We start from the raw sequence: 72,089 nt of genomic DNA on the forward strand, positions 1-72,089 counted from the left end.
TCAGTCGCGTACAAATTGGAATCAAACCGACATAGGTCGGTTCAACTAAATTAGAACCAGAGCCGAACCAAAATATCATTAGGAACAAACCAACCTAAACTGAACTAAGGTTAGTTTGGTCCTACGGGTTGTCAATATTCTATAAATTATAAATTAGAAGAAACATATTTTTAATGGAAAAACAAACATATGATAAACATAAGATTTCATGCAATAAATCATTAATCTATACATAAAAAGTCATTAGTTTGTCTATAATAAAGTCTTTGATCTATTTCCTAGCTCCTTAAATAACTCATGATACATTAATATACATATTTATTTATTTATTACTTAAAGGGTTTGGTTCTATACAAACTTGACTCAAGAACCAAATCAAATTGATCAGTTCTCCATTTCCTTAACCCGGAACTGAATCACAACTTGCTCTAAGCGGAACCAAATCACCCCCAAAGCTATCGGTTTGAATTGGACCAAGTTACACCCCAAAAAGATAATAATTGGATCATTAAAGTACCACCCCAAAATTAGGGGTTATTTAGTAAGAAAGGCCTAGATCAGGATGTTAGTTAAGTAATTTCCCTCTCTTCTATAATTTGTCCGTCAAACATCTTTGGAGTTCAGGATGTTATTGAATAATTTCCCTCTCTTCTATAATTCCTCCGTCAACGTCTTTGGAGTTTGGTCTTTCGCACCCTCGTTTTATTTTTCCTTGGTCAAAATTCTAAATTTGCAATAGTGGGGCGCGAGAGAGAGAGAGAGAGAGCTCCTCATCCTTTCAAATTTATCCGCCATGATTTCCCCAAATTCTTCGAAGAATCTGACACTTCCTGTCTCTGATCCTGCGAGAGGCGACTCCAGTCTCTTCAAGGGCTCCGCCATGACCAAAAGAGGAGCCCAAGCTGCAATCTCTTACATGCTTTGCGCAGGTCCCTTCAATTATCCTCTTTAGTTCGAAGAAAATTCTCCTTTGTTTCGATGTTAATTTATTAAGGATTTTGTTTATCTTCAATTTGATTCAAATTTTTTATTTTATCGACCATGAAGAATGATAGGAAATTTTTTTAATGGAAAAAAAAAATAAAAAAATCTGGTTTTGTTGGTTCATGTAATTTAACGCAGATTCAAAAAATAACAAAACGATTCAAACTCCATAGACTCCATCCTCTGTCTAGAAATGAGACAAGGGTCGGTTTGATTGCATGGGAATGGAATTCCAGGGATTTGAAATTCTTTGGGAAAATGGGCACCATGGAAAATTGAAATCCAACATTTGATTGCACTTGGGAAATTACCAGGGAAAAAAAAAACTACCCTTTGCTAGGTTTTAGATGAGGGTGGATTTCCATTTTCCGTGGGAAAAAAACCCAATCAAACAATGGAAAATGGAAATCCAGCCCATTTTCAAGGGTAATCAAACACGCCCTAAGGACTGATGTACAGAATAGGGAAAGCACCAACTGATTTTAGAAAGAGATGCGATGAGGTTGTACCGTATCAATTATCCATCTCAAATTAGAGACTTGCTATGGTGATTCCTAATACGTTGAAAGTGTAGTTATAGTACTGGTGATGGAATTTGCTAGTTTGGTTTCAACTTTATTTTTTGTTATTTAAGATGATTGACCAAGATTAGGAATTGAAATATTCAAGTTGAAGGTTTTAAAAGAGAGAAAGCAAGATCCAAAAGAAGGTGTATGGGGATAATAAAAGCAGATGAGTAAATGACTTATGAGCACACTTTTAATAACATAAGACCTGGCTTTGGTCAATGGAATGAAGAAACAAGATTCATTTAACTAACCCCAAATCTTTGGGATGAGGCTATGACGATGTTGATGATGGCCAAGAATAGGATTTCGCCCATAAGTTAGATTTTAGATTTATATTTTCTTGTATGTAATTTCTATAAAATAATAATGTGTTAGATTATTTCATTTAATTAATTAAAAATTTCCCTTTATTGATAGTTTTTTTTTTTCTGGGTGCATTTGTGGAAATCCCTGTAATTTTTTTTTCAAAAATATTATTTTAAAGGGTTTCCTCTTGGAAAATCTTTGCCATTATTTTTGTATTTTGTCTAAGAGCTGTTTGTTGCAAGTTTCTCTTTATAAGAAATACTCTCCACCTTTACAAAATTGGCTAAACTGAGGTGAGCGGGATTTGAACCCACACAAAAAAGAACACTCCAAATAGATTGACTAAGCTTATCTTGTCGCCTCTTCATTTGGTATTGGATCATTTTGTTCATTGGGTTAAAGAACTGGTTTTATGATGAAATTTTACTGATTTGCAATGACTACTTAACATCTTCGAGGCCTTTAGCATAGTGCTACAAGGTACTAGGAATATGAGGTAACACTAGGTGTGTAGTTATCTCATTTATGCTTGGAACCTCAAAAATGACTACACATTTCTGATGAGTATTTGGAGGATGAAGATCTTATAGTTCCTAGGGGATATATATATCCTAGTTCCTAAGGAGATATGTTTATTTGGTTTTCAAATTTATTTTTGTGGCGGATAATTGGTAGATGAGTTATTGAAAATGGTGGTTGGTGGAGAAGCTACTATTATCAAAGAATCAAAATAATTTTTTTTGAATTGCAATAGAATTAGATTAGAAATAAGTACATTTGAGGTAATCTAAACAACTCCAATAGGAAGTAAAATGATTGATAGATGTTTGTGATGGTTTGAGTAAATGCGAAGAAGACCAATGAGGAGCACTTTGGTGCAAGTTGATAGATCTAAATGGATAAGGGGAAGACCGTAAATGACATGGATGAAAGTACTATGAAAAGATTTGAAGGAAATCGTCTTAACGAAAGATTTCGTGAATGGATCTTGGTCCTGGGATTTTGGATTTTGGAGGGATTTTAATGATTGGGAAGTTCAAGAGGTTGGAAGTCTTTTTAGTCGAACTTGCTCGGTTCATATTTAGGTAGAAAAAGAAGATGAGAGATTCTGGCAAGTAACTAAGGACGACATATTTTCGGTAAGGTCATTCTATAAATCGTTGATTGTAACTGATCCATCCTCATTCCCGGATGTGATGGTGTAAGGACCAAGAGTACCTTCTAAGGTGGGTTTTTTTTATCTGGACGGATGTCTTGGATAGGATTCAAATGTTAGACTTCCTGATGAAGAGGGGCCTTTGTACTGCTAACTGCTGTGTGATGTGTTACAAGGATGCGGAGTCGACAAACCATCTATTAATTCATTGTAAGCTAGTGCAAGAGGTTTTGTCCCATTTTTTGGTGTTATTCGGGGTTTCAATTTGCTCTCTAGCTACTACGCGAGATCCTTTTGCTTCTTGGTTATATGTTGGGCACTCATTCGAAGGTATGAAGAGGGTGCCTTGGAGCATTACCCACTTCACCATTTGGTGGTGTTTGTGGAAGGAACACAATGGCAGGTTCTTTGAGGAGAAGACCTCGAGCAGTCCGGATATTATCCTTGATGTTTTAGGTGTCATTTTCTTTTGGTCAAAAGTGTATGATGAGTTTAAAGGGGTGTTTTTGCAGATTTTATAAGGAGGTGGGAATGGGTTTTTAGCGTTACGAGAGAGTAGCGTCTGTATTGATTTCGTTTGATTGGCCACCTCAGATGGCCTTGCTCTTCTCTTTTTAATGAAATTGTTTACTTATAAAAAAATTGAGTTAAATAGTGAAATATGATGCATGTGGTCTTTACAAATTTTTTTCCCCTTTTTGAACGAACAATGGGAGATTCGCTACTATAGTGGATTTTTAAACTACTGAAATAATAGTGTAAGAGTGGGCGCTAACCATTTTAGAAGTCGTTTCTAATGGAGTTTGTGGAAAAAAAAAGGATACGGACGAAGGAGAACAAAAGCAAAGCAACAATGCATATTTCGGTTGCAACTCCAGACTCAAGTTGCACACAAAACAAAAGTTTTGATCCATTTATTTCATCTTTCCCAGAACACATTTTCCTCATTATATAATCCAAAAATATCTAGTTTACATGGTTGTTGGCATTCTCCATATCAATTTACCAATATGCCCCCTTTATTTTAGTGTTGGTGCACTCATTTGTTATGAGTATACAAACCATGATTTGCTAGCCTTCACAAGAGCTCCTAGGAATTGAAAAAATAACTGAAGGACAAACTATTCTACGTCTTAGGCCCCATTTTACTAATAACCTCGAAGACACCATTTACAAGACCAATCAGACAATATTCCTCCAGTGTTTACCCTATTTTATTCTTTGGAATGCATTTGAAGAATGGCATGTTATTCCTCCAATCAGTGAGAGACTCCCATTAAGACTCACCAACCACTTCCATATCATTTTTTCCCACGATATGCTTACACCTTTGAAGGTCAGGTCTCCTCCTTGCGTTAGAAACACTTTGGAAGTAGTTTTTTTCGCAGCCCCTTTTACCCTTGGTTTGTGTTCCTTGCTGATTTCATCTAGTCTCACCAACTTCTGAGGTTCCACCTTAATCCTTCCCTAAGATGACCCCATCTTTTTCTCTCCTATTTATAAAGGCTATTTCCTCAAGAAGAGCTTCCATTTTCGCACCCACCTTCCCAAAGGTGTCCCTGTTCGGTTCTAATTTCTCCTTCATGGCCTTTAGCTTGCAACGAAACATGTATATCACCTTCCTATTGAAAGAACCACCATCAATCATCGATTTTATCCATAAGGTTTGGGTCTTGGAACACATCTATTCGAATCAGAAAAGAACAAAAATCTAGTAACACAAACGTGTAATCTTAGATCTGCTTGGGGATTGCTTCTTGTGCAGCCTTAGTAAAGTGCACCTTTCAACTGCTAATGACTAGGAATTTGTTCAACATGTTGTTCCCCCTCTCGATGGACCACAAGATTTTTTCCTTCTTTTCTTGATTGGGAAAACATTTTGAAGAGTTTTTGTTTGATCTCGTCCCCACTACAAGGAGAAAGAATTGAGGATCCAATCTCGCAAGTGGTAAGGTGATCGGATCCATTATGGATTTTGTTTCTTTAAATTCCTAGATTCGAAATGAAGTTAAGAATTAGACCTTAATATTCTTAATTGAATCTAAAAAGAGTTTTAAATTCAATTAAGAAGATTTCTAACGATGAAATATTGGAATTAATGGTTGACAACAAAGATTAATGTTGGAGAACCAGAATTAATTGTAAAAAATCGAAGATTTGCGATGAAAGATTATAATTAATGGTGAAAAACAAGAATCAAAGATGAAAGATCAGAATTAATGAATTTTTCATTCGCTCAAAATGATGAACACACAAATCTAATCTTACCTTTTTGATTTAGTTGAATTCTAACAAACTTGAGCAAATTCTTATTTTATTTCCTTCCACGATTAATCTGATCGATATCTTACAAAATTCTCCATTGATTATTGGGGAGAAATCTCTCAGGATATGAGAATTTCTCAAGACTTGGTTCTGATTGCTATATGTCGATCAGAGGTCATTTTTGACTCTCAACCTTCAAATTCCTTCAATTTGCCTCCTACTTTTATTCTTCAAATCTTCCAACCTTCAAATATTCAATTCTTGGGCTCTGCTCATAAGACTTTGATCATCCAAACAATGTCTAATTCCGAAACAAAAAGCCTGTACTGTACCCTTAGCTGTGGGCCCAACTTGATGTATAACTCATGCACTTAATTGGGTTCTCATGGTTATTTGACCATGTGAATTTAATCCCCCATAAAGGATTTTTACAACTCGTTCTTATTGATAAAATATGCAAAATCCCTTGTGCTTTAGTTATTATCCTTTTTCATCTCTTCTCATTCACATCAGATGATATCATAGTCACCACCAGTACACCATCTCAAGTTCCACAAATCCCACATCATGTGAGAAGCCCCTAATAAATGATTGTCCACCTAGACCACCTCTTTGTTCCAAACCACTTGAATGCCCCTTGACGACCCAATGGCTAGCTAAAATAGCCAACAAAAATCCTTATGAACGCAAACCTCCTCCACGACCTTGCCCTTCACCATCTCCAATTCGTTTCCTATAAATCACAACATGCCTTGCATTTAGTCACCAATCATTTTACTGCCCAAGGTTTAATGTGTTGTTCTGTTTCCTTGTCTTGTTTTTTTGTAAAAACCAGAAGGCGTGCCATGTACCAACATTTTGAAACATTGTCTTTTAAATGAAAGCAACTAGTTTCTATATTTATTTATAGAAACTATTTTTAAGTGAGAAATGAAAGTTCTAAATTAAAAATCACATTTTTCACATGATACACATTAAAAATATTCGAAACATTCCGAAATAAACATAGGTAACTCAAAACATTCCATTTTATATGCATAAATAATTTGGAATTAAAAATTTTAAGTGATAATATAAATTTAGAAATGAGACATCGAAGGTACCACCTTCGTGAGGTGGTAAAGTCTCTGTGATAAGCGACAAACCTAGGATCAGAACCAGGCCTTTACACTTTAAACATGTAAAAAATATACGTCACACTTTTTCATAACGATACACACTAAAAGTCTTTTCGGTAATTTTCACTCTCTCCCTTTATCTTTATCTCTCTCTAACTCTAGTTGTCTATTTCTATTTGGGTCGAACTAGAATCGAACAGGGAGGAATGTCCTTCCTTTATTAAATTGATAATGGAGAATCTGTGTTTTTCTTTCCCTTGACCTGTGATATTTGAAATTAAAACTGGACACATGGTTTGTTTTTTTTTTTTTTTGAAAAGTAGGTAAAGAAGTAAAAGAATTATTTCAGTATGTATACATATGTTACGGTACTTTTTGCGAAACATCTTGAAACATTATAATACTTTCAATTTTTGTCAAAATTTCTTCTTTTTTATTTTTATGTGTTGATATGTTTTAGTATGGTTTGCAAAACATTCAAAGATTTTGAAATATATATATATATCACTGTTCCGTTTTGGTATGTCAGAAATCTAATATATCAACGTTGTTCTTTGCATGCCTCTCACATTCCATGGCATGATTTTAAGCTTTATGGTTAACGATCTCTTCCATTGTTCCTCTTTCCGCCTTTTTTTGGTATAATCCTCAAAGTTAGTTGAGCTGATATCCACAAAATTTTGCGACTATGATGGTGATGATGACTATATTTCTATAGAGTTGAGGTTTAAGCGTAATTGCACTTCACGCCTCAAGGCTAAAGCCTAAACTGCACAAGGTATAAGCCTCTTATAAACTATGTGAGGCTTTGGCCTTGAGGCCAAGACATTGAGCTTCACGATGAATTAAGTCTCATGTGCCTCAAGGGGTGTTTTTAAGACATTGGAATCAATATTTTACATTATCTACAAGTCTTATCTACAATGAAGTTATAACATTTGCAACATTTCTACGATTTTAAAATATTTTTTATTTTCTTTATTTATTTTCTTTTTGTGTTACTCTTTATGTCTCTTGGAACTTTACCTATTTTCTCCAAGGGTCTGTTTGATTGCATGGAAATTACTTTTCCATGGAAAAATGAGTAGGTGGAAAAATTAAGTTTTCGTTTTTTATTGCATTTGGAAAAAATACTAGAAATAAAATTAGAAGAGAGGAAAAAGGAGAAGAAGAACAAGATATGAGAGAGAGAGAGAGAGAGAGAGAGAGAGAGAGAGAGAGAGAGAGAGAGAGGCTTACTGGTGGTTATGGAGGTGATAGCAGCAACGATTGTGGTGGTAGGGAAGAAAAAGAGGGAGAAGTTTAGGGTTTAGATATTTTGCTTGAGGGTGGATTTCATTTTCCTATGGGTATATGTGGGAAAGTGAAATCAAGCCTTTGCTAAATTTTTAGATGTGGGTAGCTGTCTATTTTCCATGGAAAAAACTATATCAAACAATGAAAATTATGATTTTCCGTGGAAAATGGAAACCAAGCCATTTCCATGGTTAATCAAACACATCCTAAATATGTTTATTGGACATGAAAAACAAGACGGGTGGTTTTAGAGAAGATGGGCTCTCTCTCTTAAGGTGGTAAGGTGACCCTGTTAAGAATAATCTATCCAGCTTGCCTATGCACCACTTGTCTTTGTTTCTGATCTCTAATAGTGTGTTTGTGTTATATGTTAACGGCTGACGGGGAATTTTTAGTGGCACGATTTTGGTGAAAAAAATCATATCATCTTGTGGAGAGGAAATCGGTGTGCTATGTAAAGAAATGGGGAGTTTGGGGTTGGGGGTTAAATATGAACAAATCTCTCCTTGGGAAGTGGTTCTGGAGGCATGGCGAAGTTGTCAATTTATGGAGAGAAGAGGTTAGAGAGAAAATACCAATATTCTTCTGGTTGATGGGAGGGTAGTGCATTCCAAATTTCTTGTGATCTTAGTTTCTGACGAGGAATTTCTAATGTTAAGATTGACTTTAGAAGAGGTATTAGGTTTGAGATTGTAAAATGGAGATATTATGGGAAGACTTGTGATGTAAGATTTATTCTCTAAAAGTACCCTTTCCTAATCTATTTTTTTTTTAATCAACAAGAAAGATTATACAGTCAAAGATTTATTTTCTTCTGGGAGGGAGAACATTTTGGGATCTGTGTCACTGTTGGAATTTGGGTGATTGGGAGTTGGCTTTGATTGCAACCCTCCTGTCTTATCCTGGCTTCATACCTCCTTGTGTAGGATAAGAGGCTTTGGAGGTTCGATCTTTATTTTGTCTTTTTTGTTATGAATCCTCTCGATGTTCTCGTGCTTTCTGTCTGTTTTATTTTAAATGATCTCTTCTTTGTGTTGCATAACTTGTGTTTTAATTGTTGTGGCCATCTTTCATTCTTCTGTAGAACGGCATTGTTTTTATTGTTTGTTTGTTTCATCTTTTATAGCAAACTTAATTGGAACCATGTCTATTAGGCTCTTGTGATTTGGATAAGTCCTTCTGTCATAAAGATCATACGCAAGTGTTTTGTTTATTGTTGTTCCTTTCTGAGGTGGTTACAGTTTTTGTTTTTGCTATAACTTGTTATTTTAGTATTCAAGAATGAATACATATTAGTATTATTGATCCTAAGTTGAGATTTTGGTACCCCTAACCATGTTCATCTTCTCATCCAATATGACTGCACCCTTGTTTCCCTTTCAACCTTTTATAACTGATTTAGTTTGGCATATTATTTTTTGCAGTACTCTTGGTAATGTTTAACAAAGCTGCTCTTTCTTCATATAGTTTCCCATGCGCAAATGTCATCACTCTCTTTCAGGTAGCAGCTTAGTTTATTTCTTGCATAGATAGCCTAAACACCCTACAACTTAGGTGTGGCACTGTTTATTTGCTTATTCTCAATCTTTGAACTATGTTTGTCCAATTATATGTTGTTTTGTAGTTTTGTTGGTGTCAGGCTATGTTTTGGTCCCCACAAGGATACGTCCCTTGAAACTTTGGAAACTTATGCATTGAAATGCTTCAGTTGAGACTCAGTTTCTTTAAAGTTTCATATTGTTTCGGAATGTTCTGTCTGTGAAATTCCAGTGTTGGCCGAGACGGAATGAAACATTGACCCTGAAAAGCATTGTATATTTTGGATTGTTTTGGAATGTTTTGGTTGAGAATGTCTCAGTTTTTCTCTTGACTGAATCATTGTTCAAGACAAGACTTTAGACCTTGCTAGGAAGGATTAGAAACTCACAAATATGTTCTTTTTTGACCGGTAGAAAGAGAGTTCAGAAAAGAAGAAGAGGGATAAAAATGGAAACAAGTTGAAGCATTTTTTTCTTACCAACGCCTAGTATCATTGAGCTGTTGGTTGCAAATTAGCAATAATAGGCCTTAGAACTTGAATTTTTATTTTATTATATATTTATATTTTAAGTTAATCATGGCTGTGGTCCAAACAACCACTATTCCATTAGGTTTTTCTTTTTTTCATGGGTAAGCTGGACTTGAATCTCCGACTGCAACATTTAAGCCCATTAATGTATTAGACTTATTTCAACTTTTATTTTTTGAATAGATGAAATTCTATTTAAAATAGGGAATCACAATAGGCACATATCAGCTCATTTCATAAGCTCTGCAACTAATTGCAGATAGTTTATCCACACGAGTGCTGTTTTCCAGGATTAATATGAGGATAGTTGACTTCAACAAAGTGTCAAATAACTTCACTCAAAAAACCATTCATTTAGATTCTAGGGGCGTCTAATGAATATTTAACTGAAATGCAACCCTCTTAGGAATGGCTCTGGGAGTTAGAGATAAGGTTAGAAATTAGAATAGCGATTCTATTCTAATTGGGTATTTTTTTTTTCCAGCTTATAACTGAGATAATGTTGAGTATTATAAATAAATATGTCAACTTAATTTATTTAAAACTGAAAATTTAATTGCTAAAGTGCCGAATATGAAGCCAGATTAATATTTTAAGTTCCACTCTTACCCATTGTCCATAAAATTTTAATTGCTTTCATTTCTTCCAGCTTGCACTTGGGGTTTTTGCATCACAGTTTTGCACTCAAATGTTTACCTTACTAATATGTACATATATTTGGTTCCACCGAGTGCCTACTGAAGACTGTAAAGTAATATGAGTCCTCTGGATCTTTCATTAATTTATTGAAGCATTTTATCTCATGCTTGTTGCAGATGATCTGCTCGTGTTCATTTCTCTATGCATTGAGACGTTGGAAGATTATTTCTTTCACAGTTAGTGAATCTTGGTCCATCTCTGACAACTCAACAGATCTTGTACCATTCAAGACGTTGGTTCATACCCTACCTCTTGCAATATCTTATTTACTTTACATGGTATGCTTTTCACTTTTCATTGTGGTTCAATCCTTTTGGTGGAGAATATAATGTTACCTTTCTCGTTAACTACAGTAACATTGAGTGGAGAATATAATGTTACCTTTCTAGTTAACTACAATAACATTGAGCCTATCTTTATTTTATGTTGAAAGCTGGCTACAATGGAGTCTGTCCGTGGAGTTAATGTTCCAATGTATACCACCCTTAGACGGACCACCGTGGTATTTACAATGATTGTAGAGTCTCTTCTGACAGGCCAGAAGTATTCATCTTCTATTGTTGCCAGGTAATCTGCCTTTTCTCACCATTGCTTTGTCTTGGTGCTTACACCATCGATGGTCTCAAAGACACTGTACCTGCTGTTTTCAGTCAAAAATTAATTTTCCTAGTTGGTGTTTTTGATTTACCAGACCAAGGTTGCCCGCTCTTGAGTTATTCTTGGATTATATTTGTACATACACTTCATTTGATTGTGTACCAGAAGGTAACAGTGGCACCAATTGGGAAAAAAAGTAGAGCCCGACTAGCCTTACTTAGTAAGGATTTCGCCCTTACTAAGGGTCCTTGGGCTCACCTTGTGGCATCAAAAAACATGATCCGATGCTTCAGGGGGTTGTGGAGGACAAAATTCTATGAACTTTGAAAAAAAAAATTTATTTTTCACCTTTGAATTTTAATTTTAAATTTTGAGAGTTAGGTGGAAGTTCGGTAGCCATCCATTTTCAAAACCTTGGATCAAGCCCAAAAGAAATTGGTTTTCTAATTTTTTTTTATCTGAGTTTTTCGATGAAATTTAGAGGGTTTTGGTTTTGGATTGCTAATGTGGTAATCCATTTAAGCAAAACCATCCTTAGTAAGGCTTAAAATCTTACTAAGTTAGTAAGGAACAGTGATCATTTGCCTCGGGATTCGCATAACCATAAATCTTTTTCTTGTGTATCCCAAGGTGAATGATTTATGGTTCTGTGGTGGGGGCATGTGTCAGAGGGGGGCGTCATATTATCATGACTCTATGTTTAAACCATCAATATAAGTTCTGATTTTGTGTTGGAGGATTATTTCTGGTTAAATGCTTTGGTTGTAGAAGCATGACCAATATCGTGATAAGCAGTTTCTATTTTGAAAGTATGTTTTTGTCTTGGGAAGTTGTTGTAATTACTTTCATTTAAATTTCCCCGTTTCTAATTCCTTTTTTTAATGGAAAAATCCAAGGGTTTCATCAGTGTGGCATTGATTGTTCTTGGTGCATTGATTGCTGGAGCTCGGGACATGTCATTTGATTCCTATGGTTATGCCATTGTTTTTATATCCAACATCACTACAGCAATATATCTCGCAACTATAGCCCGTGTCGGTAATATTTTTTATCCTTAAATCTTCCAATGTTTCATCTTCTCAACTGAGATTCATTATATGTTCTACTGTTTTGATATTTATATTTTTTAATCTTCCCAGGAAAATCTAGTGGCCTCAATAGCTTTGGCCTTATGTGGTGCAATGGTAAGATAATATATCTTTTGACTGAATATATTTGTTGACCCTTGAATCCTTTTAATGCAAAAGTAATGTATGGGATCATCATGAACTTTAAGATAAATATGAGAACTTATATCTAACTTTACAATTGTTGTAGGAATAATATGTGGACCGATTTTGCTGTTTTGGACATATATCCGGGGCGACTTGGAGATGACGATGAATTTTCCTCATTTGTATTCCCCTGGCTTTCAGGTACTTCCTGCTTTATTTTTTTAATGGTCCCATGGGCTTATATGATGCTTGTATTATAAGGTGATCGGTTGTAACAGTTACTTGACTACTTGTAAATGCATGGTTTGTTCATCTTGCTTGATATGGTTGTGGTGAACTTATGAAATCTAGTTGACGATATGTTACAATTGTAATTCTGGAATGAAATTCTGAGTGTCTAATTGGAAATGATGCTTTTGATTGTTTTGCAGGCTGTGATGCTGCTTTCCTGTATAATGGCCTTTTTCTTGAATTACAGTATATTTTTGAATACAACTCTCAATTCAGCTCTCACACAAACAATGTGTGGTAATCTGAAGGTTTGTTTCTCATCCATTGGTGCATTTTATGAAATCCAGAGAGCTCAATGAGCCGTATGCTACTACTCTTTGAGATGGTCTTAATCATCCAACAATTGATGTGTTTTTATATTGTCATCCATGTTTAATGGGTTCCATTTAGGATACAATCTTTGCCATATATCATTACTATTGGATGATTGTGACCATCCGATTTATCAAATTCATTTGAACAATGCCAAAAAAATATTGTTTAGGTCCAGAAATTTAATTTGTTCAGTTTTTGGCCTTGGACATCTCCTTTATGGGTCCATACCTTGTACGTGAGCCATCTGCATATATGTGGCATTTATATTCCTTCTTTGTGGTCTATTTGATTTGAATGCCAGATCATCTTTATACTTTTGTTTCTTTGATTGGTTATATCATCTTTATACATGATTGCAAGTTTGGCAATTATAGGATTTCTTTACCATTGGACTTGGCTGGCTACTGTTTGGCGGGCTTCCGTTTGATTTTGTAAGTATAAACTTATTCTTATCACTACTGATTTCCTCTACGCAGTAGTGTGTACTTTTCACTCCTGATTGTTTTCAATATAAACTTCCTTTGATCTCTATTTTGTTTCCAGTGGAATGTTGTTGGACAATTTCTTGGGTTCCTCGGCTCTGGTTTGTACGCCTACTGTAAACTCAAAGGGAAGTAGAAGACTATTGTTCAAGAGCTCAGTTTCTGTTAGAGGTAAATCACTTGAGGTTGACAAGGTTGCTGCCTTCATCAGTCACCTAATTTTGATTCCATGATCATATCCTTATATATATATATATTGAATGTGGTGAAGGGAACTTTATTAAATAGTTGTAACGAGTTTTCTCCAGAAGCCAAGTTGTTGTCCCTACATGTAATGCTAGTTGATGCCCCATTTATTTTGCTTAACTTAAATAGAGGAGGGACCTTGTGATCAAAACCAAATCTTGGAACACTGTTTAAGTGTCAGCCCCCATTTGCTGTTACATCACGATTTTAGTTTATTTGGCTAAATTCGGCCCATTTATTCAATTCTTCCTGGTCCCAAAAACCTGAAAAAAGTTTTGAAAATCAAATTATTTTACGTAATATAGTGGGGTTGTGTTGATATCTTTTGTCACCAATATATCACATTATATATTCTGTTTTCATCTGAGAAATTATGTGGTGCTCCAATGTAGCAGCAGCTGTTTGGTGCCTTAGATGGAAATTTGTGTGATATTTTGCTTATTTCTTGCTGTTTCCTTGAGTTAATTTGAAGTTTTTTATTTTATTTTATTCAACTTTACTTGCATGATATCATATCTGATTTTTGGCTATATTTCATATCGTCCAAGAACTCTTAGAGGCTGATTGTATTTTTCTTTCTTTTCAAGTCATTTGGGGCCATTGATTCATCTTCATCCCTCTTGGAATGCCAGAAATACTTGATTGATCTTGGTATGGGTTCATCTTAAAATATAGTTATTCAACTTAATTAAGGTGTGTTTGGAAGGTGAGAGTTGGAATTTTTTTTTTAGGGGTGTATCATTCTTGGTTAGTGTGCCATGTATAATTTCCTTAATTGGTTTGGTCCTTGTGTGTCGCATACATGTAAGATCTAAAGGAGATGCTATAATGGTTTGAATGCAGTCCATGGCACGTTTGATGGTTAGGGGTGATGGGCTGAGTTGTTTTAATTTATTTTTTCGTTGATTATTGTTCATCCAAGAGTTGATCAATGGATGAATGGTCTTGATTGAATGTGTATGATGGGGCAATTGATATCCAACTATTTTTTACTTTTTTTGAAAATATATTTTTTCTTTAAATCAATTGTTAAAAATACAAATGAGGGTTTGGCAGGAAATAAATCCTTGCATCTATTTTTGTTTAGAGATATAAACAAGAGGAGGACAAAAGAGATTGTTGAGCTTTGTGATGGCTGTACAACTAGTAGTAGTTATTGTTGTTGCAGAGAGAGAGAGAGAGAGAGAGAGAGAGAGAGAGAGAGAGAAAGGAATCTCAGTGATGAAGGCAAGAGGTATAAAAGCTGCTTTCTTGCCACCACAAGCTGACAAGTGACTTTGGCCTAATTGCTGTTCATGATTGAAACATGCCCCCCTTTCTTTAGTAATTCTTTATTATTTTATTTCGTCTCCAATTCCATGCTAGAGAAGCTTGAGATAAAGAGGGATACAAATGCTTTTTGGTAGTTTGCTGTGCGAGAGAAAGAGGGCCCTTTTCTAGTCTACCCCCTGTGAGAGAGAGAGAGAGAGAGACTTTTAAACTAACATTCCTTCAAATCCAAAAGAATAGGTTGCTCCAGATATTTAAATTGTACTTAGTAGTTAATTTTGTCTTAAATCAAGTCTTTTTTTTAATATATCAGTTTTCTTTCTTTTTTATAAACCAAGTATTATTGACCATAGTTTTAAAACCCCACCTCGCATGCCAATTGAATCAAGTCAAAAACTCGTGAGTTGGCTTGAGTCAAATAAAAATGTATTAAATTTTATATAATCAAAAATTAGTTTTTATTATTTAAAAGAAATAAAAATATAATTATTTAACTTTAGCTAAAATATTATATAGATGAGTAAATCAATTGAGTTTCTAACCCAACTCAATGTATTTTCAAGTTAACTTTCAACTTGATAAGATTTAAGTATATGTTTTCTTTGGACGAGTTACCAAAACATGCCATGAAATCATCTTATTTTCGAGGATTGTGTGGAGTCCATTTCTACCACGCTTTGAGATAAAGACACGTGCTCCATCAAATTTAGTGGGCCCAACATAAAGTGAAGCCAGAGTGTCGTCATAAAGAAAAGTCAGGTAGGCAAAAATCAAGCGAACCATTGAACTCAATGTACAGTAGCTTAACTCTAAAGCCAAACCACCCTAGAATGGTGGTAGGCCTCGAAGGTCGGTAAGCCTCATTAATTGGAAGAAGGCTTCAGGTCAAAAGGTTCATTAATTCAGGCAAATAAATTTCAAGCATAATAAGACAGAATTTATGATGATTAGAGCATTCCCATGCACCCAAACCTTCATCTACCTTAGATCCCACGTGGCAAAATCTAGGTCAATAGTGTGGTGACACCTATTCCAGTATTTGTGAGAATAAAACCTTCTCTCAAAGACTACGAGAAGATTCAACACTTAATTTTCAGAGTCATTCTCTCACTCTCTAACCCTTTGCAACACTATATACATTATTCATTATCTTCCCCCTTCACATACACTTACTTCCCTTTTTAATTTTTACTATTTCATTGACTTAATCTTCCGAGGACCTTTGGCAGGCACCACACCAGAGCTTCATCATTCTTCTTTTATAAATTATTCGTTCAGAGGTTGAGATCCATCTCAAATGTCACCAATCAAGACGTAAGTTCGGAAGATTGAATATTTCAAAGAAGTTCTAAGATTACGACTAATTTCGAGTGTGGAAACTGCAAAAAACCTCCATACCTTTGGCACCATCTTTGGGAGGGGACTCTTCAATTTTTTACCTACTAAACTCCCTACAAAAACCCATCTCTTTTCATTCTCAGAACTAGAAACGTTTGCCAGTAAGCTATGGATCACATGCCTCACACTCCAAGAGCCCCATTATGTCCTCGTGGATTTGGCTGAGCAATCAGCTCCTATAGAAGTACCATCACTTCATAGCTTTCATAGCCAATTTAGAGAGCTATAACATAGCCTAACAGAGAGCAAGGAGACCAGATGATCAATTTGCAACACTAAAATGTCTTGCTAAGGGTGCACCTAGAAGCACATGTAGACTCTCAATTTCAAGAGCCCAAGGTTGCAACAACACAACAAGGGAAACAAATAGTACATCTAGACCCAAGAACGCCAATAACTGAAATTTCAGGCTTTTCACCGTGTTTAAACCTAGAGGGGGGGGGGGTGAATAGGTAAAATAAAATTTCTGATTTAAATTCACTATCCGAAGTTATTCTAGGTCTCTTGATTATGCTAAGATGATTAAATACATAGAAATGCATAAGTTTAATCTAAATTGATTTATGGCATAACATACAATATAAGAATGTGAAGTAGACAATTTATAAAATAATTGATATGCATGTCATGACATTTATGTCATTCATATAAAATCAAGCACAATACATAATCGTAAAGTAGACACAATATTTATAGTGGTTCGACAACTTGCCTACATCCACTACCAAGTACCTTATTCTAGGGTCTTGGGTTCTATTATCAAATGAGGTTTATGATTCACCTCGAAACCTTATATAGAATTTTTATCCCTAGGTAAAATTCTAAAATCTTAAAATCGAGAGAAACGCATCCCTTCGAAATAGAATTTTTTCGTTGGTTAAATCCTGTGACCTTCTCGTTCAAGAGAGGTAGCACCTCATTAAAGCTCTAAGTTTTATCCATAGGAAACTTAGAACCTTGCTTTCTTGAGTAGAGTCTTCAACTCTTCTCAAGAATTTGGTTTTGAATGGAAACAAGATCCTTTTTTGTTAATGAAAGAAAACTAACAAAAATACACACAAGGACTTGACTCACTAGATCGATTTGCCAATTTGGTGCTTGAGTTCTTCATGTCCTTGAAGATGTCATCTTCGTCTAGATGTGCTCCTTGCTTTAAGAGGATGTTCCAAGCTCCTTGATGTTTACCAATGTATGTGCAAGCAAGGGTAGATGGATAAAGAGGTTCAACAATGGGAGAGGCTTGGGTTGAAGGTGTTTTCAACTAAGTCTAGAGCCTTCCATGGATTGAGAACTCTATGGAGATGATGGGAGAAGTAGAAGAAATTTCTCTAGAGTTTGAACCAACCAACGAAATGAGCTGAAGAGTCGGTTTAAAAGACATTGAAAGGGATTTCGAGTATCAATGGTTAGAAATATGACCATTGAGCACTTGCTGTCGGTGGCGCTAGGTGCCACCTAAAATTCTAATGGTGGCACCGTTAGTCTTAAGAGTGATACCTTTGATAAATTACCAAAATTTCATCGAGGGGTATTTTGGCCATAACTTTCAAACGAAAGCTTCGATTGACACATCGTTCAGGGATTTGATATATCTTACTGTATAGAACATCCCCAAACTGCCATCAAGGGGTGGGGTGTAATACCCAAGTTTTTAATGAGTATCTCGAAGAAAGATTTGTAAAAATTCTGACGTTGATTTAAAAGTATGGATTCTTAATTTCAAATATTTGAAGTCAAACTAAATTCACCAATAAGTTCAAAAGGATCGAAAAATATATTTTATCTTATAAACATGTTTTAATCTGAAGTCGGACCAAAAAGTTGTCAAATCCTAGAGTCTCGTGTCAACTTTTACCCAATAGGTAAAAAGTTAATTTAGTGATATAATTTGAGCAATCTAATTTCACCATTAGGTTCGTGTCGAAAAATCATCTGAAATAGACTATAAGAATGTTTGAATTGGCATTCGAAAAAATAATTTTTGAAATGACGCTTATATTCTCACTTAAGTTATAAATATCAAAAACCTAAAGAAAAATCTAATTTTTTTCTTATTGTTCTTTCCAAACAAAACTCAGTCCCATTTTTCCTCGATTTTTACAACTCAGATTTACGTCAAACTAGAATGATTCGAGCTTTACTGCAAGAAGGAAAGTCATCCACGTCGTCGAGGATATGCATGGATGCAAGAAATTTCAATTTTCATTAAAGAAAAAATTTCTGAGATTGGTTGGAAGCGACCCCCAATTCCGCTTAACCATCAAAAATAGTCCGAAGTAGGATGCCTTCCCTTCTACTCTCTAGTTGTATAAAATTTTCCATAATAAATAATCTAAATCATTGATATTATTCTTGTTTTAACATTTATTGATGAATCGACGAAACTTATGTATGCTTGATTCGATTTAAGGGTAGTTTTAGGCTCTCTATTGAGTAGATTTCATTTCATTATAATTATCATGATGTTTTGGAGTGGTTTGAGTTTCATTTTGTCATTACTTTTCATTGATTTATTAAATCAATAAGAGATTTTAACTTTCATAGCAAAATCAATGAAAATCACGAGCAAAATTGTGATTTTTGGTTTGCTGCTAGTCCTATTGGCCCCAAAACCTATCCCACCGGTTCTAACAAAAATTTGTCAGAAATGATTTTTGATTTTTTCTTCTGTTTTGTTAAGGTGGTTACATAGAAAAGCCACCTTCATTTCATTAAAAATATTTACTTTCTATTTACTTTAAGTTCTTTAATGAAATTATGGTTTTACACCCCATTTGAAAATTTTGGGAATGGTTTCAAGATTCAAATCTCATCATATCAAAATGTGATTTTTGATTTCAAGAACAAAACGTAAATTTTGACGTTTTTGTCCAATTTTCAAAACTTGATATCTTTATCGTTATTTTGAATTAAGCTATAAAAATTACATGGTGTTTTTCATGTTATCGAGAGTTTTCATCTACAAAAAGTCGTTTTCAATTTCGACAACTTTGGAAAATCACTTTTTTCGACACTTCGTCGAAATTTCACAAATTTTCAACTTTTACGTCTTATGGTTAAATCGTATTCTTCAAGTCTTTCTACTCAACCAAAACTATCGAATGAAATTGGTTGACATTTTATGGATCTGAAATAATTTTAAAAGTAAAAATACTTTGATAGATATGCATGACGTTAGACGACAGATTGATCGATCAATTGATGGATGGATTGAGAGAATGTATATTCTCGAATGATTGATGAGACAGTGCCTCCAGTTCTACGTAGTGGCCATGCCACATAAGACATGATAGAGAGATAGATGGATGGATTAGTTGATGAATGCAAATGACAGATGAATGTCATTGGAGAGCACTACCGAATCTTACTTGTATTTTCAATAAAAAGAAATTAGTATATAGTATACAAAACAAATTATTTTATTTATTAGAAAATGTTCATAGAAAACCCATAAAGAGTAACGTGTTACTGTGTATCTAGAAGCGATGAGTCAATCTACGAGAACGCTAGATGTCATATGCTCTTCGGTAGTATGGGATACTTTAGGGCATATTACAACTTATGAGATCTGGGAATTTCTCTTACTTATTTCCTATGGAACGTTGTGTGTAAAATCGGTCTCTGAGTAGTGTAGAGATAGACGGGGTTTGCATGCATTGCCTCTTAATAGGTTTCGACGTGAGGGGTCTCTTGGGCTAGTTATTGATCATTGTTAGTTTGCAGTCATCAAACGGTAGGCCTCACCTTTAGGTGAACTCAATATTGGGTTCTTGGCCAACGGCCAGTCTGAGTCGGATAAACGGTCCCAAAACTGTGATATGCCGACTGGCCACAAAATCATATTTTAATGATGGGATTCAACATCGGATTTGAAGTTTGGAATATCAAATTTTCATAACTGAGGCGATTATATTGACGTGTTCCTTTGCTCTCTTGTCGATTATACCACCATGTTCTTATTATGTATTTTTCTTTATTTTATAATGTTGATAGATTTTTTTCATTTAAAAATTGTATATATTACTAAATGATAGAAATGATAGATTGAAGTTTATTACATCTGTTTATTGAGTATGCTCAGACATTTATTGTATGTTTCATTATGAAAATCTGCATTATTTAACTGTTCAGATGTTTACTCGTGCATGTATGACTCGCTGTTAGAACGATGTTCATCTTGTTGAGTAACATTCTCCTGTTACTCACCTTATCCTTCCCCTTTCAGATTATTCAGCTTTCGAAGAGCCCACCTATGAGGAGTTATTCGAGAAGATCTTTGTAGAAGGTTATGTCGATGATTTGCAACCTCCATCAATTTGAAGATCACTTTAAGAGTTTAGTTGTTGTGTTTTTATTTTAAATTGTGGGACATGATGCATTTTTGAAAAGTTGTATTTGGGAGATGTTTATGATGTTAAGGATTGTTATTATGATATTTAGTTTTGCTGCGTATATTCTCATGTCATATGTATTATTATCTTCGATTGTTCTATTAGGTTGTGTGTATATTTATCTCACACCTCAAGATTTTGACTACTAAATCATCGGGATTCGTGTTGTGATTTCAGGGCGTGATATGGGACATGGCATAAGTGGATGAAATGACCAAAATATGAGGTTTTTTTTTTGTCATTTTTGGTCAAAAATGAGCTTTTGGGAAATTCAGTGATGAAACGATTCGGAGGTGCAATAGATCTTACCTATATAAAGTCTCTAAACAATCACCAAGGAAAGAGAATGGTCTTAGGGTGGTCAAATTTCTAATGTCCTCCTAAATGATCAAGTTTGATTATCAAAAGGTCCAATGAAAGAACGGGTCGAGAAAAAAGTTTTCCTAATTTATATAGATCGGACTATCAATCATCTAAGTGTTGGGGAATGGTCTAGGTGGTCTCATTACCTTTTAGGCTTTATACACACATGTTAGAGCTTTTTGTCGAGGTGCGTGCGATTGAGAAATTTTATCGAATTCTTCATATGTTTTTAATGGCAAAACGATCCGACACTCAACATTAGTTTCAAGATTGGGAAAATACATAACTAATAATCTCCCCCTTGGTCAATTACAAAACAAAATCTAAACTAGACCAAATATACTAGGAAATATTCTCAGAATGACCAACACAACTTACATTCGATTAGAATCTTACAAAAATGTTTAAAAATAAAAACCTAAGATTCTAATTGCTTCGCTCCTCCTAAAGGATTTACTTGTAGAATGCAATTGGGATAGTACACACGAGTAAAAACTACATTCTTCCCCTTTTTGTCAGTACTTAATAAAGGATGTAATCAATCCAATGTAGATACAAGATATATACTAACAAGCACATGGAAAAATAATAGGCATGCACGTAATAATTTTAATTATCAGAGCAAAATGCATGACGGAAGTAACCAAGGACATGCCAGAAAAAAATATAACTATAAAGCATAGGTATGACATGTTAAATGATACATATAAAGAATATAACGAAGAAAAAAAATATCATAGCATGCATAGTGTGTACACACAACAAAAGATGTGCAAATAAGCGAACAAATGCACATGTGACAGTTGTAAAGGATTTAACTTTAGATAAACAAATGTATGAAAAATAAATGTCAAAATGATTTTACTATTGAAACATTGGCGTAACAAGCTAGTAAAGATATACAAATAATTACCATAATAGTTAGTATAATAATCATGTGAGGAATTTAGTTGAAAAGTAGAGATCCTTCACACGAGGCGGCTTAACAACACATAGATTGTGGCACGTGGCCACATTTGACCATTATGCTTACCAATTAATTAGGTATGAGAAATGTATGTAGTAGAATCAAGTTTGGGAGCCTAAGAGGCGAACAAAACACGTGAGGGAACAAAATAATTATTTTTCTCTCTCCTGTCATGCTGCTGCTAGCGCCAGCGATGGCTGGTGGTTGGTGACATTTTTGGGCCAAATTTTTTTTTGAAATTTTTTTCTTGTATTTCATGTTCTCTAGATTTCAAAAATCAATTCCATTTGCCCCAACTTTCTTTTAAGAATTTTTGAAAAATGTTTTAAAGATTGTGCTTATTTGCAAAAACTTTGAGAATCCAAAAGAAAAAAAAATGTTAAAAGTAAGTTAAAACATTGAGTGATGCTTATGATGAAAATTAGATGGGGTCTATGAGCCCAAATATACCAATGAAATCAAGTTCCATGGTTGCTCAAGTTTCGGTGAAATTGACCACAATGGCAAAAAGTGACATGAAAAATTTTCATATAAGAAATTTTTCATAAAAAAGGTCATAACTTCAAGTTTAACTATAAAATCACAAAGTGAGTCTAAGTACTCAAATATTTTCCAATAATGGCTTAAAAGTGGTGGACCAACGGAGTTTTGCGATGCACACGAGCATCCGTCGATTAGTGACTAGGAGTAAAGAGATTATAAATTCCTCAAATATACCAATAACATTAATAAAAAAAGTTTTCACACAAGACATGTAAATTTGGTGCAAAAATCGAAAATAAAAAATTGTCTAACGTGTGTATATTTCCTAGGGAAATTGTTGACGGAAAGCCGTGAGACTCTATCATCCATTAGTGGACTCATTTTAAGAATAGTGTGATGATACATGTATCCAAATTTACCAATAAATAACATGTTCGTGGAATAAGACAAATTTCTCGATGATGTGGTCACACTGACTCGAATAGCGTGAAGATTTCTGAAATGAAAAAGTCACGGAAATGAAGTATAAACCTTAGATTTTACTAAGAAGAATAAAGTATTGAATCAAAAATTCAAATTTACCAATTAAGATCAATTTGTGAGTTTTCGAACTGGAGTGAATATCTCCAGTTGTCGTGTATTTTACACACTAGTGTGAGGATTTCCAAAGATTTGATTGTGGGGATGATCCTTAACTACTAGTGGGTTTTCTAGCATGAGAAACGGGGATGACGATGAGGAAGGGATAAGAACTACTTTATTCTCAATGTATTCGAAATAGTAGAACCTAGGTCCTTTGTTGGTTGATCGTCAACCACAATATTTATGGACTTGAATGGAGTAGGTTTCGAACTCGAGTGAATATCTCCAGTTGCCGTGTATTTTACACACTAGTGTGAGGATCTCCAAAGATTTGATTGTGGGGATGATCCTTAACTACTAGTGGGTTTTCTAACATGAGAAATGGGGACGACGATGAGGAAGGGATAAGAATTACTTTATTCTCAATGTCTTCGAAACAGTAGAACCTAGGTCCTTTGTTGATTGATCATCAACCAAAATATTTATGGACTTGAATGGAGTAGATTTTATGATTGATGACTCGATAAGGGTGACTATGAATATATCAACATATAGCCTCGCCATTCTTGAGTCAACCTATTCCAATTTTTTATGGTCTTTGAAAAGTAAAACATTTATTACTGAAGACCTTGAAATATTTAGTACTGGGAGATAAGTTGTACCATAGTTTGTAGGTTGTCGATCAATCATGCTCCAAGATATACACAAGAATAAGGTATTAGGAAATATTTACAGCCATGACTCAAAATTTACTATGAAGCATAACTAGCCATTTACTTTAGAACAGAGTTGATCCTTTCAGCAACTCCATAATGCTAAGGGATCTTTAAAGCTGAGAATTTATGTCGAATCCTGTGATTTTCACAAAATTCAGTGAATTGACTATTCTCAAAATTTTCACCATGATCACTTCAGATCCATCCAACAACGAACTCTATTTCTGCTTGAAGTTGCTTAACAACTTTCTTGAATTCATCAAATGTAACTAATTTTTCCTTTAAGAATACAACCTAATAGAGTTGTAGTGAACATCAACTACTACTAGAAAATGTCTCTTATCTCTTAGAGTTTTGACTCTTGTGAGATCCACAAAATCCATGTGAAGTAATGTTAGAGGATTTGAGGTAGCTAGAGAGTTTATCTTTTTGTAGGTATTATGAACTTTTTTACCAATATTTTACTTTCCCACGGACATTTCTAGCTTTATTGCCTAGCTTGGACAATCTTCTGACTAATGCTTTTTGAAGCATGTCGAGACAGGTTCTTGTAGTGAACATGGTCAATTTGTTGATGTCACAACTAAACTTCATCAACTTGGGCCATTTTGCTTACACAAGAAACGATAGTTTTCTTTGTGTTTTCGATAACATAACTGTTATCCAAAGTACGAAGACCTCTCATAATAACTTTATCATTGGGGGTTGAGATCTCGCAAACTTCATGATTTAAACTCACCCTTTGGTCTTTGTCGTATATTTGGGATATGCTTAGAAGGTTATTTTTCAAACCATTAATACATAACACATTTTCCACCATGGGCAATTCTGGTTCACTGACTGTTCTTTGTCCAATAATCCTAGTAGTGCTACCATCACCAAAGTTGACAGATCCTCTATCAAAGTCAACCATGTAACTAAAATGACTTTGGTCACCCATCATATGTCGGGAGTAGTCGCTATCAAGATACCATTGTGCAACATTTCCATCTTTGAGAGTTGTGTGATTTACGAGGCACTTGTTATCCCTAGTTTTGACTTTCCATTATATGATTGTCTTAGGGGATTGGGGATTATGTTTAGGAGGAGAAGTGATTTTCCTATTAGGTTATTCTCTCTCCGTGATAAGTAAGTTCCTCCTAGGGGACTTATTCTTCTTCGATGATTTTGAAGGAGATTTCTTCTTTTGATACTTTCTTATATCTTGATTGCCTCCACTTGACTTAACAAGTTCTCTAATTTTTAAGTTTAGAAGATCAATTTTTTTTAAGAGTTCCCTAATAGTGCTGTCATGTTTAGGAGGGGATGGATTCCTTAATCTTTTCAACTTGCGAGATTTCTCTTTCTTAGCATTTTCATTTTTACTTTGTAGAGGAGTCTTTCCTTTATCAGGCATCTTCTTCTCAGCTAATAAGGATTTATCAATGGAAGATTGAGAGGTTGTGTGGTGGATGGCATTGAATTTGATACATTCAAATCTCATGTGACCCATACCACCACAGAAGTTGCAAGTGATGACTTTCTTTGAGTTAGATGATTCTCCATGAACAAATACAGTAGGAGATGGATGTGATGTAGAAGTATACCTATCGTAGTCCAAACCTCATTTATCTCCATATGATTTTTGAACACCCAGAAGTTTTTCTAATTCCAAACTTCATTGAGTATAGTTACTCTCAAGTCTAACCTTTTGCTTCTGCAACTCACTTATGTCAAACTTAAGAATTTTATTTTCTTCACGAAGGTTTGATAGTTCTAAGTTTTGATAGACTATTTTAGAGTTTTCCATATTAAGAAGATTTTTCAATTGTTGAAGATTGGTGAGCATTTCATTCTTCTCATTCATGGCTTTCTCAAATATAGAGAGCATGCTAAACTGTCTTTCTAGGGTTGCTTCTAGTTGAACTTTTGTTTCTTCTAGTAGAAGCCCTAGGGAGCATTTTTCTTCATTGACTTGTTTATATTTAGCATGCCTTCATTTTTTTTTCGGTGTTTTTTTAATTATGTTTTTTGGTCAATTTCTTATGACTGATGAACAATTAGTCAAATGCCAACTGAAGTTCGAGTTCATCATCATCGTCATCATCTCTTTTCTCATCAGAGGAAGAGGCATCTTGAGGATGATTCTGATTTTGAAATTTCCTTTCTTCATCAACTTCATGCTCATCGAGGATGGAGAATGTGGTGGAAGCCATAAGGATCCAGAGGGTATTATAGTCTTCAAAATCTGAAGATCCTTGTTCCTCACCTCCCAACTCATATGAGTCATCATCTCATGTGGCTTTCATAGCCATAGTATTTTCCTCAGAATTAGGCCTTTGAGGACCTTTAAATTTAGGCATGGTGGGAAATATGATGGAATAATGGGTTTTTTGCCATAGTTGTAGTACTCGATATCTTTTTTGGGTTTGGATGAGTATATTCCTATTGTCGGTTGTTTTTCCATAGGTTGACTTTTTTTATCGATGCTATTTAAACCTTTCCTCTTAAAGAATTTATTAAATCTTAAGGAAAGTAAGGCCAAGCCTCTTCTTCAAAGTTATTTTCATCATGTTCCTCATAAGTAATTTTACTATTATCTTGAGAGGAGGATTCAACAAGATGTCGTGACGACTATTTAGAAGGTGCCTTTGACGAGGAGGTCTTAAAGATTGATGTCTTCCTTTTAGAAGGAGGTCCTTCGAGATGGAGCTCAAAGGTTGTAAGTGAACCCATAAGTTCCTCAACTGTCATAGTCTCCATATCTCAGTATTCTTCAATTGAGGTGGTTTTAGAGGTGAACCGCTTGGGTAGGGATTTAAGGATTTTAACACAAATTCTACCTTGTGGGAATAACTCTCCCACATAAAACATGGAATTGCATGTTACTTAACTGTACATAGAATTCCTGGATAATTTTATTCTCCTCCAGTTTAATGTTTTCAAATTGAGTTCTAAGGAGTTGGAGTTTAGACCTCTTTACAATAATAGTTCCTTCATGTATGACCTCTAAGATTTTTCAAGCTTATTTGGCTGACAAACACGTGCATATCTTTTGATATTCATCATCGGAGATGGCACTAGTTATAATATTAAGAGTTTTGAAGTTATTGCTACTATCAATTTTATCTTGTCCGGATTAATTCTTTGATGGTCTCGGAACAGTAGTGGACACACCGTTAACTTTTACGGTGTAAAGGGGAGGTTCCCAACCTTCCTCTATCATGTTCCACACATCCCTAATTAAGGAGTTGATGTAAATCATTATCTTATTTTTTCAAAAAGCATACTTTACACCATCGAACATTGGAGGGCGAGTGGAGTATCGCTTCTCGAAGTTAGACATGATTCAAAGCTGATAGGATCAACTCAATGTTGTTAGACCTTTATAAAGTAATCGGCTTTGATACCAATTGAAATTCTGGTATTTGCACCATGTAAACCTAAAGGGGGGTGAATAGGTAAAATAAATTTTTTGATTTAAATTCACCACCTGAAGTTAATTTAGGTCTATTGATTATGTTAAGACGATTAAATACATAGAAATGCACAAGTTTAATCTAAATTGATTTATGACATAACATACAACATAAACATGTGAAGTAGACAATTTATCAAACAATTGATATGCATATCATGGCATTTATGTCATTCATATAAAATTGAGCATAATACATAATCGTAAAGTAGACACAAGATTTATAGTGGTTTGACAACTTGCCTACATCTACTACCAAGTACCTTATTCTAGGGTCTTGGGTTCCACTATCAAATAAGGTTTATGATTCACCTTGAAACCTTACATAGAATTTATATCCTTAGGCTAAATTTTAAATCGAGAGAAACGTATCCCTTGAAGTGGAATTTTTTAATTGGTTAAATCCTATAACCTTCTAGTTCAAGAGAGGTAGCACCTCATTAAAACTCTAAGTTTTGTCTATAGGAAACTTAGAACCTTGTTATCTTGAATAGAGTCCTCAACTCTTCTCAAGAGTTTGATTTTGAATGGAACCAAGAACCTCTTTTGTTAATAAAAGAAAATAACAAAAATACACACAAGGAGTGGACTTACTAGATAGACTTGCCAATTTGGTGCTTGAGTTCTTCATGTCCTTGAGGATGTCATCTTCATCTATATGTGCTCTTTGATATTTACCAATATGTGTGCAAGTAAGGGTAGATGGATGAAGAGGTTCAACAATGGGAGAGGCTTGAATTGAAGGTGTTTTCAATTAAGTTTAGAGCTTTCCAAGGATTGAGAACTCTATGGAGATGGTGGAAAAAATAGAGGAAATTTCTCTAGAGTTTGAACCAACCAACAAAATGAGCTCAAGAGTTAGTTTAAAATACATTGGAAGGGATTTAAAGTCTCAGCGGTTAGAAATATTACTGTTGAACACTTTATGTCGGTAGTGCCTGACGCCACTTGAAATTCCTAAAATGCCACATTTGGAATGAAAGCTTCGATTGAGGGGTATTTCGACCATAGCTCTCAAATGGAAGCTTTGATTGACATGTCGTTCAGGGATCTGATAAATCTTAATATGTAGAATACCCCCAAACTATTATCAAGGGGTGGGCTATGGCATAAGTGGATAAAATGACCAAAATACCATTTTTTTCCATTTATGATCAAAATGAAAGTCCAATGATGAAACGATTTGGAGGTGTAGTATCTTACTTATATGAGGTTCCCAAACAATCACCAAGGAAAGAAGATGATCTTAGGGTGGTTAAATTTCTAATGTCCCTTAAATGACCAAATTTGATTCCCAAAAGGTCCAATGAAGGAACTGGTCGAGGAAAAAGTTTTCCTAATCAACATGGGTTGACTTATCAATCATCTAAGTATGGGGGAATGGTCTAGGTAGTCTTATTACTTTTTAGGCTTTGTGGATACACATTGGAGTTTTTTGTCGAGGTGCATCCGGTTGAAAAACTATACGAGAATCTTCATATGTCTTCAATGGAAAATCGATTTGACACTCAACATTAGTCTCAAGATTTACAAAATATGGGACTTACAAAATAAGGTCAAGAGCACATGCCACAACCTTAAACCCTAGGGAGCTATTCCTATCCCTAGTCGCATAGAAACAAAAATAGATAACAAGGATGACTTTTACCAAACTCGGGGGCACAATGAGGACAAAATATTCCATCCTTACCCTCAATCGCCATTGCACGAAGAAGATAGTTCGTCATTAGGGAAATTGAAAGAGATAAAGAACCCAGGAAAAATTGAAACCAAAACCATCAACTCAAACAACCATGAGGAAATAACATTGGGAGAAAAGAGGTTGCGAAACTCCTCAAGAAACAAAAAGAGGAATTCAACTTATTGTAAGCTTGTGGAAGAGGCATAACAATAGATCATACAACCTTCTCAACCTTAAAAAGTTTTAGAAGAATATCTTTCATTGAGGGGATAACACGGGCGACCGTGCTAGTCAATTCCAACATGCCTAAATTCAATCTCTACGACAATGACACAAACCCATTGGATAATCTAGATTACTACTGGTAAATGTTGATCCTCTAGGAAGGAAACGAGGCCCTTTTGTGTCGAGCATTCTCAATTAGTATGCAAGGAGCCATCCTGGCTTGGTCTAGACACCTACAGATCAAATCGGTGTTTGCGTTTATAAATTATTCAAGGGCTTCCTAGTAAAGTTTGTAGGAAGCAGAAATAAAGATCGAGACTCAAATACCTTGTTTGATGTCGAAAAGAAGGTAAATGAGTTGCTAAGAGACTATGTAAAGAAGTTTAGCTAAAAAATGGTGTAGATCGGAAACTACAACGATAAAACCGCCTTGGTTGCTTTCAAAAGGAGACTTTTGCAAAATTTCAAATTATTCGAATCTTTTGTGAAGAGAAAGCCCGAGGATATCGACGAGCTCCTGTTGAGAGTAGAAAAATATTCTCGACTAGACGTGCACAGAAGCAACTTAGATCTCCATTCGTCCAAATCCCAATCTTAACACAAGCGTCAGTCTATATCAGCACAAAGCATGCTTTAGCCCCTCAACAACAAGTTTAACAACACACCCAATGAATAGTCTAGAGAGCCGCATGCCAATCTTCCTATTGAGGAGGGGATCAACTCTATGGTAGCCAACTCTGCAAGTTAACTGAGGGATTCCTTCTTACGAGTTTTCTCAAAACTCATCCCCCTCAACACTCCGATAAAAAAAATTCCCAATCTCATCTAGCAAGCATATTTTTTAAAATGGCCAAGACCTATGATGGGAGACCCAAGAAATTGGGATCAGCAACTATTGCATGTTCCATAAAGATTATGGGCATGCTATAACCCTTTGTAAAAGCCTTAAGTTTTCAATTGAAGATTTAGTACGAAGTGGGTACTTGACAGAGTTCATTGACCAAGGAATATAATAGAATGCTCAAGGATATGAATTGAGGCAACAGAGGCAAGAACCTAAAGTCCAGGGATAGTATGTACAACATGAGCAATACTAGGAGGCCGTTCAAGTAGAATAGAATGATATCACAATAATCCATGCAGGGTCAGTGGAACTAGTGGAAGGCACGACAAAGCTAGAAGCTCTAAGCTAACTACAAAAGACAGAGCAGTTGAAGAGACTATTCTAGATCAATTACAAAGCCCAACCATCAGTCAGTCAAATCAAGTTCATGAATTCAAACCTTGTTCGAGTATAATGCCTCTACAGCGATGCTCTGGTGCTAACTCAAAGTGGGGAAGCACACAGTGAAAATTCTTGGCCTTCAAAATCTTATCTCAAGGGTATTTCTGGCCTTTCATGTAGAGAAATACGAAGAATTGTGTTTTGAAGAGTGAAAACCCTACCAAAGATTCGCTCTTATGATACATCAATAGCTCGATCTCCTCCACTACATCATAAGTCCATGGCCATTCTCAGAATGGGAAATTGATATAATAGGTCCTATGCTTGTGGCTTCGAGACAAGAAGGTTCTTTTTTATCGGTACTGATTACTTCACAAAATGGATCGAAGCAGTGCCACTTACTCGGATAAAGTGATAGAGGTTTAAACTTTCTTGTGGAATAACATAATAATGAGATTTGGAATACCTCAGTTCTTAGTCTCTGATAACAAGAAGCAATTTGACAATGCCACCATCCGAGTCTTTTGTGAAAGCATGAACATCAAATACTTCTTCTCGTCACCACGATATTTCCAGGGCAATAGACAAGTTGAAACTTCTAATAAAACACTCTTGATGAACATAAATAAGATATTGGATGAAACCAAATGAAATTGGGTAGATATATTCCTAGGAGTGCTCTGGATTTACCGAACTATGCCACAAATAGCGATTGAAAATCGTCATTTAGCTTGGCCTATGGAACTGGAGTAGTAATTCCTACTGAGGTGTTAGCACAAACTTTGTGAACTACACTAGAAAATACGAAAGATAATGACACATCTAAAGCACACAACCTAGAGCTTCTTGAAGAAAAATGAGATAAATCCTTGATCCACTTAGCCACTAGACAAATTTGAGTACCATTGACATTGAGTTCGTCTCAAAGATCCTCACATATCTAGGGAAGGAAAATTTCGAAGTACCATTAATATTGAGCTTGTCTCAAAGACACTCATGTATATAGATGAGAGGTGTCTATGTATCACTAATACCGAGGTCATTTAAAACACTCTCGTATATCTAGAAAAGCATGGCAATGTAACATTAATACCGAGCACATCTCAAAAACACTCGTGTATATGGAAAAGCAAGTCTATGTAACATGAAGACCGAGGTTATCTAAAAAAGCTACTCGTGTATCTAGGTAAGGTAAAATTGGAATACCATTAATACCAAGATTTTTTTTAATCAGACTCATACATTCGAACAAAGAGAACCTGAGCATTGTTAAATACCTAAGTTAATTTTAGTTCCCATGTATATTAGGGCGATACAAGTTTGAATGACATTCATACCAAGTATAACTAACATACACTTCTGTACCCGAACAAGATCAGACCAAGTAACAATGAGTTCAAGGTTGTTTAAAGTAAATGCATATATCTAAGCAAGTTAAAGCTAAGGAATGGTAAAATCTAGGCACGATAAAATTAATAAACCCAAACACTTGGGACCACTTAGAAAATCAGAGAGATAAGGCACAAAAAATATAATTTCTTTCGTTGAATAAAATACACAATACATCTACATGAGGCATACATACCTTGAAACTACAAAAAAAAAAAAAAAAAAAAAAAAAAAAAACAACAACAAAAGGGAAAAGATGGGAAAAGGTCAAACTACAAAAGGATCCACCTCGGGAGGATCACTAGTTGGGTCGACAGGAATGTCCACTTCAAAGGCTAAAGAGTTGGGGGTCTGGTGAGCAGTCCTTTGGAGGGACTCAAGCTGGGAGATCATTTAGTTAACCTATTGCTTGATTGATCCCAAACAACCAACATCTCCATGATTTCAACTAATCAATGTCTCAAAACACTAATTTATATGTACTTTTCCCAAATATTTATCTCGATTTTTGTCTTATTTCATTAGATTAGGTAAATAATCTTGGTAAGCCTCAAATTATTACGTTACATGTTCTATTATGCTAAATGGGCTTAATTGCATAAAATTAATGCATTTTTCAGAAAGTCTTGTTTACATGTGTTCATTGTGCATATCAAATAGTAAACCATCAAGATGGACCACCAAATCAACCAATCAAGTATGCATTGCAATCTAGAGGACAATCAAGCAATCATGCAAAATTGAAAAACCAAAAGTCTAAGCATGATTGTGGCACAATCACTATTTATTGTGGTGCAATGAATCTCGATTAAAGTGTCCTAAAATTTTATCTATTTTTCTATCACTAACTGATATATGCAAAGAGGATGACTGCTATATTTGGGTCTTTCTAGAGCCTAAAATGTTTATAAATAAACCTTTTTTCCAAATTAGGAGGAGAATGGGCTCTTGCCCTCCCTTTATCTCTTTTTCCCCTAGTATCCTTGTTAATTTTTCTTGTAATTTTTCATTTTAAGATAACTTTTGTGGAGTCAGATTCTAGTGAACGGTGCTAATGGACTCTACCTCATAGATCCGAAGTTACTCTTTCCACCTCCCTACTAGCACCAATGTGGTACCTATCAAAAGCTTTCCGACACTTAAGTTAAAGTAGTAGAGGAATAATAGATATTACTGGTTAGACTCTCAATCAACCAAAAGATCCTTAACTTGTGCTTATTGTGCTATTTATAGATTCTTCCTTTGAATCAGGGTATCCCTTTCTCGTGGGAGGTGAAATAGAAGGATCCCCTGATTTCTAGGATCCTAAATGAAATGGGGATCTTTGGGATTGGATATGCTATATCGGGGGGATCTCCTCCGAGATCTCTAGGTTTGATGTACGTAGCTCAAGATTATGACTATTTTTGACTAGGTCTGCTCTGCTTGATAGACCAGGCTTTGTTGAGTAATGTGCTACCTTTTTAGTTAGGCCAGGTATTTCCTACCTTGGCCTACCCTTCTGCTGGATAGTGTTTCGTATGCTCATCTGCGCGGGGTACCACTTAATCGATTTAGACATGTGTACAGTTTGGATGATTGCACGAATATTACCCTCTACAATTACCTCCTCTCGTCGTCTTCTTGAGACACGTATCCTGCTCCCAATTGGTGGTCATGATTTTCAATCATTGCTTCTACTTTTAATGAATCAATGTATTTAATGCAATGTCGTTTCAAATCTTCTTTGACAACTAAGAAAAATCGTCTCTAATCTGTGGTCATCCATATACTCCACTAACGTCTGCATTGTGCCCCAGGCTACGATGGTTAAGTTGGATTAGGCTATCTTCCCAAGGTACGTACTCCTTTACGTTCTCCTATAAATAAGAGACTTGCACCAACTTCTCATCTTACTATGCTATTATCTGTGCGAACTCATCTTTCTGTGTCTACGACATTTTTTTCTCTCCCTCTCTGATTCATCGTCATCTTTACTTCTTTCAGGCTGAGGTAATCTTCTGTTCTTACCTTATCTTTTTTATTAACTTAATTTCTCAATGGTTGCCAACATAACCCAACTCCAAAGGAGGCTCTACATCCCTACCTCTATGTTTATTCGAGTTTGCTGACCCCAACAACCTTGACGAGTGACGTTGGGGAGAAATCATGGTTTAGGCCCAAGGATTTCTCCCCAACCAGATTTCCCAAGGAAGTGTTGAGTAAAATAAATTAGGCCCAGGCCAAATATTTGGTAACTTTTATCGCCTGGTGAAGATAATGGAGAAAATGGGTATAACTCCCGATGACTTCCTCTCCAAATACAACTTGAAAGTTATCCCCCAACGTCCTGGGTACTACTCACTGTCCTCCAAGAATGCAATAGTTGCACTGGTTCCGTCTCTCCCTAGTGCTGACAAAAGGTGATACAAGGACACCCTGATTGTCTCTAGGAACTGGAAGTTTGCCCCTAACACTTCTCGTGAGGGATTTAGGGTATCTCAAACCTTCTTGAGTAAGTCCAGCCTTTAAGTACCTAGCTGCATCCTATTTTTTGGCCTTGAGTAAAGTTTAATCTAATTTTGACTTTTTTCTTTTTTGTAAATTTTTCTACCCTTTCTGTTGTTGAGGTTAGGAAAATCCAATGCAGAACATCCAAAGATAGGGGCTAGTGGCAATAGGCTTCCAAACTAGGGCAGTCGAAGAAGATCAGATATGTCATTTCCCTTATTTTTTGCCTCGACCACCTGCACGAAGGGCTCCTTTTGATCAGGCTGAGTAGATCTCAGAGGACCTTCCTTCTCTCTTTGCCTCTGTACCTATCCTTTCCTCTCATCCATTTCCCTTAGGGTCATCTGACGTCATGAATATTGACTTCTTGGAGTATCCTCTCTCCTTCATCCCTATCGACAAGGCTACTTCTCCCTCTGACTAGGGTATGAAGAAAAAGAAGAGGAATCTGGTCCCATGTGCCTTCACCTATGCTAAAGAAGTATGTTAGCTAACCCTGGTGCATGGAAAGTAGGCTACTCCTACTTCTATTTCAACTTCTACTGTTGCTATTGTTGTTGTTCCTACTGAGCTTCCTGAGGAGAATCATACTCAAGCAGTACAGAGTTTGGATACTATTAGGAAGTCCAACCCTACCCCTAAGTTCCAATTGTGCAAGAGGTGCAGGCTCATAAGAAAGAGATCGATGAGCCTTTCACCCCTAAGGGAGTCTGAGCAAGAGGGACCTAGTGACCTCATGACTCCCCTAGAGGAAATAACTTTCTCCTGGATGAGTCATGTGGCATTCCTCTAAGATAGAAATGAGAACAACGATTTCCGATCCCATTTTAACCATGTTTTTAACAAGCGGATCACTGCCTTCTTGCTTTCCTACTCCATTTTCCCCAAAGGCTGGGATGTTGTGGATCAGACCAATATTGATTTAGGTTTTGGTCGATTCGTTCATGGCATTTACTAGGTAATTTTTTACTCTTTCCACTCTGCTCCTTATACTTCGTACTTCACTCACTTAACTATTTTATTTTTTTGCAGGCCAACTCTAATGGTACCCTAGCCTTCTTAAAGTGGTGTGAAGCAGAGGACCAGGTGAAAGCGCCCTCGATCCATGGGGTGCGTAGATCCACTTTCGACTTTGAGGTTTGGGAGTCGCCACCTAGTTATTACGGTCTAGGAACCGAACATCGACTCTAAAAGGATAAAACAACTAATCTACCAAAAAAAAACTAGTTCGAGGATCAAGTTATGGGGTTGGAAGGTATTAGGCACCAATCCCGCCCAGCAAACGTCGATCTCTACTATTTTCCAAGAATACATTGCTAAAAAGACCTAAATAAAAAAATATTTACCTTGATGATCGCAACGGTAGTTCCCTCAGAGCTGGCAGAGAGATTGCCTTGATTAATATTCCTTGCTTCATTCTGTCACCGGATTTGCTTTAGATTTCCAAGACGAAGTACCTCCTTCTTAGATTTGAATCTTTTTTATTTTTTTATGGATTTCTGAGTGTTTTTGAAGGATTTCTGGGTATTGTTTGAGCTAAAGTTGGGGTATGGATGTTAGGTAAGGAGTTAGGACTTCAAAATTAGGGTTTGGAGGAGGCTAGGAAAGCTTTTTGACCTACTTTTCTTAGGATTTATTTTGACTTACGAGATTAGAGTGTGGAGACCCCTATTTATAGATTTTTTTAAAAACTTTTTACATAGAGTTAGAGTTAGATTATGTTTCTTTTAGATAGTTTTAGAGTTTAATTAGAATTCTATTAGGGTTAGGGTTTGACTTTGGTCTTATTAGATTAATTAGAGTTTTAACTTAAGTCTCACTTGATTGAGTAGAATTTAGGATTTTGACTTAAGTCTTACTTGATTGACTTGATTTTAGGATTTTTACTTAAGTCTCACTTAATTGACTAGATTTTAGGATTTTGACTTAAGTCTCACTTGATTGACTAGATTTTAGGATTTTAACTTAAGTCTTACTTGATTGACTTGACTTAAAAAATTAATTTTAATTAGGATTTAACTTTACATTAATTAATATTTTAATTATTAATTTTTAAATATTTAATTATTAAAATTATAAAATTACCGTTTTACCCTTGGAGAGGATTTTTTGCGTTTTAAGTCGCTTTTCAATGTTCCAAGATATTTTGGAATCGATTTTTCATAAGAAATTCAATGAAAATATTAGTTTATGTCATTAATGAAATTTGTTGTGCGAAATGGTCGTGAACTTTATGAGGGGCATTTTCGTAATTTTATCAAATTTTGTGAAAATTGACGAAATGGTTATTTGATTTTGATTTATTATTTTATGTGTTTGAAAGAGTTTTCCTAGGCGTAATGTAGGCTCTAGGAATGTTTTGATGTTAGGAGTAGTTTGGTAATTTGGTCATTTTTTAGTAATTTTTATCGTATAGTTTCTTTTTGTCTGAAAAATGATGATTTCTATTTTTTGGGACACATTTTTCTATCGTAGAATGGTTTCTACAATTTTGTTTGTTTGAGATACCTCATCCGAATTTTTGTAACATATCTGGTAAAAAATAGAGTATTGGAATAACCATCCATCATTGGTAACTGTCGCAATCGGGTTGACGAGTTGATTAATCAGGCGAGTGTAAAAATGGGGTGTCTACAGATGCCCCTCTTTGACAGTGGGTTGAAGTAAACTAGATAGGAAATCTATTTTGGTAGGTAGTGCGATATCCGAATGCCAAAGCTAGTGACAGTTTATTTTGTAACTTGATTTAACAATTCGTCGGGATGTTCGAATCTTTGAGGGTAAAACTCTCCCCGAACAAGTTTGTCAGGTCCTCGAGCTTGAACTTTCACTGATGATGTCAGATCCTTGAATTTTAGAAAATTCTCTCTGATTAATATAAAAGTGCACGTGTGTGCAATGGTGTGATGCTTACTGAGTAAAAATGTGTCAGGTCTTAGAGATCTTCTCTCACTGACAATAATGATTCAAAATTGAAATGTGCTTATGCAACGAAATCAATCATGACAAGGTTGAACAATAAGGTAATTGGAGTCATAATATTATAAGAACTTCGTTAAATCCTATTTGAAATTCTTTTTTAGAGTTCAAAAAAGTTTAAGTCTTGTTTACTAGACTCGAGCCTATTGTAGCCACGTTCTCGGGCTAAGGAACTTAAACAATCTTGTTAATTCATTTTATGATTCAAAAAAGTTGGAGTCTCGTTTCTCGGACTCGAATTTATTAGAGTCATGTTTTTCGGGCTTAGATTTATAGGAACTTAAACAATCCTATTAATTCATTCTATGATTCAAAAAAAGTTAGAGTCTTGTTTCTCGGACTTGAACTTATTAAGCCACATTTTTCGGGCTTAGATTTATAAGAACTTAAACAATCATATTAATTCATTCTATGATTCAAAAAAATTGGAGTATCGTTTCTCGGACTCGAACTTACTAAGTCACGTTTCTCGGGTTTAGATTTATAGGAATTTAAATGATCCTATTAATTCATTCTATGATTCAAAAAAAGTTGGAGCCTCGTTTCTCGGACTCAAACTCACTGAGCCACGCTTTTCGGACTCAAATTTATAGGAACTTAAACAATCCTATTAATTCATTCTATGATTCAAAAAAGTTGGAGTCTAGTTTCTCAGACTCGAACTTATTGAACCACGTTTTTTGGGCTTAGATTTATAGGAACTTAAACAATCCTATTAATTCATTCTATGATTCAAAATTGAGCTCAAAGTTTGAAAAATCGGATCTTTATTGGCTTATCATGCATCTGGATTCATAATTATCATTGAACTTTTAAATAAGATTTTCCTTTTTATCATGTGATTAAGAACAAAACTTTGAAATTAAATGACTTTCAAAAATGCCCCTAGTTTCAAGGCTGGATTTAACTGAAACTTGACTACGAGACTGATGGAATGAATTACGCTTGAAAAATATGGACTCTGATGTATGACAAATAGAAGAATTGACATTCGCTTAAATTTAAGACTCTTAAGATTATCATATATGCAATAAGGGATTGATCATTTTCTTTCGAATTTCTTTTGAAAAATACTTGAGTTGGACTTAAAAAATCTTGATAAATATTAGAATAGAAGATCTTTCTCTTCAAAGTGGTTGATTCTACATCTTCCATTAGTGAACACTTGAACAAGTAAACATACTCTTAAAGATCTTACAATATTCAAGATGACTTCTGATTTTTTTCAATTTCAACATTGTCTTCGTCGGATGTGAGTTCTTGGTTGAAAAATGAATGTTGTGACTTGAATGGTTCTGCATTTCTTAATTTCCGCACAAGTTTCCTTATGAATTTTTCTTCTTGATGGGACCTTTCATCCCATTTGATGATGTCCTAATTTTTGCTTAGGTTGTCTTTCCAGGTTTTCAATCTAGCGGGTTTTTCTTTTCTTTTTCTAAAGATGTCTTGATTTTTGCCTAGGTCGCTTTTTCAGGTTTTCAACTTAGTAGGCTTTGTTTTTTATGGTTATGCCATAACTTTTGCCTAAGTTGTCTTTTCGGGTTTTCGACTTAACGGACTTCTTTTTTTTCTTAATGATCTTGAATATTCAACTCTACAGCTTCTTGATTCCCTACACCTTAACTGAGTCAATTAGCTTTCAGGATGAGTTAATAGGTGGGCTTAGGGACATGATTTAGGAAGAAAGGGTAAAAAACTCGTCTTCCTAAAATACCCCTAGTCTAATATTCTCTTTTTTTGTCATTATTTTCTGTAAATTCTTTTGACTTTTTTTCTTCTAAGGCCCCTAGTTTGGCATTCTTTTCCTTTCTGTCAATTTTTTTAATGCCCCTAGTTTGACATTCTCTTATTTTGAACCTTTCAATAGGGAATTTTTCTTTTGGATGACACTTTTCTTAAGAGAATACATTTTTTTACGTGATCGGGCCTGAAGTAACTTATCAGGTTTCCTACATACCCCAAATATTTCTTTTTCTTTTGGGATCAGGTCAAAACGTAATTCATACTAAGATTCCCTCCCAAGGTTGGTCGGTATGATTTAGAAATAAGAGGCTATTGATTATTTTTAAAAGGCTGTGAGGGGCTAAAGAAGGTTATCTTCTTCTTGGTAAGATAAGAAAATGGTTTGACCAAAGGAGGCCTCCTTTAGTAAAATGCTAATTGATTTGGTCAAGATTCTAGGAACTCGATGTCTTGAATACTCTATCGAGTACGATCTTCTTTTGAGAATGAATATTCTTCAGTCTTCTTTTGTGAAATTGAGCATAATAGAGTTTTCTGTATTCGACTATTCAACTTTTCTAGAACTTGAGAAAATCTTTTATTCTTTTATAAATGAGAACTCTCTTCTCTTGAGTGAAAAATATGGTAGATCCACTTGTAGGTCTTAACACCTTTGTCGATGGTTTCAAGTGCATGATTCTTAATGGATAACCATTGATTTTAAAAATCACCCTTGACTTTATGTCTTGATCTATTTGGGTGCAATCTATCAATATATCCTCATGAGACCATGAAGGAACATTGTTGAATTTCTCAAGTAAGTTTATTATTCTCTCATGTTTTCTTGAGGATAATGTGTATCGATTTGTACTTCTTGAGTGTACTTTTTAACTCCCATATTTATCAAGTTTGATTAGTGAGCTTTAGTCATACCTTATGTTAGATTTTATGTTTACATCATTATTGTAGGTATGATAATCAAAATCTTATTTATATATTGAAAATTAAAAAACATAGACTAACACAATTGATTAAAACTCAAAATTAAGAAAAAACTAAGGTAACTGAAGTAACCAACTGAATTTAAAGACTAAAGAAAACTGAGGCTAAAAAATAAGACTTAAAGCGAGGACATCATTTTGAATAGAAAGACTTAAATCATACATATTTCCACTTATCACCCAATACAGATAATACCATGATTAGTCTTTACAAATCTCAAAACTATCTCTCGTGAATTTCAATTCATAAATAGTATCGTTGTCTTACCTTCTTCATCTATCTTCTCACAATTCCCTTAAGTTACCATTAATGCAATCTTATCACAACATTATTCTTCCTCATATCTTATATTGATCCACCTTGTTTTCAAAACTACATTTTTCTACCTAACTCTTTCCTACCGTCATTCCAATCGTTTCAACAATACTATTCACTTATACATTCGTCAAATTCAACATGCTCCCCCATTCATAAATTTATTTCTTACTTCTCCTAATGAAGCGCATCTTTTACACATCAAGTTTTACTTCAAAATACTCGTTCATTCTTGTCATCCACAAAAATTTCAATTTCCAATTGCATACTTAATAATTTTTTTTTTGTAGGTTCCTACTTAATCTTCAAAGAACCTCATTTTTTCCTCCCCAAGGTATCACTCTAACCTCACTTTCTAACAGTTACTTTTAGCCTTAACTCACCCATACTCAACACCATATTATTATCGCGTTTGGAATACACTTATGCCACAACACATATTTCTACTCATAATACTCCATCCTACCATACCTAACAGTGCCTATCTCATCAACATTCTTTTCCCCCATAGTTCTTCAACAACTCTTCTGATAATGGTGTAACTAGTTTTATTACTCTATCTGTCTCCATAAATTTCTAGCTCCAATAAGTGTGAAAAATCTTAGCAACAATATATGATCTAAAGGAATCAATATTAAATAGAACTCCAATTTCTAACATCATAATTAAAATTCGTACCTCCCAAAACTTCATCGGAGATAGGTGCTTTCTCCTGGGTCACAACCCTTGCTTGCGACTGTGATAGATGGCATTCTCTCATGATATGTCCCACCTGACCACACGCGAAACATGCCAACGATTTTGTCTTCGTAGATCTTTGTAGAGTGAGCCGTTGGTAGGCTGGAGTCGGGAACCTCTGGGTCTGTATCGTTGGTACTCTTGGCCTTGCCGGCATTGATGGAGCTCCAACTGCTCTATGACTTAGTGAAGAGGGAACCCCACAACTCGGTGGTTGAGTAGCTCTATACTGTGGGTAAACTGATCCAGGGAAGATTGGCCTCGGATACATCGGCCTCTTGGCCAGGTCTGATCTAGGAAGATGGGAGGTCGAGGGTTGACTGGTCTGTCCCTAGCACGTCTGTAATTCCATCCCTTCCCGTTTACGACCACTAGTTCGGTCCGCTTGTGATGGTATAAGCATGTCATCGATCTTGTTAAAATCTGATGACCTTATTGTTCCTTGAATTTGCCCATCTAACATCTTTCTGAGCCACGCATCTTTAATTGGTCGACGTGGACCTGAGCATTGCACCCCTGTGTGTCCCAACTTACCACATTCATAACACGCTATCACTTTTTCTTTTGATCGATTTAATATTATATGTTGTTGCTTCCTACAAAACTCCTCCATTTCTTGAACGGATAATTCTATAGTCTCGCTTCTTATGAATGGTCGTTTTCCCCGTGACCCTGCTAGTTTCGTGATTGTTTGCCTCTTGTTGGATCCTAGCTGCCCTTCTTCAAATAGGCTTGGAGGCGATGATTGTACTATTCCTATTTCTTTTCGTAGTCCTCCCTGTGTTGGGATATCTACCTTAGGGTCCTTATGGGATTCATTCTTAAGATGGTGGTCGAGTTTTTCTTCTATTCTTTCTAGTTTTTTCGTTAATTGACCCACCATGATCATTTGAGCCTCAAACATTTCCAATTGTCTCCTTTCCATGCGTGTCTGACTCTGGGATAACCACGAGACTACTTCTATCAATTGTTCTATCTTGGTAAGTTGACTTGACCCAGGTAGGCCTTCCCCACCAATTTGACTCCTTGTCATGGGTCCAGTTGTAACTCTATTTTCTTGCATCTTTCCTAACCTGCGAGTTCAGTAGTCTACTATTTATCAGAAGCAAGGTACTCCTTAGATCCATGTCAAAATCATTCTTACGAAAGCATTAACCATGATTATAATACGTAATCTAGTAATGAACACCATTTTCATTACTGTAGAATGAACCTAGAATCTTATCTTAGACTTACTAAGCTCTACGGACTTCTAGACACGGAAGAGCTCGTAATCCCAATACGAAACCACTGATAAGCTCGGATATTGGATTCCTAGTAACACTTTAGGACTATCTTTAATGCCTGTAGTATCAGTTTATTCTCCAAAACATAACAGATCTGTATCCCATACGGATCTAATATTGTGCTCTGATACCATCTGTGGCGCCCCGCCAAACGCTAACACAAATCCCAAGGCCAAATCCCAAGGTATTAGGTGGCACCTCGAAATTTCGGCATGGTCTCCTCTGTTTATGTTAACGTTTCACGGAACTCAAACCTGATAAACCAATTTATAACAAAACCTGTATATAAAAATGTAGATACAGAAAAATAACAGCGGAAGACTAATTACATCTAACCTGTAAGTAGATCAGAGTGCGGAAGATTTATCAATATACAGGCTTACCAAAACATTCTCACTTTAACATAGGCCTAAACTCTCAATCAAAAAACTACACACATCCTGGGAGAAACTGACAACGCTAAGGGATGTGGCCCTAGTGCTCACCAGGCAATAAACTCTGATCGTCGATCTGATCGATCAGATACTCCTCAATTACGGACTCTACGCCTGTCTCGGTAGCTGCAAATGCTGAAACTAAAAAAAATAGGAAGGAAAGGGTGAGTAACAATGGTTACCCAGTAAGTCCACAGCCAATTCCTACTAATAACCCTTCCTAAGTATGATCGAATAAAGCATACTGAACATTTTAATACATGCAAGGTTTTACAAGATAAAATACGATCAACTGGTACATATAGCCAGGGATGAGCAACTAAACAGTTTAAAAATTACACATAACATCAATCATCCATACTCATTATACATTTTCCATTTTATGCAAATAATGTTGACAACATTAAAATAATAGACATGCTTCTCAGTTTGTAATTCGAAATATAACAACAGATACATAATACAAGTGGTGGAGTATTGGAATTAAAGAGTTGGGATTCACGACTGGACCGCTCCCAGTCGGGACATGATATTCCTCAATAACATTGTAGTTCCTAATTTTGTGGTTGGTCATGTCTACCACGCTTGCAGAACCATTTATCCGGCTCAGGCTGGCTGTTTGACGTGACCGTAAGCAATGGGTCTCTTTTCGATGTGTCAGAACGTTCGACTACTACTAGATTGTTAGTGATCACTGACTAATCATCTTCGTCTATGCCTATCAGGCGTGCATGTGATTCCCAAATGACACTCCACTTGTATACGACCACCTTTACAATACATGTTCACTGGTAAAGATAAGAAAGGAATGGACCCGGATTCCAGTTGTGACTCCACTCTCATACGCGTCCCATACCACGTATGAGTTTGGTGGTCCCTACCGTACATCCCAGGATAGTGTACCCCTCCGGATGATGTGACACACTATCCCTTCAGGCATTCACAAACCCTTTAACAGCTCACAAAATAGCTACGTACATATATGATTTTTCATTTAAAACAAAAGAGAAATTAACAGAACAGGGTTGAGAATGGATATCCAGTTCCTACCATGCAACTGTGGCCAATCGACCTAAAATAAATAACAGTACTCAGCGCAAGCGCTAACATAATCGGAAATAAACATGCAACCCTTTCATTAATAACCTGGATATCCTTTCACCAACCTACACACAACATACAATGTAAAATGAAGACATCACCCCTCGGATGTGATTCTGACATTTTACCGTTCATTCCCTTTTCCCATTCTCTCAACATTCTCATTTTTCATCCTTTCAAATCAACCATTCATTTTCAATCTTTCAAAGTCATTCTTTTGGTCTTTCCATTGAAAACCATCGAAGTTTATTCAAAAACAAGGTCCCAGCGATGCTCGGGACCAAAGCTGTTAAAAGTAGAGAAAGCTGGTGAAAATTTGGTTAAGTGTTAGAAACTCAATTTTTCAAAGTTCTCGAAATTAAAAACGGGTTTTTCGAAATGAAAGTCTTGATCATGAGATTCGACACCATATAGTTTTTGTAATCTAATTCAAAGGAACGCGAAAGTTATTTCATTTTGAAAACTTGCCGAAAACGTCGAAAATTACGTTTTGTTCTTTAAACCAAAATTCGTATTTTGATCCTTTGAGATTTGGATCTTAAAACCATTCCCATTGTTCCGAAATGGGGGGTAAAACCTTAATTTCATTAAAGAACTTAAAGTAAATGGACATTTACTTAAATATTTTTAATGAAATAAAGGGTGAAAAATAGTGTATAAGGTGTGAGGAGGTCAAGCCAAGAGTCAGAACATTGTTCTGGATAAAACTGTGTCTGTCGGTGGCAGAACTAGGATTCTGTCGGTGGAACCGATAGATTGGTCATCGGCAGATGTCGGTGGGACCGACGGTCCTGCCGACAGCATAAAATTTCATCGCGTTTCGTCGGTGGTAGAAGCTTCATTCTGTCGGTGGGACCGACAGAATGCCTTCGGTGGGTGCCGGTGGCACCGACCCTTCCCACCTACAGCCTGAACCTCGCTCGTGATTTTTGGATTTTTTGATCCCTTTTTCGATTTCTCCTTTCATTCTTCGAACCATTCGACCCACCCACGATTTTGTTATCAAAATTCGATAAAGCATAAACAAAACACCTACTTCTACCATGAATTGGAAATCAAACACCAATTTCTACGATTTAAATGCAAACAATAAGTTTTGTTTCAAAACCCTAAATGCACATTTCATAAATCTAAAGCTACCAATAAGAATTGGAAGTCCCTGACTTGGTTGTGAACGCCAAGGGTACAAGCTAGCACTACAACTCAAGGTTGGATGGCTCAAGAGTCGAGGTTGGGCTGACTTGGATGCGAAATGAGCGAGGGTTTGCAAGGTATCCGATAATGACGTTTTCTTTCTCCTTTAAAATGAAGTATAGACCTAGCTCCTAACTTGATGAAGCCCTCGGACGGAAGATGTGGAGGTTTACTCGAGCTACCCGGCTGGTTTTTGATGGAGGATGGAGAAAACGAACAAGAATGAACAACCAAAGGTGGTGAAGTTGTAGCCCTCGTCGTGGCTGACAACTTTGCCTTCTTCGTCGAGGTTCAACTCGGCTTCGTTCCCGCACAAACTTGACGGAAATGGGTCGAAACCCTAGGGTGGAGAAGTGGCTGTCGTTTGGGGTTTTCTTAGAGAAGAAGAGGAAAGAATGAAATAAAAGAAATCAGATTCCTTTTTATAATAAAGCTGAGGGGCATACTTGTAATTTCCCCCTTATTTCTAGTTTCAATCGTAACTTAACTATTCGGACTCGGAAAACGACAAACGAATATACCATTTTGAATAATTTTTCGATTTGGATCTAATGGTGTCATCAAATCTTTTCGATTCTCGCTCTAACAAAATTCCACTATTTTGGATCCCACTTAACGCGAAATTCAAGGATTTTACTCTAAGTCTCTCATTCGATATTTCCCTCAAAATCTCACCATTTACTTTCCTCGAGATATGAGTTGAAAATCCGGGGTGTTACAAACATGACCGGATATTTAATAGAATTTACAAAATTATCCATTGTCCAAGTTTGGAGGGAGGGGATTTGGTAAAGTCTTAGGTTGTATTAGTGTCAACAATCCCCTTTTCATTAATTTTTGATAGGCAACACTAAGAAACATTCCAAGATTGAAAAATTGTCTCATCGACTTAGTTTGTGAGGACTGAGCAGATTGAGAAGATAGTGCAAAAGAAGTACTGGCCACTTGTAAGGAATTGACACTGGGTTTGAAATATTTGGGTTTTGACTCAGATCAGTTACCAAAAATTCCAGAAGAGTAGGCATCCTCAATTTGATTTTCAGCCTCAAGGTAGGACTGAAAAGTGGGAAGGTATTGAGGCATCAAGTACTTGGCATAATTTGGAATGAGATTCTCGAGGATGATCTTGACTTGTTCCTTCTCCTGAGGTCGGTCCCACAATTGAGTGACTTTAGCTCTCCATCGAACAATGAATTCAATGAAGGTTTCCCTAGGCTTCTGTTAGGTAATTTTTAAATATCTTTTTGTGAGTTCAATATCCGTGTTGAATGAATACCGACCAATATACTCTTTCATCAATTCATACCATGTTCTTACCCGAGATGAGTCCAATGACATTAACCAGCGTAGGACATGACCTGTAAGGGTTTTTTGAAAAAGTTGAGCCATCTGTTTTTCACTCAAACCCTGAGATTGTATTATGTCGACATATACTTTCAAGTGAGTCCTAGGACACCAAACTTCTCCATATCTGGCATTGTGAACTTCTTTAACAGACAGACCGTGGGAAACAAGGTCATTGCCCCTAATCCAAGTGCAAGATCGTTGGGGTCTTTGATATTCTTCAAAATAGTTTCAACCTGAGTTATTCGATGAGCTAAGATAGGGTCGACAGGTAATTCATTATCTTCTTAGTCTTCGACAAGGTCAAACACAGCCTGAGGTTCTATAACTTTGTCTTTTTTATTTTCAATTTTCAGGGATTCAATTTGTGTTTGGACAGAAGCAATAATCTGTGCTTGAAAAGATTATAAAATCTGACGGAGCGCAGCTTCATCCATGCTACTTGTTTATTTTTGTGGCAAAGACTGACTACTTGGCAATGGTACTCTGGAAAGACGACTTTTTTCACAGACCCAAATTGCTACAGATGGAGGTTTATAACGTTTGGGACCAATTATCACCTGAGTAGAAGTACACCAAGATTAACCATTGATTCTGAAAGTTTGATTCTTAACAACATGATTAAAATTTTGAGATTAGCTTAAGTTCGGTGGGAAACATTGAATCCAATTGCACTATAAGTCTATAGTAACCAAGAAGGTGAAAAATGTTAGTCACGGGTCTACCCCTGATTGGGATAGAACCTTTGATCAGATGAAATAATTTTGACCCTAGGATCGCATCTATTTGGTATAAAATGGTTTGAATCTTTGAAAGCAAAACCAATTAGTCCAATCGGTTTGATGTTGATCAGTTTGATCCATTTGTTGATAGGGCCAATTGATTTACATTTCACATATTGGGTCGGACTGATATTGCGGATTTAGTTTGAACGGTCTAGATTGGTCCGCCTACTTACCTATTGGTTGGATTGATTAGAACAACTCGGGAACACCCATAGTCGGTTCGGGTCGTGACTTATAGGAATGTTCCTAAACTTTAGGTTTACTATGTGTAATACAATTTATTTGACCACACTTGCCCAAGTGCACCTATATACCTCTCGAGCGTACTCAATCAGACGGTACGTAGTGATTTGGTTTGATATACCGTATAGGTGATAATTTAAAACTCCAACCTACTTCTTTGAAGTCAAAAGCAGTTAGTTTAATCCCCAATTGAGAGGTGGCGCACAATGCTGAGCAAGGGCCCTCTTAAATACCTCTCGTCTAGAATAGACGTAGTTTATCCCCCTCATACAGTAGGGTACAGCAGGGCAGGATCTTACTTATGCACTGATTTTGATCAAGAAGTGCAATTGGTGAACTTGGATTATTTTTGATATACCGTATAGGTACGAGTCTAAGGTTGTACCTTTCATAAATGGTTTAGCATCCCACGAGGGGACCGACCACGTACTAGTACTACATTGGAAATCGGGGCATGTGACTGTTCGACTTACAATGGAACAAAAGGTTCAAGTCAGCCCAGAATGGGTGCATCGATATACCTTTTAGAGTCACCTGATCAAACGGTACTGATGCCCCAATTTTATATACCCAATGGTACGTGACTGGAGTTGTGGTTTTCATGAATGACGTCGCATCTCCGAAGAGACTAGGCCACGCACTAGTGTCACGTTGGCTAAAAGGGACATGCAAGCGTGCAATGCAACAAAATAAATGTGTTAGTGGTGTGTGGAAAGTAGGGTAGGGTGTGCCCGGGGCATTTTCAGATAAATGGGCTTATGTGCCAGATCAGATTATCACAATATGGATTTCAAATACTAATAAAATATAAACAACATCCATAATATCCAATTCAAGATCAAAGCATGCACATCATAAAGATATATCAGATCATGGCATATCAAATGGGCAATCACAGAATATTCAATCAGATTTAACATTGAAACCGACATAGAATAAATCAAATTTTTTTTTTTTTATATCTTTATGATCCAATCAAAGATCATTTTGGACGACCTTAAAGAAGTTGAGATTTCAAAAAAAAAATTATTTTTTATTATTTCTTTTAAGAAAACAAATTGATTTTTATTTTGCTGAGTAACACCAAAAAACTTTTATCTTATTTGAAGAAATTAATTTTTTTTAATAAAAAAAAAATTAAAAGATCTCTTTTTTTTGTATATATTGCTGCTAGCAATGCACAACAGCAACAACGACACATAACAGCAACATTCAGAAAAACTGAATTTTATTTTATACAAAAAAACATTTTTTTTAAGAAATAAAGAAAAACTGAATTCAGTTTTAAAAAAATTGTTCCTCTTTTTTCTTAAGCGAAAAATCGAATATTGTTTAAAATAAAAAATTTTGAAACAAAGAAAAAATTTTATTTTTATTTTTTTTAAAGTATTTTTTAAAATTTTTTTAAAAAAAATTTACTATCAAAGAGCATGTATCCTAAAAAAAATTAAAATATAACAATAAAAATAAATAAATAAGAAATTTTTTTTTTATTAAAAAAAAAACTTTATGATCCAACAACCTTCATTCCATTTTACCTCATTATTTTACTCTAAACCATTAGATTATTTGGGAGTCTCCCAAATTGACCTTTAATTGGGACCACAAAAAAAAAACATCCGAGAATATGCTCTACAAACTTTTATAGCTAATTTCAGTATCATCCCATCCTCAATTCATATGTCAATTTGAATATTTCATTGTTTGGGGTCATCCCAAATGATCCTGGATTAAACCATAAAAAAAAAAATTATATGCCAAGTCAAAGTATCCAAAATCGAACCAAAGGATACTAATAAAGAATAATACAAACTCAAAAAAGAATCCAAATAAAAATGGGTCAACACCCATTTTCCACATCATCATCCTCTCAATATCTTACATTTTTTAGGGTCATCCCAAACGACCATAAATTGAATCATAGCAAATAATATTCCATAATAATATGCTAAAAATGATGCTAAGAGAATATAATACAATACTAAAAATAAATGAATCAAATAAACTAAAAATAAACAAAACAAATATAAAAAAAATTAGTTCTAAATAGCAATGTTCCCATACTTGGGGGTTTTCAAGTTTAATTCTCAATAATCCCCAGTAGAGTCGCCATTAAAAGCGCCCTCGATCAACGGGGTGCACGGATCCGCTTTCGATTTCGAGATTTGGGAGTCGCCACCTAATTATTACAGTCTAGGAATCGAACATCGACTCTAAAAGGATAAAACAACTAATCTACCACAAAAAAAAAAAACTAAGTCCGGGAATCAAGTTATAGGGTTGGAATGTGTTAGGCACCAACCCTGTCCAACAAACGTCGGTCTCTACTATTTTCCAAGAAGACTACATTTCTAAAAAAACATAAATAAAAAATAAAAAATATTTACCTTGATGATCGCAATGGTGGTTCCCTCAAAGCTGGCGGAGAGATCCCCTTGATTAATATTCCTTGCTTTGTTCTGTCACCGGATTCACTTAAAATCTCCAAGACGAAGTACCTCCTTCTTAAATCTGAATCTTTCTGATTTGTTTATGGATTTTTGGGTGTTTTTTGAGCTAAAGTTGGGGTATAGATGTTAGGTAAGGAGTTAAGACTTCAAAATTAGGGTTTGGAGGAGGCTAGAAAACTTTTTGACCTACTTTTCTTAGGATTTATTTTGACCTATGAGATTAGGGTGTGGAGACTTCTATTTATAGATTTTTTTAAGAGTTTTTTAGATAGAGTTAGAGTTAGATAATGTTTCTTTTAGATAGTTTTAGAGTTTAATTAGAATTCTATTAGGATTAGGACTTGACTTTAGTCTTATTAGATTGATTAGGATTTTGACTTAAGTCTTACATGATTGACTAGAATTTAGGGTTTTGACTTAAATCTTACTTAATTGACTTGATTTTAGGATTTTGACTTAAGTCTTAATTGATTGACTAGATTTTAGGATTTTGACTTAAGTCTTACTTGATTGACTTGACTTAAAAAAAAAAATTTAATTTTAATTATGATTTCACTTTACATTAATTAATATTTTAATTATTAATTTTAAAAATTTTAATTATTAAAATTGTAAAATTACCATTTTGTCCTAGGAAATGATCTTTTGCGTTTTAAGTCATTTTTCAATGTTCCAAGATGTTTTGAAATTGATTTTTCATAAGAAATTCAATGAGAATATTGGTTTGTGTCATTTATGAAATTTTTTGTGTGAAATGGTCATGAACTTTATGAGGGGCATTTTTGTAATTTTGTCAAATTTTGTGAAAATTGACAAAATGATTTATTTGATTTTGATTTGTTGTTTTATGTGTTTGAAAGGATTTTTCTAAGCTTAATGTAGGCTCTAGGGATATTTTGATGTTAGGATTATTTTGATAATTTGATCATTTTTTAGTAATTTTTATCGTGAAGCTTCTTTTTGTTTGAAAAATGATGATTTCTATGTCTTTGAGGTACGTTTTCCTACTGTAGCGTGGTTTCTACAGTTTTATTTGCTTGAGATACCTCATCCAAATTTTTGAACCATATCTAGTAACAAACAGAGCATTGGGATAACCATCCATCATTGGGAACCGTCGCAATCAGGTTGACGAGTTGATTAATCAGGTGAGTACAAAAATGGGGTGTCTACACCAAGCAACCACCCTAACTAGGGAGTATAAGGAAAAAATCACTTTAGTCCAGGCTGAACTAACCTTTTCTAGTCAATTTTTTAAAAGACCAAAGAGGAGATTGAGGCAAACTTAGCCTACTTTTCCAAGGTAAACTTAGTGTTGGAGACCAACAATAAGAAGCTGAAAAATTTCTAGGGTGTTCTTCAATTGGAACTAGCCAACTACAAGGAGAGAGTGCAGAGAAGAGACACAAAACTAGCGGATCTTCAAAAGAAATGCAGTAGCAAGAGCTTGAGCTAGGCTCCCTGAGGGCTAGTCTTGAGTTGGCCAAGGCAGTGCAGGCCAAGGAGGATGCGGTAGAGACTAATAAGTTGTTGGGTCAACTATAGGCCTAATACTCTTGGTTGGTTGAGAAAGCTTCTACTAAGGCCTATCATGAAGTCTTTGAGTCTGCTTGACTTCAGTATAAGGAGAATGTGGACGAGAAAGACAATAAGGACTATGATAGTCCTATTGATCCTCCTCCCAAAGAGATTTTTAGCTGGTCTACTGATTACGGACAAATCTCTCCCTTCTAACTGGATAAGAAGGGGAACCCAATTGCTATCCTTGATCGTGTCCCTAGCAATATTATGGAGGTTGGGCAGATCATAGACTGGAATCAAGCCAGACAGACCAACTCTTTTTCCTATGGTAGTGATCTACCTTTTGTTCTTATCATTAACGTCAATTAGGACGAAACAGTTAATCCTCCCAACCCTACTAAGGTCACACCTCATGTCCACCAGTCGTTTGCTATTGAAGGGAAACTTGACTCTTGGTTTTTGCTATACTCTGCTTTTACTATTTTTTTTCTATACTCTCCCATTTTTGGGATTTATCTTATACATCTTTCAGTATTAATGAAAAAACTCTATTTTTATGCCAACTGCTATTCTGTTCTTAACTTAATTGAATATCAAAGACTTTACCCTTTCGAACTGTTTTCATTGTACACTTTATTTTATTTAAATATTTCAGCAAAAATATGATTTACTTTTTATATTGCTTGTGCAATACACTTTGCTATACTTTTTGCACTACTTGTGCTGTACACTTTGCTTTACTTAAGCACTTCAACAAAAATCTGATCTATTTTTTGCACTACTTGCGTTGTATCATTATTTCTTCCCCCGGGTTCTACCTTATGTTTTTCTTACTTAGATAGAACCTTTTCAAAAACAGGTGCGTAATAAATATCACTTAAGATTTTAAGTAATATAGCCTTCTACTTTGGAAAGATATTTTTGAATTACTGCCCTTTCAGTAAGGTTGTAATTCAGTGTTACGGCTATTAAGGCAGTGCAAGATATCTCTCAACACTATCAAGGCGTAGTGTTATCTTGCACATCCCTTTCCTCAAAAAGGTTCTATTTTAGTGTTTCATCATTTGAGTGCAAATCTTCATCCTATTGATTGAGACAATGAGGAAATTTGATGTCCTTGTTTTTTAGGGAACCCAAGTCTTGGTTCTATATTTTAGGACAATGCATAGTCGTCCAGCTCTTTCCTTTACCACATAAGTAGAAGAGAGTTGTAAGGACATGTCTATCAAATGACCCCCTCTCTGTGTTATGTCACTCAGGACATAACGTGGCCATCCAACTCTTCACTCTACCATTTAAGGCATAAGAGAGCTACACAGGCTTGATTCTCGAAAAAGCCCAACTCTGTGCTCTGTCATTCAGGATAGAGTGTGGCCATCTCACTCTTCACTCTATAAATTAAAGCAAAGGGGAGTTGTGAGGACCTGACTCTTAAAAGAGCCTAATTTTGTACTCTGTCACTCAAGACAGAGCGTGGCCATCCAACTCTTCACTCTACCAATAAAGGCAGTGGAAAGCTACGAAGACCGAGATCTCGAAAGAGTCCAACTCTGTGCTTTGTCACTCAAAACAAAGTGTGGTCGTCCAACTTTTTACTCTAGTAGTTAAGGCATATGAAAGTTGCAAGGACCTAACTCTCGAAAGAACCCAATTTTGTGCTATGTTACTCGTGTCAGAGTAGGGCCTTGACTAGCTCCATACTCTACCAATTAAGGCAGAGTAAAACCACGTAAACTCAGATCCAAATGGGACCTATCTTAGTGCTTTATTACTCGTGATAGAGTAGGGTCCTAAACAATTTAGTACCCTGCCAATTAAGGTAGATCAGAATCACGTAAACCCAAACCTAAGTGTGGCCATCTTAGTACTTTATTGCTCGTGATAAAGTAGGGCCCCGACTAGCTCAGTACCCTACCAATTAAGATAGAGCAGAACCACATAGACCTGAACCCAAGTGGGATCTGTCTTAATACTTAATTACTCATGTTAGAGTAGGGTCCTGACCAGCTTAGTACCCTGCCAATTAATATGGAGTAGAACCACGTATACCTGGACCCAAGTGTGGCCCAATTCGATTATTTCAACGCATAGGCTATCAGTAATCAAATGAGCTTTTGTTTATTGATAGTATCTTTTGAGATTACAAGAATTCCATGGTCTAGGCAGCTCTTGATTGGACATTGCTACCAGATAATATACTCCTTTCCAACCTACTTTTGCTACTTTATATGGCCCTTCCCAATTTAGAACTAATTTTCCACTATTCTGCAATTTTATATCTGGAATACTTTACATAGTACTAAGTCTCCTTCTTTGAATTGCTTGTGGTGAACCATTTTATTAAAGTAATTCTACGGCTTCTGATGATAATTATCTAGCCTTATCATTGTTGTTATTGTTGCTCACTTTTCTTCCAGCAAAACCAACTCTACTATTATTTATTGGTTATTCTGGTCATTCTACACCACTTTTGACCTTATTGTGGGGAAGTTATTCTCTGTTGGTATTACTACCACCATTTCATAGGCTATGGAGAATGAGGACATCCCGGTAGTAATCCTAGTAGTTGTCTTGAAAGCTCATAGTACTCCGTGTAGGACTGTTATCCACCTATCCTTTGCTTCTTCTAGTGTCTTCTTTAGCATATCTATCAGTACTTCGTTCGTGGCTTCAACTTGTTCGTTGTCCTATGGATACTATGGCATAAAGAATAATTGTGTTAGCCCATACTCATTACAAAAATCTTTGATCTGCACTCTTACGAATTGCCTTCCATTATCTGAGACTATTGTGTGTGGCAGACCAAATCGATAGATTATATTCTCTCAAATGAACTTCTACACTTCTTGTTGGCGAATTTTGGCTAAAGGGAGTGCTTTCACCCATTTCGTGAAGTAATCTATTGTCATTGACAAGAAGGTTAGGTTTCCTGGTGCTCTGGGTAGCGAACCTACCAAATCAATCCCTCACTGTGCAAACAGCCATGGACTGATTAAGGAATTCAGTTGCACTGTAGGTTGATGGATAATCCTTTAATGTCTCTGAAAATTATCACAATTCTTAACGTACATAACTGCATTTTTCTGCACGTATGGCCAAAAATACCCTTGGAAGAGTACTTTATGAGCCAAAGACTTTGTCCCTGAATGATTTCTACAATCTCCTTTGTAGATCTCATTCAACACTTTCTCTACTTCTTCTAACGTCAAACAACGTAGGAGTGGTCCCCCTACATATTTTTTGTACAACTTCCCATTTAGGATTGTGTACCTATTTGCCCTATTCTTCATATGTCTTACCTCCTTTGGGTTATCAGGTAACAGTCTTGACTATAAGAAGGCGAAGATTGGGCTCATCCACCCTTAATTTCCAATCGCAGCTACCATACTGACCATCTTTGGTTTGTCTATCGTAGGCCTTTCTTGGTAGCCTAGTAGCAGTTCCTTTTTATCTTGTCCTGCTAGCATTAAGGCTATAAAGGTTAGAGCATCTACATGTTTGTTGTTTACTCTTGGTATGTGCTCTACTTTCACTTCACCAGTTCGAAGCATGACAGATCTGATTTTTTCCAAATAGAATTGTATCTTGGGATCTTGTGCCTCAAATGTTTCGTTGACATAGTTAATTACTAGATGCTCTAGACTATAACTTCTTTTACACTTAATCCAGTCAACGTATTGAGGTCGAACAATATTATCTCATATTCTGCTTCGTTGTTTAATGCTCTAAACCCAAGTTTGACTGTTTTTTCTATCCTAGAGCCGTTAGGAATAACTAATACCACCCTATTCCTAATCCTTACAGATTTGAAAATCCATCCACATAAACCTTCCAACCTGGATGGTTACTTATCTCTTGCCCATCTTCAGTATTTTCCAATTCTTTGGCTAGTAGATCTTTTTTTCTTCTATTGGAAAGTCTACCAAGAAATCAATCACTACTTTACCTTTTAACGAGACTCTAGGCTTGTATTTAAGCTCGAATTCTACTAGTTGTACAGCCCATTTTTGCCATTCTACCTGGTCCCTCTATTTTTCTTAGGATAAACTTTAGAGGGTATTTTGTGATAACTTATACTCGGTGCGTTTGGAAGTATAGACTTAATCTTAAAGCTGTGTAAACTAAGATTAGTCCCATCTTCTCGATTCTAGAGTATCGTATTTTTGCATCGGTAAAGGTTTTTCTTAGGAAGACTGTCCCTATTTTGATCAAGACTGAATTGGTTCCTCCACAACTTCTGGTTTGGAGAGTATAGGTGGTCAGCTCAGGTATTTTTTTTAGCTCTGTGAAAGTACATTCATATTCTTCTATCCATTCGAACTTGGTGTTCTTTCGTAATAGCTGGTATAGAGGCCTACATTTACTAAAAGACTTAGATATAAACCTATTCAGAGCTGTGACCCTTCTTGCCAAGTTCTGAACTTGTTTCTGCATTTTTGGCGAGGGCATCTCTAATAGAGCTCTGATCTGATCAGGATTAGCTTTTATCCCCTTCTTTGTGACCAGGTTTCCCAAGAATTTACTTGAAGTTAATGCAAAAACAAATTTTTTAGTATTAAGATTCATTCTTACCTTCCTTACTCGAGAGAAGACCTCTTCCAGATCCGTAACATGATCTTCCTTCTTCTTGCTCTTCACCAGTAAAACATCAATATAAACTTCTATGTACTTCTCCAATAGGTCTCTAAAAAGCTCCGTTATTAGCCTCCAATAAGTTATTCTTGCATTCTTCAATCTGAAGGCATGACTTTTTAGTAGTATAACCCTTGCTCAATGATGAATGTCGTCTTTTCTTTGATCTGTTGGACTGAGCTAAATCTAATTGTAACCAGAATAGCCATCCATGAAGGACAACCTTTCATGACCTGAAGTAGCGTCTACTAAGTGGTAAATCCTTGACATAGGAAAACTATATTTAGGATAGGCCTTATTTAGGTTTGTAAAATCGATACAAACTCTAACTTTCCAATTTTCTTTGGTACTGTCACTATATCAGCTATCCAGTATGGGAACTGTACTTTACTGGTAAACCCTGTTCTGATAAGCTTGTTCACCTCTTCATTTATTGCTTTCCTGAAATGATGTGCTAGTCTTCTTGGTTTTTTACTTTACTGGCTTTACAACCGGCTCCACATTTAAGTGATGGTAGATCATTTTGGGGCTGATCCTCGGCATTTCTTCCATGAACTAGGCAAAAAGATCCATATTACTCCTCAAACAGTCAGTCAATTCTTTTAGCTCCTCTAAATCCAGTTCTGCGCCTACTCCAATCTGCTTTCCTTTCCCCATATCCACCATCTACAAGTTCTCCAAGCATAAGGGCTCGCTAGGCTCAATTTCTCTCTATTATAACTTCTATTACGAAGTTTTTTTTCTTTGAGAGCTCTTCTTTGCCAAGCGTGCATACTTGGGCTGCTACCTAATCCCCTTGGATGTCCCACAGCTCCTGTGGTGTTGGGAATCTCAAGACCTGGTAGTATGTGGAAGATATTATCCTCATCTCATGGGTCCACCATCTGCCCAATATAACATTGTAAGGAGAGCTTGTTTCAATGACTATAAACCTAGTCATCAAAGTTATCGGCCCTGCCTGCACAGGCAATACTATTTCCCCCTATAATTGGCTTGTCTTCCTATCAAATCTAATCAAAGGGGTTTCTGCTTGGGTGAGCATGCTTCTATTGAGACTCATCTTCAAAAAAGTTGAGGCATATAAATATCAACTGAGCTGTCGTTGTCAATCAGCACCCTCTTGAGAGTGAAAGTGCATACCTAGAGGGTTACCACCAGTGTATCACAATGTGGTCTTGCTATCCCCTCCAAGTATTTTTTCGTGAAGGCCACGGTTTGCTTTTCGTAGAGCTCCATTTGCTCTATGGGCCTACTTCTCATCGTACAGACATGCGCAAGGTGTTCTACCCACCATCTTTTGACTCTCTCGTCTGTCTTGTCCAGGCCTGACCTCTTAGATTCTTGCTTTAGGACAACATGAATAACTACTACCTTTCCATCCTGTCCTTCAATAGGTGACTGATCAGGCACCTGATTCTTATTTCAGGGAGGATTTTCTCTCTGTTTCCTGGGTAGGTCCCTCAGCTCACCCTACTCTACCAATCTTTGTAGAAATCTTCTCAAGGCGTATCACCTGTTGGTAGTGTGGGTCTATACCTTATGATACTCATAGTAGCAATCATCTTGCTTTATTTGATCTCGAGGGAGATATGCTGGCTACTCAAAATACAGTTCATTCACGATGAAGGGTAGGATTTTATTAGGAGACATAAAGAAGTACGTTCCCTCCCTCATTTTCTCTCTACCCTGATCAAGTGGTCTTTTCCTGCTCTGTTGTTGTGGCTGTTGCTCCATGCTAGGCTTCACCACAGTATGTAAGACTTACTCTTCTTGGTTGAATTCCGAGGGTCAGCTTCCAGTCTAATGTATTTCTCTACTCCTTCGAACAATCCACTTAGTGTTTTTGGTATCCTCTTCTAAAGAGACCTATACAACCCTGAGTCAGATGGCAAAGAATTTTTGAACGCCACTATTGTCGTTCACTCATCACAACTCTCCAGGCCTATCGCCTCTTTCTTGAATCTCCTTGTAAACTCTTTGAGACTTTCTCCAGATTATATTCTCACGCTGAGCAGAACGTTCACATCTTTACCACTCTTTTTGTTACCAATGTAATGCATTACAAAGGCGGTACAAAACTCTTCAATAGAAGCTATTGATCCACATGGAAACTTATGAAACCAGATCAACGAATTTTCCTACAAGCTAGAAAGGAAAAGCTAGCACATCAAACCCTCGTTCCCTTCCCACAGCGTATGGTCTTTCGTCCTAGAGTAAGGGGTGAAACGCGATAGCTTGAACCTCTTCAAAATCTCTCCTGCCAAGATCTCCTTAGTGAAGGGGGATCTCTAAATACCTTGACAGCTTGCACCGCCACTGAGCCAATGTTTGCACTCATCATCATCTTTTTCTTCTTTTGAGTCATCTCTTTGATCTCCTTTCAAGTCAACCCCACTATGGGCTCTACTCGAGTAATAGTAGTGGTAGCTTTAGTTTTTCCCCTTTCTAGTTGGGTCTCATGATTGAGAACTACCTTCTACATTTAAGGCGCGATCATCTCCAATAGAAAGTTGAGAACTTCAAGGTAGGAAATGTTGTCTTGCTTGCTATTAGTTCTCAAGATATTGACTCAGATTTCAATTCTATTCAGCCAAATCATCCATCTTCTTTTACATATCCTTCTACTACTTCTTCATGATTTCTAACATTGCCAAAAGGTGAGCATCTATAGTTGGTGCCAGGGTTGGGGTGTATTGACATGGGTTGATCTAGTGGATTTTACCATTGTTTCGACTAAAATCAATATGCTGGTGTTCCCACAGATGACGCCAGATTTCAGTGAATGGTACTGATGGACTCTACCTCACAGATCTGAAGTCACTCGTTCCACCTTCCTACTAGCACTGGTGTGGTACCTGCCAAAAACTTTCTGATGCTCAAGTTAAAATAGTAGATGAATAATGAATATTACTGGTTAAACTCTCAATCGGCTAAAAGATCTTTAAACTTATGTTCATTGTGTTATTTATAAATCCTTCTTCTAAATGAGGGTTTCCCCTTCTCGTGGGAGGTGATCCCGGAGGATCTTTTGATTTTTAGGATCCTAAACGGAATGGAGATTTTTGGGATTGGATATGCTATATTAAGGTGATCTCCTCTGGGATCTCTGGGCTTGACATGCGCAACTCAAGATTATGGATATTCTTTGACTAGATCTATCATGCTTAGCAAACCAAGCCTTGTTCAATGTTGTGCTACCCTTTTAGTCAATCCCGACATTTCTTACCTTGGCCTGCCCTTCTGCTGGACAATGTTTCGTATGCTGATCTACATGAGGTACCATTTAACTGGCTTGGATACATGTACGATTTGGATGATTGCACGAATATTATCCTCTACAATTTTTATTTCTACAAGTTTCTATAATTTCTCTAAGAAAAAGATAGTGTACCTTGGTTACCCAATGAATACGAGTGCTAGTTTTATTGCTTATCTTTCTTTTTTTGCAATGACTATGGGCTAAACTCCCTCCATTAAAGAAATGAGGAAACTTAGGAGCAAGTTTTTATTGCTGTACTTTTTTTCTTTATCCTTCTATGCTTATTTGATGATTATTGGGTTCTTTTCAAGGCCTTGTCCAACATTGATAGATCAAAGCTCTAAATGAATCATTACACCTTTTATGCTTAACTTAAATATTTTATGCTTAGATGAGATCAAGATAAAACATGTTTAATCTAGACAATTGATTGTAGGGACTTCACACATTAGTGAGTGAAGGAGCCCTAACTTCTGTGTTATTCAAGCTTTCATGTTATATTTTCCAACCCAAGGAGCTCACACCAAGCCTTTGGAGTTGAGTTAAAAAAAAATATAACTTATATGTGATTTTAAATACTAGTCCTAGGTAACTCTAATCACTAGTGGTACTATCTCTTGTTCTTAACTTAATTTTTAGTATTATTTATTTTCTAGTAAATTTTACTTTTATTTTGGCTACACAAAACACAAAAATATATTTGAATATGGATTTAGATTAACTTTATTTCTTTAAGCTTGGTAACTATCCCCTTTCTTTTGGGTTCGATCCCTTATTTGCCTTACAAGTCAAGAAAAGTTATATATATTGATTTTTATGAGAAGGACAACAATAGTTCCATCATAATTTTGGTGCTACTATCGGGGAAAGGTGTAGTAGTTTTATGTTTATGTTTGAAGCTATTTTTATCATTTTTTTTCATTATTTCTATTTCTATTTTTGTCGATAATCTATTTTTTTAGAAAAATCAAAAAATTGTGATTTCATTACAACCAGGAAGAACACTTAAGATCTGTGTGAAAATTTCAAACAAAGATTCTCGGATTTCATTATGATGCAATCACTATTCATTGCACCACTGTGAATCCAGAGACTTAGAAGTCTTGATTTTAACACTTGTCTTATTCTATCCTCTAGATTATAACAGTGGGTTTAGTTTTTATTTTTATTTTTCTGTTCTATTCAGTGTCTAACATTTTGTTTTTTTTGTAGGTTGGAGAAAAAAATAAAAAAAATCTCAACTTTAATCTATTAGATCCAAGCCTCATTCCACCTTGTTGCTTTCTATGTTTTTAATGCATTTTTAGTTAAGTTTATTTTCTTTTATTTTAGATGCATTTGTATTAGGTATTTTATAAAATTACATTATTTAATTAATTATCCAAGAAGGTTTGAATTGTAATAGACTAGGAAAGGACAACAGTTGAACGATACCGCCACGACTTCTTAAGTTGGCACACCAAAATCGAAGTTGGTGGCCTATGTCGACTCAACTCATTTTCATCTTGTCTAACACGGAAGGTAATTTCAATTCACCCATGCCTCTCCTTACTAATGGGTTACTCCTTGCTTTTGTTTGTTATTTTCCAATTTGCACACACTTGGATTAGTTAATTAGATAGTAAAAAACATCCCTTTCCTAAGGATGACCCAATAAGATAAGGATTGGAAATGATTACCAATTCTTTGCTCTAATTAGGATAATTAACTCACTAGTCACTCGATTAAATTAATTAAAATTAATTTGATTTAATTATAAGGCCCATGAACTCAATAAAAGAAATCCACTTCAAGTTGTATTGATTGCGTTTCCTGATCATTTTTTATATCTAATAAGATCTTACTCTTTAAAGGGATAGACTCAGTCTATTTTAGAAATAAGACGACTTAAGAGTACCCTTACTTTTGCATTGTGCACCACCTTCAATCTATAGATTTGAATGATTCGAATTTGATTTCATAGAACCGAGTTGGAAGGTTAGTTGTGTCATTTCTACCCAGTTATGAGCTATTTAGAGTTAGGCAACCTATCTAGGTCCAATCTTTTCTTCCTTTTGATTTTTTGATCGACTGTGTGTTTTGAGTGCTTAATAGACATTTGAGGAGTTTAGTAATTCAATCTCTTAATCTTTCGATAGAAAATGATTATGAGTATGTCATGTCAAATATATTGAGTGAAGTGAATAGTCTAAATGATAGAATTAATACTTTCCAAAAGCCAACAATTCACAACCCACTCCATAAGTCCGATTATGTCATAGGAGTAGATAGAGAAACATGATCCTTATGTGTCTTGTGCGATGGCTATGATCAGGTAGTCGAGTGTTGCCTAAATTTGTCCATCATAAGGAATAGGCAGTCCCAAATCTTTTATGAGTACAATTGCTATTCGACAATGACCCCTAACCTGTTCAGTCAACCATGTCATTCGGAAAGTTGGTCCCCTCCAAATTTCTCATATAGACATAACGAGTTTACTCAAGATAATTTTTTTGACAATCATACACACGACAACTCAATGATTTCTCAATAATCTTATTCACACTTTCAACCATTCATAGAGCCTCAATCGATGTACAATTGTCCTTTTCCAACTTTTCGACTACCAATCGCATTAGAATCTATGATGATGGAGTTGCTAAATCAACAACAATAACTTCTCCAACAACAACAAGAGAATGCTCAAGCCCTAGTCCATATGGAGACTTAATTAAGGTACTTAAAGCTATCTTTAGAAGAAAGAAATTTTAATCAATTAGAAAATGAGGATATCCCAATCCTAGAAAATTCACCACTCTTCCAAAATACCATTAGTGATCAATTTTAATTTCCTGAGAAACTCCATAATTGTCCATCCATAATTGACAACCCACTTTCCTTTGAAGTTAAAATAAATATCAATCAAATTACAATACCAACCATAGAGAAGATGAAGTACAACTAAAGTAATAAACTATCTTTTTAGAAGAAAGTGATTCTTTCATGGAATAAACAATCCCACAAAGTCAATCTTTGGAATAACTTCTCAAAGAAGAAGAAATTCATTTAGAGTTGTCTATTAATCCATTCTCGAAAGACAATCTTTTCTTAGAAAAAATAAAGAATAATTTTGATCCTCTATGTATACCAACTCCTAAGAGTCTAATCACCACCAATAATGAAATCTCTTTAGAAATCAATCAAAGACTATGTCCCTTCCAACTTATAATTTCGTAGAATTATAAGAACCTTATCGGTCCTATAATCTTCATCATCATAGGGAACACGATAATTGAACAATTTCTCAAAGAGGTGAATTCTTTAACTAAAAAAGACTTAAGTAGGATGTTAGATGTCTTGCAACATAATTTGCATACCACTTGAGCTATAGAAATTTGTCTAAGTTATTCACGGGATGGAAAATCAATTAAAGTGTCAATCAAATTTAATGATAGGAAAATTTCTTTAAATAATCCCTGTAGACATGAAATGTTCGCCATGAACCTCAATGCTACCTTGTTTGGAGTCGCCACCATTCTTTTTTGAAATAGGTGTGAATGGGCACCGGATTGATTCTTTTGAAAACCATTTTTTCCATGGCATTGTAGTGACTCTCATATGTTGGAAAGGGCAAGGTCTACCCAAGATCTAGGTAAGGAGGTCCGGTTAGAGAATGGGGAAGGTGTAAGGCACCCCATCCTCTCCACCAAAGGTGGTTACTTTGCTTGGCCATTTTATTTTGTAAAAATTTGAGAAAACAAATATTAAAAATGCATGAGAATGCATGACAAGGGTGGTGTGTGCATTAAAGTGAAATGTTTCCTTTTCAAAAGGGTTTTGATTTCAAAGTGACATTAAGGGGCATTCTATGGAAGAAAATGACCCATGTAGTCACATTGCATTTATGAAATGAATGTTGGTTTGAACTCTTAGAGAAACTCCATAATGGAGTTTCCTTGAAGTCACAACCTTGATGCATGTATGCATGGCTAGAAACTTTGTGTTTCACCCCATCAAGAGGGTGACACATTTCTTCATCATTGCCATGCATAGGTAAGTGTGTGCATTTTGTACAAGATGATGCATGAGATTGGGATGAAAAGGGCTTCAACCCCCATCCTTTCGATCAAACCTTAGTCCAATCTACCGGGGATGGGAGAGGGTGTGCATTACATCCTAAAGGATTTCTAAAAGAGAAAATAAAATAGAGGATTAGAATAAGAAGATGCAAGCTTTAAAATAAATAACTACATCTTAACCCCACCTTGTCCCTTAATGAACTTGAACCTTGAAGAGTAGGCTTGAGAGATGAATGAGATGGTTGAGGGTTGAGTTGAAGTTTAGAAGATGAGAGAATGAGTAGGAATTTTTGTAGAGTTTTAGGTTGAGAGATGGGGGCTTGAGAGCATGAGTTGTTCATAGAAAATGAGGGTATTTATAGAGTTTTTGGAGGATTTTTGGGGATAAAGTGGTCCAACCCTAAAAATGAAAAAATGGACATGAGATTTAGGTTATTTCTTTCTGGATTTTTCATTTGTATGGGGGTAAAGATGACATTTGTGAAGAAACCCTCAAAAACATGCTTTGATCCTTGGTTTTTTGGTAAATAGAGGTGAGAGAACAAAAGTACTTTTGGGAGGGTGAATGGGAGAGTGACATGTGTAAAGGTGGAGTGGTAGGTAAAAAGTAGATCTTGGTTTATTTGTAAATAACTCATAAAGCAAGGATAGAAGTATATTTTTGAAATGGACCAATGGGAGAACTCCATGTATGTACTTGAAGATTTTCACCTTTTGAGGGCATAATGGGAAGTTCCCTCACCTTTATGGATTATTACCAAAGATCAAATAACCTTTTTGGTTTGACTAAACTTTTTGAGAAGGGCATTCTTGAGTTTTCACAAAGGCAAAGTTGACCTTCCAATTAGATGATGCATTGGGTATTGGGGACTTATGAGGTATCAACATGTGTCATCATATAAGGGGTGAGATAATGGATTTGGGTTTGGGTTTGGGATATGGACTTGGATTTGGGCTTAGGATGGACTTTGTTTTGGGTTAGGGATATGGACTTGGATTTGGGCTTAGGATGGACTTGGTTTTGGGTTAGGACATGGACTTGGATTTGGGTTTGGGATATGGATTTGGGTTAGGATATGGGTGATGAGCATAGGTTTAAGTAGATTAGGGACAAGGTATGGGCATGAAATGATATGAGATGATGCATGTATGCATGAAAATGATGCAAAATAGCAATGTGGGTCCGTCGAAAATCTTGAGTTCTAAATCGGAATTAATTCGAGAAAATTTAGATTTTCCTAACGGGTTCGTGCAAATTGGGGTGTCTACAGCTGCCCCTCTTCGCAGGAGTTGCTTGCAAAGAACTGCAAAGAATAAATTAGACCCTTTATTTGCACGAATCCGAAATAATTTATTGCATGACGATTAACAACGCCGGATGGATTGAAGAATTTTTTTTTTTGATGTGGCTACCCAAGCACGGGGTCTGACAAGATTAGCCTTTTTGAAACCCTTGATTTCGTGTCACGGAGCTCGTTTGAAATCTTAGATACAATTTTTTATGATTTTTGGAAGTGATTGACGTTTTAAACCATGCAATGCAATTTTGATATATTTTTTCTTTTTCCCTCATTGATTTTGAGTTTCGAACTTAGTTTCCCCTTCATGGAAGTTATAGGATCATCTTGAGAGAGCTTAGTGTGACGTGACCATCCTTGAGAAAGACTTGCATGATGGTATGATATTTGAGTATTTGGTGTGTCATCAAGCCTCGGATGTGAAGAGAATCATCGTTGACCAAGCTGCTCAGGTCAAGCCCTAGAGGATGACTTGTTGCCTTATACGCTTGCCAGAGAAATGCTTGAGTGGTTTTTTGCCCGTTATTCCTTCTTGTACCCTGCTTTTAATGATAATGATGTAACACTATTTGAAATGAATGAAATAGGTTTTTTACGTAGTGGCCTCAAATATATCTACTGCTTTCGAAAACACTTGATTTTAAGAAAAAGTCTTAGATTCTTCGTCATAGGCCAAAAATAGTAATTTTTATGATGCATTTTTTTTTTCATTTTTTTTTTTATTATATATATATATATATATATATATTATATATATTTTTAGGTTTTAAAAGATTGCCTTTGTCGAATAATCTGTGACAGACTAATGTTTGATGACTCTAAATGTCAACGATCATGGTGCCTTTGCCAAATGTCGAGGATATAAGTGTCAGCTAATCCTTAGTCTCTTTAAAGTCATCCCCGAGATTGAGAATTTTGACTGAGTTATCTTCGTTGTATCCGTTGGAACATTGAGGATTTTGAGATTTTTGCCGTTCACAGTTTATACTCTTGCGGGCCCAGGAGTTGTTTTTTTGTTTTTTTTTTTTTTTCATTTTTGCCCCTGGCGCCAATTACGGTTTTCACCAGACCCGATTTCCACATTTTTGCGCATCGACGCCCTTTTTGGGTTTTCATCATGCCGGTGGTTTTGATCTTGCCATGGACTGATTTTTTTACTCATAGTGCCCTTGCAGGTTTTCACTATGCCCTTTTAGTCTATGCTTATTTTATAGATTTTTTTGCTTTGAATGTCTTCTCGATTTCTTTATGCCCTTCGTAGCTTGGTGACTCAAGTTGAGCTGCGAGATCGAATACTCTACTCTTCTAGTGACGCTCTTTCTTGAGTAACAGATCTTGACTCCCCTCTCGAGTTCCTCCGGCGATTTTCATGGTGCGGTGACTCAAGTTGAGCTTCAAGATCAATGACTCTACATTTCGATTCGCTCTTTTTTTTCAAATATTCGACCTGGTCTCCCCTCTCGGATCTTCCAACGACTTTGGTGGCTTGAAATCCGATTTAAGTGGCAAGATAGACTGCACAGACGATGTTTTCCATGACGTGCTTCCACCGTGATTGAGTTGCCTTGAACCGTTCCCTGATCTGAGAGGACTTTAATTAGGACGAAACGTAGGCTTAGGCTAGGTTGTGAAAGGATATAAAGAAGGTTGAGTCTGGATTTATTGAGGGGTAGATTGGATACGGGGTTTGTCTATTTTTGTTTTGAAAATATGATTTATGTCTCCTCCCCTCTTCAAACGAACTTGAAGATTTGGGTCGAGCTTTGATCAGACATTCGTGATTTTTGACTTTTTGATTTTTTTGTACTTTTAGCCGTTCACAGTTTATCCTCATGCGGGCCAGGAGTATACTTTGGTATCTTTGTTTTGACTTTTGATGAATTTTTTTTTTTGTGGTGACTTGCCTCGGTCCTGGGTTAAGAAATGAATGTGATGGCTCAAAAGGGTTAACTAAGGGTAGATAGTTGTTCAAGTAGTGGAAAGATGGCCTCTCTTCATTTCAAAGGATGACTTCAGGCGTAATATTTTTTAACGGTATCAGCATTGATCGGTTGCGGAAAGACTTCCCCGTCCATCTCTGTGAGAATCAGCGCTCCTCCGGACAGTACCTTTTGGACGACGAATGGCCCCTCGTAATTTGGACGAAACTTCCCTCTTGCATCTTCCTGTATTGGCAATATCTTCCTCAGAACTAAGTCTCCGGGTACAAATTCTCGAGGTCGAACTTTCTTGTTATAAGCACGTACTATTCTTCGTTGATACGTTTGGCCGTGACAAATTGCTGAAAGACGTTTCTCTTCTATTAGGTTCAACTGATCAAATCGAGCTTGAACCAAATGTGCCTCATCCAATTCAACTTCTTTTAAGATCCGAAGGGAGGGAATCTCGACCTCAACGGGCAAGACTGCTTCCATTTCGCATACCAATGAGTAGGGTATTGCCCTAGTCGAAGTTCGGATTGACGTTCGATAAGCATGTAGAGCAAATGGTAACATTTCGTGCCAATCTTTGTAAGTAACGGTCATTTTCTCAATGATCTTCTTGATGTTTTTGTTGGCGGCTTCAACTGCTCCATTCATCTTTGGTTTGTAAATGACTGAGTTGTGATGGATGATCTGAAAATCCTTGCACATCTTAGACATGTCTTTGTTCTTAAGATTTTTGGCGTTATCGGTTACTATCCCGCTTGGAAGGCCGTATCGACATATAATGTTGTTCTTCACAAACTTCAAGACATTGCCCCTTGTAACATTGGCGTAAGATGCTGCTTCTACCCATTTCGTAAAGTAGTCGATGGCAACCAAGATGAAGCGATGCCCATTGGAAGCTTGAGGATTGATCTGCCCGATGACATCCATGCCCCAAGTGAGAAGGGCCAAGGAGAAGTCATATTGTGCAATTCTGAAGGTCGCGCGTTGATCTTGTTGGCATAGATTTGGCACAAATGACACTTCCGAACATGTTGGTACCCATCGCTCTCCATAGTCATCCAGTAGTAACCCATTCTCATGATCTTCTTTGCGAGCATATGCCCATTCATGTGAGGTCCACATACTCCTCCATGCACGATCTCGATTAAGCGTTGAGCTTTTGTCTGTGTTACACACCTGAGGAGGACCTCGTGATGCGATTTTTTGTATAAGACTCCGCTACTCAAGAAGAACTGTCCTGCCAATCTCTGAATAGTCTTCTGGTCTGTCGTTGTGGCATCAGGTGGAAAAGTTTGATCCTCTAAGAATGCCTTGATGTCTGCATACCATGATTTTTCCTCAGGTTCTTCGATCTCCACAGGTAAGCAATACGCTGGCTCATCTTGAATACCAATCTCAAGAGGGTCAACTATGGTATCTTCAGAGATGCTGATCATTGAAGCCAGAGTAGCCAATGCATCTGCAAACTGGTTCTTAGCCCTTGGCATATAAGTGAATGAGATTCGAGCGAAGTTTGAGCTTAGATCCTCAAGATACTCATGATACGGCACTAGTCTCTGCTCTCGGGTCTTCCATTCTCCCGTTGTCTGGTAGACTGCCAGACTTGAATCTCCAAATACATCTATTTCATCCACTTCGAGGTCGATCGCTGCTTTCAACCCCACAATGCATGCTTCGTACTCAGCTTCGTTGTTCGAACATTGGAACCTCAGTCTAACCGTAATGGGGATATGGGTTCCGTCTGGCTTAACCAGCACTGCTCCAATTCCATTTCCCTTTTGATTTACTGTTCCGTCGAAGTACATTTTCCAGTTAGACTCTTCATTGTCGTTCTCGGCTTCAGCAAACAAGATGGCTTCATCAGGAAAGTTTGTCTTTAGCGGCTCATAGTCGAGCAGAGGGTGTTCTGCCAAGTGGTCAGCAATGGCTTGTCCTTTGATGGCCTTTTGAGTGACATAGGTGATATCGAACTCAGATAATAGTAACTGCCATTTTGCGGTGCGTCCCGTTAGCGCTGACTTCTCGAAAAGGTACTTCAAGGGATCCATTCGAGCAATGAGCATGGTCGAGTGACTGAGCAAGTAGTGGCGTAGCCGTTGTGATGCCCAGACAAGGACACAACATATTTTCTCGAGAGTCGAATAATTCACCTCGTAACTTGTGAACTTCTTGCTAAGGTAATAAATGGCTTGCTCTTTTCGACCTGTTTCATCATGTTGCACCAGTACGCAGCCCATGGAGTTTTCTTGCATGGAAAAATACATCAGTAGAGGTCGACCCGATGTAGGAGGAACTAGAACAGGCGGATTAAGCAAGTATCTCTTAATCTTTTCGAAAGCTTCTTGACAGTCTTCATTCCATTCTTTCGGCTCATTCTTTTTTAGTAGTTTGAATACTGGCTCACAGATCGGAGTTAGTTGCACGATGAACCTACTAATGTACTGAATTCTCCCTAGGAATCCTCTGATCTCTTTTTCTGATTTGGGTGGCTCCATATTTATGATGTACTTCGTTTTAGCTGGATCGATTTCAATGCCTCTTCTACTGACAATGAACCCCAATAGCTTTCCTGATGTTGCCCCAAATACACACTTTGCCGGATTAAGCCTTAAGCTGTACTTCCTTAATCGATCAAACAATTTCTTCAGGTTTACTAGATGATCCTTGTCGAGGTTAGATTTGGCTATCATGTCGTCCACTTATACCTCTATCTCCTTGTGAATCATGTCATGAAATAAGGCAGTCATGGCTCGTTGGTAAGTTGCCCCAGCGTTTTTGAGACCGAATGGCATGACCTTATAGTGAAAGGTACCCCAAGGTGTAATGAATGCAGTCTTCTCTTGATCTTCTTCTGCCATTTTTATTTGGTTGTAACCCGAGAATCCATCCATGAACGAGAACATGTCGTGCCCAGCTGTATTATTGACCAGAGTGTCGATGTGCGATAATGGAAAGTCATCTTTACGACTAGCTTTATTCAGATCACGGTAGTCCACGCACATACGTACCTTTCCATCTTTCTTTGGTACAGGAACGACATTAGCGAGCCACTCAGGATAGGTGGATACTGTGAGAAACCCTGCTTGGAACTGTTTCATTACTTCATCTTTGACCTTAAGTGTCCATTCTGGTTTCAATCTTCGTAATTTCTACTTGACTGGCTTGCTTCCCGCTTTGATTGGTAACTTGTGAACGACTAGATCTGTGTCTAAACCAGACATGTCTTGGTAGGACCATGCGAATACATCTTGGTACTGTTGTAAGAATTTTGTCATCTTCTCTTTCTGCTCAATCGTTGATAAGGCTCCGATTTTAACAATCCGTGGGTCATCTTCGGTGCCTAGGTTCACTGAGTTTGTATCCTCTATATTTGGCTGAACACCCTTCTCGTGACGTTCTATGAGTTCTTTGACTTCTTTTGGAGGATATTCAACCTCTTCCTCTAACTCTTCTTCAATCCCCATGAGATCAAAGTCGAGCTTGAGGTCATAGTCGTATTTTTCTCTTTTATACTCTATTCTGTCACAAGGCTCATTCAACTAAGGAAATTCTTTGAAAACCTTGGGTATTTTGAAGATTTCTGATTTTTTTGAATTTTTGAGAATATTTGATTTTTTTGAATTTTGGAGAGTTTTTGATTTTTTTGAATTTTGAAAGATTTTTGATTTTTTTGGATTTTGAAAACCTTTTGATTTTTTTGGATTTTGTGGACTACCTGTATTCCTGAAACAAGATAAAGAAAAATCATGCAAATTCATTAACAATGAAGGTGAGCCCCCAAAACAGTCTTGCTCCGAGGACGAGGGCTCATTATGGTCCTCGGATAGACGAGATTTTGCTAATGACATTTTTTTTTGGAGGCCGTAGGGATTCTGGACCCCATGGCGGCCTCGTAAGTGATTGGGTATTCCTCCCAATTCTTGAAAACTTGCCCTTCTTCTACAGGGCGGATAAATCGGGAGAGTGGCTCCCTTGACAGTTCAGATATAACCATCACTTCCGAATGACTGTCGTCAAATCCGGGCGTAGCAATTTGTAGGGTGGGTGGAATTATGACAGATCCCCAATCGATTTGAAAGGGGAACAGTGATTTCTCTTCTTCGCATATTGCGACTTCCGCCTTGGCGGACTCTCCTTCTTCCTCCTTTTGACTCCATTCGGAATCCCCGTCGAACAAGATGTCCATTCCATCTGTAAAGGAATGTGGGGACTCAACAAGTGAGTCTTCTTGCAATTGAACTGGCTCGATACTTACAACCCTTGGTTCTCCGGTGCGGTTTGTCGATGACTGTTCTGATGAGTCATCTGACTTCTTTAAGGATGGTGGGAAGCTGATGCTGATGTGTGGTACTTTGCCCAAGTTCCATACATTAGGCTCTCGATTCTGTCTCCGTGCAAGTCGAAGCTCCCTCTTTTTATCCTTCATATCAGAGATGTCCTTCCTCGTAGGCTTGAATCCAAGACCAAAGTAGGGAGTGTGTTTTCGTATGCTGATCAAAGTGGCCCTGCCTTTTCCTTTAGGCCCTAACCCTTGTTTCGGACGATATCCCGCCTTCTTCATCACTCGTCCGACCATCAGGTTTTGACAACTTTGCCTTTGTCCTTCTTTCTTCCCTTTGGATATGATTGATAGATGTGAACTGAAAGGCGTGAAATCCCTCCTTATCACCGATCATCTCTACATCGATATAAGGCACATCCGGCGATCGATCGACTGGTATGAGATTTTCTGCGAGGACTGATATCATCCTCTGTCCCATGATGAATTTGACTCGCTGGTGCAAGGAAGAGGGGACTGCCCCTGCGGTGTGGATCCAGGGTCTTCCTAGAAGGAGATTGAATGCCGAGGGTATGTCTAAGATCTCGAATGTCACTTCGAAAGTACATGATCCGATAGTGACTGGGAGATCCAATTCTCCTAATGACTCAGTTTTTCTACTATCGAAAGCCCTTACGTTCCTTCTAGTTGGCCTGAGGTAAGATAAATCCGCGTTTAACTTGTGCACAGTTTGTAGAGGACAGACATTAAGAGCTGAACCATTGTCGATCAATACCCTTGCTACCATCATACCTTTGCACATTACCATAATGTGCAATGGTTCAATGTGTCCACATCCTCCGCTAATAAGTTCATCCTCGGTGAAGGTGATCGGATTGGGGGCCATGATCTGACCTACTGTCTTTTCCAACTCTTCTGACGAAGTGGTCTCAGGTACATGCGCATTACTAAGGACTTTGAGTAGTACTTCCCGATGATGCTCTGAGTTTAAAAGCAGGTCAAAGATACTGATTTGAGCTGGCATTCTGTTCAACTGTTCTACTATGTTGTACTCACTCTTTCGAATGAGCTTGAGGAGGTCTGTTGCTTCCTTGTCAGTTACCCTGCTCTTTTTCTTCTCGGGTTCCCCTTGAAGTGTTTGTTCCTCCTCTACCAACTTTCCTTTCCCTTTTTCTTTTCTTCTGTCCTCTTCCTCATTCTGCCTTTTTAGTTCTTTTTCTGGCACTTTGTAGCACCTCCCTGATCTAGTCATATGTCCAATGTCCGTGATCATCGC

General features: G+C 36.5%; 1 protein-coding gene across 3 annotated transcripts; it reads left to right on the forward strand.

Annotated features, from left to right (window-relative positions):
• The first annotated feature begins 600 nt into the window (after nt 1-600).
• On the forward strand, nt 601-20,833 carry LOC147389089 (UDP-N-acetylglucosamine transporter UGNT1-like). Of its 3 annotated transcripts, none has more exons than XM_086417970.1 (11): nt 601-929; nt 9,119-9,195; nt 10,578-10,739; nt 10,895-11,028; nt 11,966-12,096; nt 12,198-12,242; nt 12,376-12,473; nt 12,704-12,811; nt 13,253-13,309; nt 13,422-13,531; nt 20,499-20,833. In XM_086417970.1, the coding sequence occupies exons 1-10, from the start codon at nt 794-796 to the stop codon at nt 13,494-13,496; spliced, it is 1,023 nt and encodes a 340-aa protein (XP_086274096.1). In that variant the 5' UTR covers nt 601-793; the 3' UTR covers nt 13,497-13,531; nt 20,499-20,833. The 3 variants fall into 3 exon arrangements, with proteins under 3 accessions (XP_086274096.1, XP_086274095.1, XP_086274094.1); XM_086417969.1 differs by lacking the exon at nt 20,499-20,833 and adding an exon at nt 14,194-14,560; XM_086417968.1 differs by lacking the exon at nt 20,499-20,833 and having other exon boundaries at nt 13,422-13,849.
• The last annotated feature ends 51,256 nt before the right edge of the window (nt 20,834-72,089 follow it).

Source organism: Akebia trifoliata, chromosome 12, assembly GCF_017979445.1.
Source record: "Akebia trifoliata isolate Shusen 1 chromosome 12, ASM1797944v1, whole genome shotgun sequence".
Classification (NCBI taxonomy): domain Eukaryota; kingdom Viridiplantae; phylum Streptophyta; class Magnoliopsida; order Ranunculales; family Lardizabalaceae; genus Akebia; species Akebia trifoliata.

Coding starts and splice junctions, on each gene's coding strand:
- LOC147389089 (XM_086417970.1), top strand. CDS start 794: ATGATTTCCCCAAATTCTTCGAAGAATCTGACACTTCCTGTCTCTGAT. Junction 930..9,118: donor CTCTTACATGCTTTGCGCAG/GTCCCTTCAATT, acceptor TATTTTTTGCAG/TACTCTTGGTAATGTTTAAC. Junction 12,097..12,197: donor CGCAACTATAGCCCGTGTCG/GTAATATTTTTT, acceptor TAATCTTCCCAG/GAAAATCTAGTGGCCTCAAT.